The 70,812-nt window shown below is 40.6% G+C and overlaps 1 protein-coding gene and 1 long non-coding RNA gene across 2 annotated transcripts in view; one reads left to right on the forward strand and one right to left on the reverse strand.

Annotated features, from left to right (window-relative positions):
* Positions 1-15,286, forward strand: part of Ttd14 (TRPL translocation defect 14) — a 75,667-nt gene extending 60,381 nt beyond the window's left edge. The window contains exon 12 of the mRNA XM_080265794.1: positions 11,294-15,286. Within this exon, the coding sequence (XP_080121920.1) occupies positions 11,294-11,607 (314 nt within the window). The 3' untranslated portion in view covers positions 11,608-15,286. The remainder of the gene's footprint in view (positions 1-11,293) is intronic.
* A 27,460-nt stretch (positions 15,287-42,746) lies between these two features.
* Positions 42,747-48,084, reverse strand: LOC145390915 (uncharacterized). The gene is made up of 3 exons (XR_013895756.1): positions 48,001-48,084; positions 43,056-43,203; positions 42,747-42,819 (listed from the first exon to the last, which is right to left on the reverse strand). It is a non-coding gene; the product is annotated as an uncharacterized LOC145390915 (long non-coding RNA).
* Between the last annotated feature and the right edge of the window lie 22,728 nt (positions 48,085-70,812).

A 70,812-nucleotide genomic window follows, 5' to 3' on the forward strand; every position in this document is an offset into this window, starting at 1 on the left:
ACACTAATTAGAGGAACCGTGAGTTGTTAAATCTGAAAATTTGTTAATGCAACATTGGATAGTCATCTTAAGTCAGTGAACCCCAGTTTGTAATCTGTCTACCCTAGTTCAGTAGGTACATTATGATTCTATAAGTGTTCACATGTGTTAGTTTTCTTTGGCATCAAAATAACTTTTTTTCAACCAAAGGATGGGGTGAGATAGGGTCTAGAAAGCAAAGAAAGGGAAAACTTGATAGTGAGAGAACTTCAGTGAATCGGACCAGCCACTCATTCATTCACCAGTCAAGCCCCAGGAACTACTCTCTCCTGGGTCTGATCATCATCTCAAATATACTGTATATTTTTTGGTACATTTCTTTATAAATGCACTTCACATTTTCCACCAGAAGGGTCAGTATATATTTTATTTATATGTTCTTCACTTTACTTACTAAGGGAGTCAAGACTTTAACTGTCAAGCTATAAAAGGGATGCCAAACCCTTGTCATGTGCATCTCATTACAAAGTTCATCCAACCAATTCAGTCCCTGTCAGTCCCCTAGCCTCACCAATTTTCATACTACAAGGAAGTTGCTAAATATGCAAGCCAAGTAGAGATTTTGGCTTGCCAGTTATGAAGTACAGTATACCCTCATTTTACAACTGGGATGGATTTTTAAAAACAATTGTATAATGAGAAATCTGGCATATTGTAAAGTGAAAAAACAATTGTCAGGTAAGAAAAGGTCCTGAATTCTAATTGATTATGTAAAGGAATGATTGTATACTGAGCGATTGTATCATGAAGGTGTACTATACCTGTAGTAATTCCCAGTGTGCTTCCATTTTTTTTTTCTCCCCAAGACCTTGTGGTCTACTTATTTAAATGCTCCATTTGGAATGATGGCCTTTCATGAGCTTGATCTCAAGAGGTGGCAGGAAGTTTTTCAATCATATCATGCCACAGACAGGAGTAGACTGGTCATCTACCTCTGCTACAGTATCCCAGCCTCAGATCCTTACACCTGAAAGGAGGTAACCTGAGATTGACAGTGGCCATGCATGGATTCAATCCCCAAGAATTGACTGGAGGTTTTTGATCATGTCATTCTGCTAAATGGAAAAAGCTGGTCATCTGTCAGGTGCACTGGATAACATTAGCCTGGCAACAGGTCACTACACTTCAAAGGGAGTCAAATTTGATTGGCTGTTATCCCCTTTTGCCAAGCATTTGCCTAAGTCTAACCTGTGAGTAGGATGCATTTTGAAGTGCAGAAGTTTACCCAGTATGCCACCAATATATTTTGTGTTCATAATTTACATTTAAGTACATTCTTGCAATGTTCTTGTTTCTCTTTCTCTGGGTTCATTCTTGTATTCTATGTTTTTCACAGATTCATATGTGGACCAAGAGTTGTGTAAAGGGAGATGAAAGTGTACTGTGCACAAGGTTCAGAGTAGATGCCCAGTAGGTCAAAGGTGCATATTGAATTTAATACTGACTGCCACATTACTCTATTTCTCTTTCTTGTTTCGTATATATTCGTAATCCACTGTGATTGAGGTTCTTAGGAACGCTAGCATGCAGGTACTAAGGTCTTGACTTTTTCTTGAAGATTTTCGAAATATGATTTGTTTGGAAAATTTATGTTGAGCAGTGGAAAGCACAATATAGTGTTAAAAAAAAAAATGTTGATTACTGTACCACTAAATTTCTACCAAGAATTTAGCACACAGTCACATGCTAAATTCTTAACATGGATAATACTCCAGCTCATGAATGAGAAATGTGATACAATACCTAGTCCTGTAGTAAGTTATTTTTTCCTCACAAGTTGGAGCAAGTTGAGTTACTTTTTGGTTGGATTAACTAAGGTAAAATTGAAAAGTTTCCTTTGGCACTAGCATGGATAATGTTACGTAGTACATGGTCTGTGTGCCTTAATAGGGACAATTTGAGGATGATCAGAAGCAGTTGTGATAGTAAGTAACTCAGCCAGACGGTGGATGTAGAAGAGAAAATAATGATTATTCTCAGTGAGGTGCATTGTTCATATTGATGGAAAAGACATAAATATTAATCAACAATAGAAGAAGTAATAAGATACAAAACTTGAAAGAGGGTATAAATGTGGGAATCCATTATACTGTAACTAAAGCCAGTAGGTATAGCAGAACCAAACAAGTTTTTTTTTTTTTTTTTTTTTTTTTTTTTATGTGTCTGACTCTGGGAATAGGCTTCACAGCCTGCACTCAAGGCCCAGTAGTCCTCCTACATACCATACACCTCTCTACATGTCACCACTTCGGCGCTAACACCCATCGTCCATATTGAATACATGCTAGGGCTGTCTCATACAGGACTGGTGTATTTGTATTAGCGGGGGTACGTTTTATGACATGTCGGCGGGTCATCTGGTAGATCAGGAAAGTCTGCTTTTTTATGAAATTCAAATCCTTAAAATGTTCCCTGCCCCAGCCGGGATTCGAACCTGGGTCCAACAGGACTGCAGGGCGCCTCGCTACCGATTCAGCCACTGCCTCCCCCTTGTTAGTCCGGGGTGTTCAGTACTCATGTACTCTGGGAAGCAAATGGTTTTTTCAGCTGTGGCAGATGCATAGTGAGCACTGTACTGTACACAAATGTTCACCTTGTTGCATTTGGAGAGGTTGAATAACATCCTGCTGGAACAGGAACAAATATTGTAACTGAAGTTTGGTGGAGAGTTTTTGTATGGTGTTTGTATTCCCTCAGTACCAAGGATGTCTTTTTATTAGTTTGAGACACTGAATTAACCTATTTATTGCTGTACACTTGAAAGCAGTAAGTGGTATCCCCACTGCAGACTAAACCATGGACCGGTAAACAGTTCATTCAATAAGATGAAACAAATTGGAAAAGAGGGTAAGAGTGAAGATGGGTTCACAGTGAGACAGTGGGGGAAGGCATTTGAAGGTAATACAAATTTCTGGCCCATGGTTTTTTATTTTATCTCCTGGGAGGATACTGATTATTGTTCTTGGCTGTACATGTAATATATCTTACTTCTAGATAAAGGGTGATGATCTGGATCTCAGTACAGTACTTATCAAAGATTTTTCACACCATTCTGATGTAGTATTATAATTTAGCATTTTACAATATGTAATAAAAAATGTTTGCTTGCTATGGTTTGGGTTTATTTTGTTTTGCTCTCAGTTTCAGATAAAGCAGGCATTGAGGTAAGCTGGTGACAAAGGAGACATGGTGACTTGATCTAACAGAGGAATTGCACCCACATATGGGAATGGTGGTTGTTGTTGTTGTGGTCCCAGCCTCATTTTACCATTAAGTGTGAAGTTGACAGACTGTCCAGGCTGCAAATACTCTCTTCTTGCAGTTCACCATCCTGTTTTCATGGAATAGGGAGGGAGTTATGGGGTGCTTGTATCGTAGGAAAACTGATTGTGCCCAGGTGAAGGCATCCCTTTCCAGCACAAAGAATGTTGTTTATTGGGAAGATACACAAGTTTTGCCCAGCTTGGACCCCATACCATAAGCGTGTCTATGTAGGGTTTAACTTGTCATATCTTCTGAGTAAGCAGCATTTTCATGTGTGGTCCCTTGGTGGTCTAGTGGATAGAATGCTCACGATCAGAGGGTGAAAACTTTCCCATAGGTTTGATCCATGAGAGATGAGCCTTTTTGATTGTGTAAAGCCACCAAGGGAAGCAGGCTGGTAATCTGCCCTTAATTGTATTAGACTGTGGTAGTCTAGCATCAGGCCCTTGCTTCCTGTTTAGGGTAAAGTGAAATTGACTGTTAGAAATTTTTTCCTAAGTCTATCTATCTATTGCCAGACGCCTCAATCCCGTTTGGGGTGGCCACAAACAAATCGCCTCCAAGTCGCCCTGTCCCCCGCCATTTCACTGCCCTGCTCCCAACTCACACCCCCCTCTCTCATATACCTCTCCACCCCATCCCTCCATCTCATCCTCGGCCTCCCCCTCCCTCTTCCCCCCTCCACCTCACTCACATACACTCTCTTCGTCAGTCTTTCGCCCTCCATCCTCTCCACATGGCCAAACCACCTCAGTGTGTTCCTCATAACGCTTCCTATCACATCCACATCCACACCACAACGCTCCTTTATATCCTCATTCGTCAGCCTGTCTCTCCACGTGACTCCACAGGCTCCTCTTAAATAACTCATTTCCACTGCTCTCACTCTTGACTTGTGTCCTTCCAACAATGTCCAAGCTTCACTTCCGTACGTTAGAGTTGGTATCACAATACTGTCATGTAGTAACTTTTTCACTTCCATGCTCACTTCCCTGTTTCTTATCACTGCTTTCAAGGAACCAGCAACCTTTCTTCCCTGCTGTACCCTTTCAAGCACTTCACACTCCAAACCTCCATCCTTACTCATCACACTACCCAAATACTTAAACGTACTCACATTTTCCAATTCCTCACCATCTAACCTTGCTGTACATTCACTAACTTCACCTCTCTCAAAGACCATCACTTTACTCTTCCCTACATTCACCTTTAGGTTCCGTTTCTTACACACTCTCTCAAACTCATCCACCAAGCCTTGCAGCTCCCCTTCGTCTTCACTCAACAACACAGTATCATCTGCAAACAACAGTACAGGGAGTTTCCAAACACTATCCTCTCTCACCAGGGCCACTCCAACATCCACTACCCTACCTTGTACCTCTTTTATTACCCCATCCATGTACAGATTGAACAACCATGGAGACATGACACATCCTTGTTTCAAACCAACTTTCAAAGAGAAAAATTCACTTAGTTCACCATCCACACGCACTGCAGCCTTCGCACCATCGTACATACTCTTCACAGCATTCAACAACTTCCCATCTACTCCATATATTCTTAACACTTTCCACAATCCTTGTCTATCCACCCTGTCATATGCTTTCTCCAAATCCATGAAAGCCGCATACAATTTCTTTCCCTTCTCTAGAAACTTTTCCACTAAAGATCTAAGAATGAATATCTGATCTACACAACCTCTTCCCTTCCTAAGTATGTGGTATAATTTCTTCCCAATAATCTCCATACTGTTTATGTGTTCATCCAAAGATGGCAGTTGCAGAAGTACTGAAAATTTTGTATACTTTCACTGTGTCTCTCTTTGCTACCTTTGTTACCTACATGTCAGTATAGACTATGATGATATGTGGCATTTATAATATTGTTGTTTGTATATCTGGAGCAGGGTCAAAATTGTATGATAAACATTGCTGCTGAAAGCTATGTTCATTGTGTGTTAAGCATTACTTTTAAGAGGACTTTGTGCATGGACTAAATTTGCTCTGGCAAATGTAAATTGTCAAGGAATCAGCCACATGAATGACATTATCAGTGCTGCCTCACGATAGACAGTTTGTTTCATCTGATGGAACTGTGCAGCTCCCTCAGCTTGAATATTAAGTCTTGGTTGCATGAAATTCAGTGAGCTTTAGTTATGAAGTAGCAGTGGGTTTCCTTGGCCCCTAGTCAGATTTGCCTTCCAGTTAAATTATACATGGCCTTCACCTGAGTTGAAAGTTTGTGAGATTGGAATATATGTGCTATAATGTCATTTTCTCCAGAGTACGGCCATTTATCTGGCAGTATCAATGTTCAGTATGATCAGTCATTGACTTGTGACTTTTATTGTAATCAAGGTTGTTGGCTACAGTTGTTTGCATTGTGGCTGTGCATGTTTTCTGTCTAGTGCTAGTAGAAGTATGGTTTAGTTATCATAATACATGGTGGAACAAATTTAGCCCATGTGGTCCACACCTTAGTTTATACGGTTATCATCGCACCTTTTCCTATACAGTGTTATGTGATTGTTCATATGTAGTCATAAGTGTTTTGTTAATTTATTGACATGAAATGAGGAACTGTTCACCAACCAATCTTAAAATATTACAAACTGCCGAAAGGTTGTTAATTAATGAGCATGGCTCAGTGCAGTTCACTTTTGATATGAAATGCTGTCAGCAGTCTTTGTTCACATACTACTGGTAACTGAACACTGGTTTAATTTGTAACATTTTATATTTCTTTGCCTGCGTATACCTTTTTTGGTGTCAAGTGCAATACATTGTTAAAAATGAAGGTGATGGCACCCAAGCCTCAGTCCCCTACACTGTTATGGGATTGGCTGTTATCATTGAACCCTTTCAGCCAGTGACATATTGAGATTTTATTGGTGCTGCTCCCAGATTTTATTAATTTTTTTTTCAATTTTGGAGAGATTTTTCAGACTTCGGAGGTTGCAGATAGCTTTCACAGACCCTTTCAGTACAAAAATCACCCTTTGAGATGCACTGGTAAAATTCCCCAGTAGAATATGCTGCAGCTTTTACTGATTGATAACTGCAAAAATCTCCCTTTAAGATAAATGTAATAATCTGGAATTAGCAAGAATAAACCCCGTGGAATGTCACTGGATTCAAGAAGTTAACCATTTGACTTTAGTGATGTGTATTTCCATTTTGTTCTTGCCATTGTGAGATAATTTTGTTGATCATAGGGGAGACTTAGCGAGAGGGACCAGTAGTAGTTGTAGCTCCAGGTTTATATGAATGTGAATTCAGTGGACTGCAGGTTGAAGCCACCCCTCTTCTGCAGTCCACCATCCTCCTTTCAGGGGATAGGGAGGGAGTTGAGGGATAATTGTGTAACGAGGCAAGTTTGTTGTCTGGCTTTATCGGTGCCACCTCATGAGGGCCTTCTTCTCCATCACCAGAAGTAAAAGTAAAAATAATATTGACCTCCCCCCCCCCCTCAGTTCAAAAAGGGAGGTCCCTTCAGAGATGAACAAAGTTGTCTGAAGGTGGCAAAAAAAAGATGTGAAAGACATCAACATACAGAAGGGGATAATTAATTAAAGACATGTAATTCTGTTGTAATGAAAGCAGTGAAGCAGATTTGCACACAGGGTGAAACCGATAAACTGAAAGCAGAATTATTGGTGATGTTTCATAATGATTCACCCTCATGGATTTCAATAAAGATAATCTGTTCAACTTGTTTCATTCATAGTGGAGATGACTTTGGTAAATCAGTATTATTTTATGCATATTTTTTGTTTAAAGTTTATTCTTCATTTACCGCACTGTATTTGAAAGAATTTATGTACAGCATGTACAGCACAGTTAGTATTGGGTCTTAGGTCTGTAATTACAGATGATGTGTTTGGTTTTTAATTTACATGTTGATTTTCCTTTTATTGTAGACTTGCGATATCTGTTTTAGTTATGATGGCATTTCTGGGTGTGGCCCGCTAAATGTATTATTTTTTAATGCAGGGTTTATTTGGTTGTGATTTATAGTACTTCACTTGATGATTGGTGCACAGTTTGGCTGTTCTTTGTAGGTAATTATATCCATGTCTTACAGATAAACTTTGCTGTAGGTTGGTATGTTGGTACTGTTTTGATGCTGTATTTTGGTTTAGCATGTACCTAACACTAATATGTTTATCATACCAAACAAAGTTAGACTATAGAATTATGAATACTTTCCTTGCCTAGAATTTTAGCAGAATACATTGTAATTTTGATGTATTACCTTAATAGTTAAATTTGGTCAGTCCACTGAAAAACTTGACTTACATCCTGATATAATTGTCTCCTTTAGTTCAAAACATAAAGAAATACACACACATTATGTAAATGGACTGTGAATGCAAGTTATGTGGTAATATATGGTATACTTTAGTACAGTAGATACATTAGGTTTATTTAATCTTTGAGATAGATGTTGGTGCTATAAGCTAGATCAGCTCACTAATCCAGGTTCACTGTCATTATCTCCAGGGGGCTGAAGTTACTGTGTCACTGGTGATTTTGCTTCATGTCTTAGTGTTGAAGTTATTATATAATCACTACCACCTTGATCAAAAGTTTGCCAGCAATCCCCTTCAGGCATTATGTTTACAGATATTTCCCTTTTTTTTGTTTTTGTTTTGTTTCATTTCTCATTTCTCTCCAAATTTTCCTTCTCATATTTTTCTGTTGTGTACTTCCTTCTCATACCTCCCAGTGTTGTACTATAAAATTTTTATTTACAGTACTGTCACAGTTGGCAAAGAAATGTCGATAATATATGTATATACAGTACATATATTAATATATATATACCAGGAAACCATTTGCGATGCTGGGTGGTATCCATATATCCAGATTTTGGCACCTGGTGTTTTAGTGGGTAATTACAGTGCTCCAATCGGATTGAACCAGGGAAGGTTTATATCCAAGGGGTTGCTGAGGTTTAACGTAATGCCATTCAGGGATGTGTGAGGCTGGTCACTCTCATCTTAATGTCAGGACCAACTTGCCTTGCCGCGGGCTCCTGCGCTCCTCATGGGGCAAAGTAGGATTGGATGATGGATATATATATATATATATATATATATATATATATATATATATAAATATATATACAGTCAGCGCTCACATAATGCACGATTCTATAGCGCGAAACTCATAACACGGAAGGCAAAATTTTATGCCAAAATTTATTCACAATGCGAAATGATAGACATTATGTGGGCAGAGGAAGCTGCCTATTTTTTAGAGACTCATATTTCGCGGTGACAATAGACATAACATGGCCAGAGACCCCAAATTATGGTTCAAATAGTCATAACGTGGCAAATTAGGGTCATAACCCGGTGGGAACAGACATAATGCGGCCATCGATAGTCATGGCTCAGGTTGCTTCAGCCAGTGATGGATGGCAGTCACGTGTGTGCAGGGTGTCATCTCGGTCCACTGAGCATTCCTGCTCCAGTTGTGCCTACCCTCTCCTCTTGCACTGGCTTCACACATGCTCTGTGTGATCTTTACTTTTTTTTTTTTTCCTCCCATGGAACCCCACTCCACCTCCCCCGAGCAAGCCCACAACCTCTTTTCATTCAAAGTGAGGAATCCTCCAGTGTTTGTATGTAATGAAGTCAATTAGGTAGGCAAATGTCCTGGAAGAAAAAAAAAAAAAATGAAAATTGCCCCGAAAGGTGAACTTGGGTACATGTACCATGAAACCCTTTAACTTGTAAATATATGGCCCTATAATGCCGAATTCTCATAAAGTGGGAGCCTCCGGGTACAATATTCGCATGGTATGTGAGCGCTCGCTGTATATATATATACATACTGTAATTGTGGTGGTGCTGCATTTCCCCTTACATGCTCAAGTTTTAGTCACTTAAACTGAATTCTGTCCCTGTTTATTTCATGATAATGTACTGTACTCCATTATATTTATTATTATTTGCATCAGTAATGAACTGAAAGAGAACATTAATTTTATTTATTTGTTCCCATTGCTCCCTTACTTATGAACTTTTGAGTTAAGAGTGTTTGGATAGACTTTTTTTTCTTTTCTTTCTTTTTTGAGAAAAATTGAGTTGCAGTATTTGGGCAGTGACGTCCACAAAATATTATTTACAGTACAGCTACGTTTTAGACTTAGTGACAATAGTATTAATGATTAAATGTACATGAAGTAAGTGGTATTGCAGTTCAGTCTTTGTTTACCAATAATCTGTACAGATTTTGTTGTACATCAGGTATTAGTCAATATAAATATGAATTTTTGAGGTGCAAACCAACTCTGGGAACCAATTAAGTTTGTAAGTAGGAGAGCAACTTTCAGTACCAAAATTGAAGCAAAATAAATGCCAGTAACACTTGCACACACACACGTACACACACATGCACACGTGCTTCAGCCTCTCCTAGGGAAATGGTGAATCTTAGAAGTGGGCTCGCCAAAAGTATGGAAGATACGACAGAACCAGTGTAGCTCTGATCCCAGACACACACATTAAGACTTAACAGGTGAGTGTATATGCAGGTTTAGTTGCAGCACAGCTTTGAGGTAGGGTAGTTTTGCACTATTTGAGAACCTCATAATGAATCAGGAAGGTAGAGAGGATCATGCAGGTTATAATGGATTATGTGTTGGAATTACATACATAAAGACATAACTGTGTATATGCCTGTATAGATTGATAAACTAGTACTGTACTATATAGCATCTAAGAGTCACTGTGGTATTACAGTGTATGGGTGTGCAAGGTTTATTTTTATATCAACTGAGATGACATCTTTCTGCAGAGCTGAAGAACATAGAGATTATAGCATTGGTTTTCAAAGTGAACGTGAATTTATTGACAGTAAGAAAGAATACAGGAAGTGGCTATGCATACTGTAGGTATTGTGAATAATGGTAAGAGGGAATTCAGTGGTACTACAGTGAAAATTATATGCTGTGTCAGCATTCATGCAGAGTACTGAGTATGTCCTTCTCTACAATTTACTGTACTGTACTTAGATTCATTAATGAGGTTCCCAGTTATGTAGGTCAGATTCCTTTGTATAGGCTACTGTATTATTTTGTACTCTGGCTAATATTAAATGAACAAAGGCATAGCATAAACAAAGTGCATCAACTCCTAAAGAAGTGTAATCTTGTAATCTTTGGTATGACATTGTTTTTTTTTTTTTTTTGGCTGAATGGCAGTAAATTATTTCTAAATAATATGGTATCCACTGCTGCACTTTTGCCTCATCTCTCTGAATTACTGGGTGCATGAATGGGTCTCCTGGCATGATGCAGTATTAACACTTATTCAGATATCACTAATGTCACTGTGATCTAATATATGAGGTAATGCTTTATGAACTTAAGCTGTTTTGTATAAAGAACTTGTGTGTGCCTGAAGATCAGTGCGTTATTGAATCCATATTTGCATTTCTCAGAATCTCAGAATATTCTGGTGATATTAATCATTTTGATGATATTTTTGAATCTTATTATGGGGAAAAATTTTCAGCAACTACAATAGATGCTTCCTGTCTGTTTATTGTATTACAGTTTATTCACAGAAATTTTGAACATTATTTACTCCAAGTATTACACAGTATATTCCATGTACAGTAACAGAGGTATTTTAACATGAACTCTTGTTGACCATTTCTCATATTCCAGAAGACTTTATTTCATGAAAAATAACCATATATGTATAAACCTCACTTATAGTGACAATGATGATTGTTGTTATTTTTATCAGTATTATTATTATTATTAATTATTATTATTATTATTATTATTGTTGATCATTTTTTTTTTTCTCCCTACGTGTCAAGTGGGGTTGGTGGAGGATTAGTGCCCCTCCCTGTAAAACAATTAACTCTAAGCCATTGGCCACCCCGTTTGGGATACATGGCGTCTGGCAATGAATGAATGAATGAATAATTTTTGTTATGATGATGATGATGATTTTTCCTTTTTACATTAGCAGGGGAGGAGGAAGGGGGTGGGTGTGGCTCGTGCCCTGGGAGTGGCCTAGACATACTCCGCCACCACCAAAGTCCTCGCCTCCAGCCCTCCCAACGCTCCATTTCGCACGATGAGAAGTTGGATGCCATCACCCCGTACATCCACATCCTTCCCTCGCTCAAGGAAACTCAACCCAGGAGACCCACAGCCAGGCTAGGGATGTGCGGGGATAGGGATAGGGATGGGGATGAGTTCCTGTTGAGAGATAGGCCTCAAGCAGTCATTAATGCACCAGCCAAAGTTACTAATGGATTCTTTGTTCCAGAGCATTAAATACAAGGTAATGGATATACAGTGAAGGGGTTAATGAACCTGGTAAAATCTCTTACTGGTTGGTTCATTCACACCACCATCAAAATTTGCACCTCAAACCTACCATCGTTCCATATCCCATGATGAGAAGTTTGACTCCATCGCCTTATGCGTCCACATCCTTCCCCTCACCCCCTTTGCTCTAAGAAAAATCAAGCCAGGATATCCATGGCTGGGTTACAGGAGTATTGGGGTAGGGGATAGGAACAGAGATGTGTTAGGTCAAGGAGTAGGTTTCCTGTGGTCACTAATGCACCAGTTAAAGTTACCAGTAGGTTTTTTATTTCAGAACATTAACTCTTTCAGTCTTTGGATGTACTTTTCATTTTGTTCAGATGATCACCAGACAGTTTTTATTGTAGTTACCACCAGATACTTTCAGTCAACTTGGGACAGCCTCTAGTTGCAGAAATATAGTATTAGTTGTGGCTCCAGGTTCATCTAAAATATGAACCCAGTGGACTGCAGGCTGAATTTGCCCTCCTGCTCCAGTTCACCATCCTTTTGGGGGATAGGGACATTCTTGAGGGACATTTATTTAACCAGGCAGTGTAGCTGCTTGGTTATATCAGTGCCACCAAATGAAGTGCCCCTCTCCAGCACTGCCTCTTGTGAAAAGGTTAATGAAGACTGTAAACTCTTCCAATTCAAAAGGCCTTTCTAAAGCTGAGTAAAATTATCTGGTGGAAGCAGTACTGAAATAGAATATAAAAGACAATTGAAGTGGTTAAGTGCCAGGTGATGAATGAGTCATATGCCATCATTGTCATAAATGCATCATTTAAGGTTACCAACAGTGTCTTAAATCCACTTTTTTTTTTTTCCCAACTAACACCAGATTATGTCATGTAGGTGTAGGGATATTTTTTGAAGTGGTGGGATAAGATGCAGCCTTCCTTTAGTCATTGAGAGGGCTTTCACAGAGCAAACAAAATCATCCAGTGGTAGCAAAAATCATCTGTAAAAAATGTCAACATACTGATAAAGTTAAGTGCAAATCAATGGATCGATTATATTTAATTTCTCGAGGTCAGAATGTCTCTCGGGAACTGAATAATGTCATAGTACTGTCGATAAGATGACATGGAATTCATGGTCAGAGTGTGGGGGGATAAAATTGTTGTATTTGCTGTAATATAGTTAACTTGATCTATCATTTTGGTTTTACAGCACCATCAGGAGAGTAGGGATACTGGGCCAGGCTGTTCAGTCCAGACATTTAATTCCTTCTTAGGGACAATTTTACATAACCTGGGAATGTCTCTTTGTACTGGAGGGATTGTTGAAGGTTGTATGTAACCCCTTTTTATTTGAGCAGATCGTAAGCTTAATATGAAAACCTGATAATAGAAGGAATAAGCTAAAAGAGTTTACTGAACTGAAGAGGGTTAAAGAGAGATTTTGTAAGGTATGGTAATAACCTGTGCAGATGAGGAGATGGAAATAAGGTTGCAATATCATTCATCCACCTTAGCAGAGAGTTCCATCCTTTTGTAGCTTATTACCTGTAGCTCAGTGACAACATAAAGACAGTGCTATAGCTCTATATGCTTTCTATAGTGCATTTCATAACTAGGATCTTATTTTAGTAAAGATCTCCTGTTATGGCTCAGCATTAATAATGGAGAGATGGAAGTTTTAGGTCAAATTAAAGTGGAAAGAATATAGATACATGTGGCTGTGTTGTATAATGTGCCTTGAGATGATACCTTAAGTAATGATGATGATATCAAGCATTTTCTTAGAAACTGAGAATAACTACTACACCATTAAATCCACTACTACATGTATGGATATGATTGTGTTAGAATTTGTTCTGCACTACTTTGCTTGATACTGCTAGAAGTAAAATACTGTACAGTGAACAATGTTGGCTATCATCTGTGTATCATGCATAGCTTGATGTTGATGTTATTATCTGTATGTGATATTGTAACTTCCTCACCTTGCCCTAGGGTGGGAAAGGAGGTCTGGATGCTGATGATGATGATGATATTGTAACTACAAATAAGACAACAGAGCTGTTCTTACAGCATGTGTATAATACAGTTGTGAATTTTATTCATATAGCATTATGTTATGCTAAGAATTTATCTGATTAGACAGTATTTATTTTTAATGTAGGACTATGTGTGATATAATGTTAGGTGCACTGGAATTCGTGAAGAGACATTAGATTTGGGAAACTGGAAGCCATCGAATGTATAAGAAGACTCAGGATGGTCAGAGGGCCAACATTTGCATATCAAAACATTTATGATTCCTACTGTGTGTGCTCAGTGAACCAGTGACTTTGTGTGGGCCCAAGATTATATTAAAACACTACAGTCTGCTCAGCTTCACTAAGTCAGCTGCTTCATTTCGATGATGTGATTTCTATCTATTCTTGATGCCTCCAGATTATTTGTTTCAGTTTGGGGGGCACCTGTTAGAGTGAAGGGGTAAATGAAAACTGTACAACCTCCCAAGCTTGAACATTCTCCCCTGAGCTAAGTAAAATGTCCTGAAGTTAGCAAAAACAAGATGAAAAATATGCCTTTGGATTGACAAGGTTATATGGTGGTCATTTTTTTTTTTTTTTCTAGTACATGAATATTAATACTGTAGTCATCATATTACAGTATTATTATTAATACAGTGTTTATGCAGCAATGAAAAAACAAGGAGAGTAATATTTTCTATATAAATTATAAAACTCACAGAAAAAAATATTTTGCATGGTTTAATCCCTTCAGTCCAGTTATGCATTCTTGATTTTAGTTCATTTTACCTTCAGATGATTTTATTCAGCTTAAGGAAGGAAATTGGGTTGTGAAGGAGTTGATGGAGGCTGTTTTTAACTCTGTCACTAATTATCCAAATCTTCTGGAGGTAACAAGATTAAGGAAATGCATCATCAAACTGAAAGGGTAAAATTGAAATCTTCAACCCAATCCTCAACTGACCATGTCATTATCATCATGCCACCATTTTTTTTTTTTTTTTTTCCCTGAAGCTACTAAATTTCATCAGTCTCGTGGATTTTCATTTTTGTTTGGAATCTGCAATACCGTTGTTGCTCCTCTACTTAGGACTGTCAGGTTATGAAGATTTAGAGATATGAACTTTTTCACAAGCATTTACTGAGCAATACTTTTTTTTTTCTATGACATCTACAAAATGCTGTTTATATGCTTCAGAATTAAGGACAGTGGTACTAATGATCAAATATATTTTAAGCATTTGGTACAACAGTGGTAATTCAGTTTCTCTGTTGGTAATATCTACTAGTGATTTATTTTTATTTAGCCCCAGGTATTAGTAACTTTTCAAGTTACAAAACAACCCTGGTTCCAGAGTAAGTTTCTAAGTAGGGCAGCAACTGTACTAAGAGCTTAAATTTTGATCTTGACTGCTGTTAATTTATTCTGATTACTACCAGTGCATTGACCGTAACAGTTGAGTAGGGTACAGTATAGTGAAAAATCTGGATCTGTTATGTAGTTTTTAGCTTTGATGTTGTTACCAGACTCTTTGAGTGAAGTGAACTTATTTATTGTATCAAATGATAGTGGTAGTATATTTTTTTGAAAGACATGGGACATATCTATGTAAAATGCAATCATATCAATAATATATCGAAAAGAAGGTGTCGTCTAATACAGGTTTAACACATTCAGAATTATTTTTTATTACTGTACCAATTTCTTGTTCTTGAAAGGGAGATATCCAATGTATAACTGTAGGTAAAGCTTAGACTTTGTTGGAAGGATATACCAGTATGTCAAGAGTGGGAGTGGAAATGTGTTATCTGAAGTTGTGGAGAGATGAACCAACAGATGGAGTCTGGGGGCATTGTGGTGTTGATGTAGATGTGCTGGAAAGTGTAAGGAGGAGAACTCTTGGATGGTTTGGCCATGTGGAGCAAATGGATCTTTAATTTGTCCTCTTTTCTTAATTTTTTCCAGCCTTTAGTTCTTTCTTTGCTTAAAAAAAAATGTGAATGAAATGGAGGAGGAGAGAGGATGAAATAACGGAATGTGAAGTATGTGAGTAGGAGGAGGATGTGAAAGAATGTGAAGTATGTGAGTGAGAGTGGTGTGAAATGGAGGAAGAACTGCATGATGGCGGAGGACAGGGCAACATGGAGGAAATTTGTTCATAGCCACCTCCTCCAGGACTTAGGAGTCTGGTTATAGATAGGCAGAATTGTAAATACGCTTCTTTATTAGACACAATGAGCAGGTTAGTGTTGGTGAGTGTGAAGCTGAGCGAAATTGGTAGAGGATATGACCCCACTATCTGAAAAATTATGCAGTATGGAGTTACATGGAGTGTTTATCATCATCATATCACCTCCATCCATACCTTGATTTCTGTGCTTACATATGACGGAGCTGCAGAAGGAAGTTTATGTGGTGGCAACGATGTGAGTGGTTGGCTCGGCTGCCTGGTTATACAACTGTCCCTCAGCTCCATCATCATCAACATCATCATCATCATCATCATCTAATCCAGTGTTGCTCCATGAGGAGCGTCGGAGCTCTGGGCTAGGCAAGTTGGTCCTGACATTTAAGATGAGAATGACCGGCCACACTCATCCCTGAGTGGCATTACGTGAGCAATAAACCCCAACCATCCCATGGGTATAAACCTGCACAGGCTTAATCAAGTTGGAGTGCCTTAATTACCCACTAAACCACCAGGCATCATAATTTGAATAATGGTTACCATCCAGCAAAGTAAATGGCTTCCTGGTGTACAGGAAACCAATTGGCATGTCACTCAGCGTAGCATCACCTGTAGAAAAATGAAGGAAAGACATAAGAGGAAGGAAGGAAGGAAACAAGGAATGGGCAGTTACCCGAAAGCAGCACTATATCCAGTGAGTGGATAGTGAGTTCTCCCACCTACCATTGAGCTCCCTTTTCCCATGAAAGAAGGATGGCTAACTGCAGATGGACAACTTAGGTCTTCAGGTCACTGGGTTCATGCCAGATAAATCTTGAACCAACACAGTACTAACAACAACATACTGTGCAGTGAGAGATCTAGAACACAACTCTTGATCTTTTGGGACATGGAATAGGACAAAATTCTCAGATACATTTTCCCCTTGTATCATGTGAGAGAAACTATGATGCTTCCTACAGCCTACTTGTTGTGTGTTAGGATGATGTTATATGAGCCTTTTAAAATATTTTGCTGTAACCATAAGCTCTGCAGTCCGATGATGTATTCTATAATAGTTCATGCTATGCCCAGATTATTTTATTTAACTGAGTGGAGACTTTTAGATTGCGAGAGGTTAAGTTAACCTTTACTAACTTCACAGTTACTAAGGAACTCACCCAAACTGCACAGAATAATCTTAGTAGCAGGAGTAAAATAAAATGCATCATTTCAGTGAAGGGGTTAAGTCCACAGTGATTTCCAAAAAGAAGCCTGAGAAAGGTCAGTTGTATGCATGAAGCTGAGGGTGTATTTATGTGTAATGGATAATAAATTAATCATGGGGAGAAGTGTAGGTAATGAAAGGATATGCAAGTCTTGACAAAGTCAGGGCCTTAGAGAGAGAGAGAGAGAGAGAGAGAGAGAATGTCAATTTGAACAGCTCAGTAGTTAATAAAAAGAAGTACAGTAATTATTGTGGATGGGGGATGGCTGGAAGAAGGAGAGAAAAGAATTGGCAGAGCAGATGTAGAAGTGTGTGAGGCACAGAAAAAGGTTAATATGGGGAAGGTACCTGGGATCTGTGGAGAGGCCAAAAATTGAAATTGGTGAGTGATATTACAAAGCTGGAAAATGTGCAGATGGGTCTGAGAGAAAGATAGTGTCTGGCGTAACAGGGAGAAAGGAGTGTGTTGCAGTCATGGATAGTTTTTGCCATCTTAGTGGTAGTAGTATATCTCAGGATAGTTAATGTAAGGGAGAGAACTGAGGGAATGGAACGAGACATGGGAGTTTTATGAAGGCAAAGAAGGGGTGTATAGACTAGATCTTGTCCCCAAGATGTGTAAGAAAATATTTAGAGATGAAAAAATAACTATTTGTTGCCTTCATACATAATACAGATCAGCCATTTAGCTACAATTTATAAGGCCTAGCAATAAGATATCTAGCTATGTTCTAGAGTTGTAATTGGTATCTTAATGATATTCTAGGGTTATAATATGTTAAAGCAACAACTTAATTTTGTATTTAGCGGTATTGTAGCGCATTTTGATTTGGCAACACTTCCTGTGCTTCCCCGTCAAAGTTGCTAGGTTAGTGTCTTTCGCTACATCTAGGGGTAGTCACTATCATTTAGCTACATTTTTAACGTCTAAGCTGTTTTAGATACTCTTGCACAGTTACACCGTTGGTTTTGATTATTTTTTTTTTTTCCCGACATCCTACCAGTATGGAACAAATTCAGCGATGTCTGTGATTGTAGATATGGTAACTCTGAAAAGGGTAATCACCAACAAACGTTTCCCCGTCACATTTTCACAAAATTGTTTAAAATATTTTTCTTTTTCAGTAAATGTAAAAAGTGTCACTTAATGAATAGTGTATATTGTACTGCGGGAAAAAAAAAAATCGATTTTCTTGTGCGATGAAATGTTAGAATGTTAATAATGAATAGTTTCATACCCTCCCCGTAAAACAAATAACTCAAATGGCCACCCCTTACGGGATTATGGCGTCTGGCAATAGATAGATAGATAGATTATACTCTCGCAAACACCATATATTTTTATATGGGAGAGCGAGTCGGGAGAAAAAATATTATGGGTCTTAACTCCTCAAGGACAGGAAGTGTCAAGCAGAAACTCCTGACTACTTCCCGAGGATGGGTTGCCGAGGTGAGTTGGATATTTTTTATGCATTTTTTTGGTCATATTTTTGTATTTACTTTATTTACTCCATATGAAACCAGCCATGGTGGTGGGTGCGGGTACCAGCTGAGTATTGGCTTGTTGGTAAGTGATATTTTCATTCATGTAAAGGCCGGCTTTTTCACCATTATCCAAATTTCATCGAGTTGCATCGACTTAAACATTTCACGGACAGCACAAAGGTGTTTAGAATAATATTTCTGCTTATCTTGGTTAGGTAAGTTGTCACTTTGTATTCTAGCAAACGCATGGGATTTTATTCAGCAGAGAGCAAGTCCAAGCAGGTGATTATGAGAACACCAGTACCTGTACCATTCTGTCCTGAGCTGTTAACCGGCCATTTTTTGGAAAATTTACGGTTTGGGCATCACCAGAAAGACCTTTTCATTTGAGCTTATTATTTTTATATACCGATTGTTTTGTATGTTTTCTCTGTAGCCTATAAGTGACGATTCCTGACGACTGCTCTCTCTTGAGATGGTTTTTCTGATTCATTTCTGCATTTGCATTCTGATGGTGGAGGCTGGCTAAACTTGCCTGGGGCTAGTATTTATCAGTCAGTTTAGGTTAGCCTGTTAGGTTTGGGTAGGGTGGGTTTCATGGTTGATTTTATATGGCACTGCACTCAGCTCATACAAAGGTTGTAAAAGATCATAGGATTGTTTCTGGTTGTGTCCCTTAAGAACAACTTTAACCATTTTTATGTTAATAGCAAAATCATAAAATATCAAGCTGTTTTGTTGTGAGAACTTGTTCCCTATGTGTCAACCAGAGGGTTGGTGGAGGGTTAGTGCCCCTCCCTGTAAAACAGCACAAAGACAAATGGCCACCCTTACAGGATTTTGGTGTCTGGCTATAGATAGATAGATTACAAGAACTTACAATTTATTCAGACATATACCCATTGCTTACTAGTATTACCTTTGGATAGGGAAGCTCACCATTTTAACACTTTCCCGTGCCAGCCTTGCGTAACTTATCTACCCTGTACCCTGGCCGAGGTTGAGTTTCCAATGAAATGAAGCTGTGTTGCCTGTGTTCACCAAATTATTGTGCCACATATTTGAGCCATGAAAAGTCTCTCCAACAAATGACACACTGCTGTGTCATCAGCCTGGAATCGGTTGGTCAACAAATGATGCGTTGGAGTGTCATTGGCCCAGAATATTGTTAATTGCCGCTGCTACATTATGTTCACATTCAGACCTAGGAATTATAATTAAGAAACTTAAAATATTGAGCTAATTCATCATACCTAACATTATTGTCTAGACTAAGAACTTGCATAATGCCATTTTTTCTTCTTTTTTAACCAATTATTTGCACATTGGAGCAGTGGTGTCCAAAATGTCAAGTTTTCCAAATATGGCAAACTACAGTAGCAAGAATTTGCCATTTTCTGAGATTGTGGATGCCAGTGTTTCAAGAATCCACAGATTGCTTTTGTTATGAGAGATGTGTTCCAAAATATCACAACTTCATCCTTATGTTGGCAACTGTAAGTTGAGGGAAATTGTCAAATAAGCTTCACAGGTAGCATTACAGTACCTTAACTTTGTTGGTAATGTAATTGTAAAGGAAGGAACAGTACCAAGCAGCACACGAAATAGGCAGGGACATACGCAAGTATATACAACTGTAACCAGACGCAGTACTGTACTTTAAACATATTTTACGGGAAGTGTAAATACAGAATTACAGAGTTAAATGCATAATGCAGTGAAATGATATGCAGTATTGGCATTAAGAAATGATACAGTGTAAAGCTTAAAGTACACTTACATCTGTGCTCCTCTGAAATTCAAAGCATGACAGCATGAATTTTTACCATTGTCTCTTCTAATTCTCTCTCTCTCTCTCTCTCTCTCTCTCTCTCTCACTTTTTTTTTTTTTTTTTTTTTTTTTAAATACCATCCCTTATTCCAAGCTTAGGTGGGGAAGAGTTCAGATGATGGTGATGGAATGATGACTTAGCAATGGAATGATGACTCCAACAGTGGAGAATTGTGAAACAGTGCAGCATCAAGTGAGCCCTGTGTTTTTTTTAACTGAACATGAACAGGTGCTCCATGTTGATTCATAAGGTGCAGGGGGTGTAAAAAATTTTAATTCATAGAAACTTTTATTACCATATTTTCTTTACAGTACCAAACACTGCTACAGTAGGAATGATTAAAGTAATAGTAAAAGAAATACAAGAAAGCATAAAACTACAAATTGCTGACATTTGAAGCATATCAGCAAAGATTCCATGCAATAAAACATAGCAAAAACAGTTACTATCTGGTAGAATTAACTAACAAAAATATCCTAAACAGCAGTAATTGAACAGATAATGCTGAGATGTTGTACAGGGCTAGATGATTGGCTTTATTAACCTTGGGAGGCACTTTCATGAGTGAGGAGTGTGGCTACAGGCCTGATAACAAGCCTTACATTCATCACTTAAATTTAGGCAGGAAACATTCATCGACAAGTATGAGTCAGAAGTTGAGACTGAGATTCACAGTGCTATGAATTTTATTACATTTCTTGGATTTTTTCCCCCCGGTAGCTTCCAGCAGCTGTTGGGAAGTACAGTATATACTGTATTTAACTAGTTTGGGCACTTGGGTAAACTTCAATCCACAGATTACATCAGCTTTGCCATGGCTAACTTCAGTATGGGGATTTATTAAGAGGAAACATGGCATCATTTGTGTGCATATGTATGTATATTCTGTACCATGGCATCCTAGTCTCAAGTGGGGGAGTGGATGCGTTACTGCTTCGTACTTACTCTGCGTATTTTCACAGGCTGTCCTCAGGTACTTGGTGTCCACAAACATCTCGCTGGTTCGTGGGATTTCTCGTGATTCACAATGGTAGCACCAGGTTCAAATTATGATGTGGACAGCAGACACCACTCAGCTCAGGTGTTCATCAATCCTTCATAAATTGGTAGGTACTGTACCATACCAGTGATATTAGTACAGGTACACTAAGTCCTTGTTTATATCTAGGAGGTGAAAAGAAATTTAACATCTTTATTCATAGAACCAGAAGTTGCCATATATTCCTGGAAATTGGTAAATCAAAGTAAATAGCTTCAGAAGTGTACTATATATGAAATTCAGAGGTAACAAACTTGGGAATGGTTGAGTATTTAACATTGTTGAAGAGTCAAGATTGTGTTAAATGTGGATTAGCTCTAATGAATGGATGAAATATGTATGGCAGTGCATATTACAAGGGTTCCATACTGCCCCCCTTCCCCCCCCTTTTTTTTTTTATGGAGTGAGTATCTCAAAAGTGTTTGTGGAGCATTTATTTTTAAAAATGTATATGTGCTGATTATTTTGCCTGTGATGTAGGTCCTAGATTTTGAAGACATGAATGGTTGTGTGGTCCATATCACAGAGCATGCAGTTGATAGTATTTCCACTTTTGTACATTCACTTTCCTCATCTTCTGAGCTTAACTTATTTTATATATTCTCATTCTTTGTCTTTGGATCCTACATAATTTGACACTTTTTCATTCCATTTCTTTGGAACCCACAATATACTGTATTGTATTTTCCCTTTCTTTGTCTTTGAATCCTACCTTGCCCCATCTTTAGGCAGGAGTAAGGATGATAATTATGATGATGAACAGTAAATCATTCTCTAAGCTCTTAATCTCATTTCCACAGCTTGGGGAAATATGAAAAAATCCCTGAGATTGCAGACCCTGCTACCTACAGTGAAATACGCTTCAAGAAGACTGGAGTGGGACTTGTGATCTTGCATACAGGACCAGGACCTCTACAGAGGTATGAATGTACAGGCCAAGTAAGGTTTGAGATAATAGGAAGTAAGGTGAGAGTTAGCAAGTAAGATGAGAGATAGCAAATAAGGTCACAGATGGCAAATAAGGTCAGAGAAGTAAAGGTTAGAGAGAGCAAGGAAGGTTAGTGGTTGCCAATAAAGTTAGGGACCAAGGAAGGTCAGAGATAAGTAGCTGGTAAGGTTAGTGATGGCAGGTAAGGTCAAGGATAGCAAGTAGAGATCGCAAGTAAGATGAAGGTGAAGTTGGAGGAGTTTGGTGGGATGAATTTTGTCTGTGTAGGCATCAGGTTGACACAAAACAGATTTGAACATGAATATATACAGTATGTTCTTAAAATTCTTTGGCGTTCATTTCCTTCCAAACCCTGTGATTTTTGAAAACTGTAAATACTGCTCATAGACGTAGATTTTCACTGCAGTATATTGAGAAGCTATATGCATGGCTTCTACAGACATTGCTATACACAGGTAAAAAATTAATTTAACCTAACAGCCTCATCCCTTCTCAAAAAACATCATAAGTAAATGCTAGGACATACATAAATGCATACATTGCAATACAAATGAGTAGTGATACTAAGGATTACATAAACAGAAAAATTAGATTTGATAATAATTGTGTATTTACCATTCCAAACATGTACTGTATGCAGTAAATTAGAACCATAACAGTACTGCAACAGCAAAAACTCTTATCGCACAAATTCTCACTCCGTTGATTGTGACATACTGAAAGCAGTAACTGTAAAGCCACAAACAGTTGTAACCACAGTGACATCTGTTTCGTATTATTCGTGCTACCCAGGAGTAATTTATTTGGTTTTGGAGAGTACATTGTGGTAAAGTGCTTGTATAAAACCCTTTCATTATAAGAGGCCTTTCCTGAGGTGAATAAAAGTATCTTGTGTTATCCGCAATATAAAATTAAAGATGGCATTATGGTGATGGAGTTAAAAATTCTGTTTGAATATACAGGCAGTAAAAATAAATGTACCTACTGGTAGTTCATCTAAATACAGATAGAAGTAAGAATAAGCCACTCTGTGCCAGATTATTTCATCAATTGTTCTAATGGAAGAATAATACCCACGTACTGATATTGTGTAAAAAATGTGAAGTATGGGAGTTTATGAGGCCAGGGTATTGACAGGGGATTGAAAGTGGTATAGAAGCTGATGAGGCACAGTAAGATAATGAATGACGATGCTTGTGAAGATACAGCAATGCTACTCAATTTTTACTATAAGTTGACCCAGATATTCATCTTTTTGCAGCTTAATTTACATAGCTCAGTGGCAGAAGACAATACCACAGCTTTACATTTTTTACATAGCACTTTCTCATGGCTAACACCACATTCTGCTTTTAAGCTTGTATTATGACTGAGCATTCAAGATGAAAAGATGGCAATTTTAGTTCAGGTCAGAGTAGAAGCCGTATAGTGTACGAATATGATTACTTCATAAGCCATGTAATTGGAAAAGTCTGTCTGTCTATCAATATTGGAAAAGTAATTGGCTCATTTACAGAAGAAACATTCAGCTTCCATATAAAGTACCGTATTTTGTCATGAAGGTGCCTGTTTTATTCACTTTTATTATGAGAATTGTGTACTGTATGTGGTATTATATAGATGGTTATTGTGTTTCTGTTTTAGGAATGTTTTTGTTCATATGTTTTAAGTTGAAATTAGATGTGTCAACCTGTTTCCTGCTAAGCAAAATTTATCCTCATCATTTTATAAGTACAGTAATCAAGGAGTGGCATTTGTAAGTCATAAGTTTATTGCAGTTCAGCAAAGCTGACCAAATTTTTATTTTATAAATACTGTTAGGGTATGTAGAAAATAAAAAGTATTATTTGCCTGTGTGTGTGTGTGTGTATAGAATCTGCCAGTGAAATACCATAGCTCTGTATTGTGCTTTATGTGACCTTACCCCATCATGAAATGGGAATAAGGGTCAAGAGTATAAGCTGCATCATTGCAAAGGTGTCACAAACACAAGGTCTTGAAAGTACTCCCAGGTGGTAGTTCGTTTGCCTTAACTTGACCAGTATTTTTATTTATTTTTTTTAGCTTATTTTGCATAGCTTATTGGCAGAATTATAGTTGGCCAAGATTTTTAGATTTTTGCAGCTAATTTTGCATATCTCATTGGCAGAATAAGAAAATGCTATGGCAGTACATCTTTTTGTTAGCATATCATCATGACAAGTATCTCTAATTCTCAGTACATCTTTTCGTTAGCATATCATCATGACATGTATCAGATTATAGTGCTAGTCTGTTTGTTACATCTGAACATTCAAGATGGAGAGATGGCAATTTTAGGCCAAGCTAAGTGAAAACAGAGTATCTTTGGGTAACAGAAGGAGTTTCTGAAATTATTCAATAAACTTCATTTGATTGACAGTGAATTTTGCAAGCCCAAGCTGGGCCCCCACCTTAACCACTACAAACATGGGAAGGCTGCAGGAAACAGATAAAGCCTCAAGAGTAACAACAAGGTACATAAAGAGCACATCTACAGAAAAGTTGAAGCAAGAAACATAAATACTTCCAGTGAAGGATCATATGAATTTGAGATGCCCACACTATTGTTTCAGCTGAAGATCCATCCCATCCACGTAAGTTGATGTTGCATCACTCCCTACCAAAACGAAATTAGTCTGATAACTTCCTAACACTACACAGAATGCCACAGTAACATCCCTCCTTCTCCAGCTAACACTGCCCATGCAAATATTGCACAGAAATCGTGTCGCCACCACAGCCATCTCAAACCTCCAGCCAGATAGTATCCTTCTTGAACAACCACAAAGCATCCAGCCTCCAGCCTCAGAAAGACACGAGTACACCTAGGTAGACTGCGATGCAGTCTCCACCTATCTTTACCTCAGTACAAATGGAAAACAGAACTCGCAGACAGTCCACTGTATCCCTGCAGTATTGCAGCCCCACACCACAACACGACAGCCATCCAAACCCTCCAGCCAGATAGCATCCATCCCAAACAACCACCAGACATCCAACCCTCAGAAACTGTCCTACCCATCCTAGAAAGACATGCGTACACCTAGCCTGACAACGGTGCAGTCGTGTCTTTTCCTTATCTCAGTATGAATGAAAAATACAGCTCACAGACAGTCCATTATGCCCCTACTGTATTGCAACCTCCACACCACTGCACACATTTTCACCTCCTGCACCGCACTGTCATAACACAGACATTGCTTTAACATAATTTCAACAAAAGGCCTCTTGGAGTACTGTGGTAAAGTGGTGGGTTTCCTGTGGTCTACTGTGTTCACATGAATATGATCTTGGGATTAACGCAGCAAGGGTCAAAATGTTGATGATGATGATGATGCCAGTTCACCTTATCTTTAGGTGAGAGTAAGGATCTGGATGTTTATGTTGATAATGCTACCGTACACCGTTGTTAGGTGGGAGTAAAGGTTTCAGTGTATCATGGGAGGAACAACTGTACAAGAAATGAAAGCTGATCTGAACAGGGAGAGTCTGAAGACTGGCTTGAAAATAAATATGAAAATGAAAATTACGTTAAGCAGACACATGCAATTCATTCCAGTGAAAGTAGATGATGAACTAGAATGTTGAGGAAGACATACGTATGGCAGACAGGTATTCTGACTGTGTTCATGACGGTGAAATCAAGCGAAGAATAGGGATGGGACAGAGCTTTTTGTAAGCCAGGTTGTTACATGAAGGATAAGCAGTTGCCATTATGCTGAAGGAGTTGGTTGGAAACGTGGAGTCGAGGGAATGTAATCTTAGGAGTGCTCAGGGAGGAATGAAAAGGATTGTCGTAGGTGTCACATAAAGTGATAAAACAGGAGCTTCCGAGATGAGAGAATGTGAAAGAAGATAAAATCACAACAGGTAACAGATAGCAGTAGGTAACTAGGTTAACTGATTTACAGCCTGAAGATAGTGTGAAAGAAGGAGGCAGACAGGAAGATGGCAAGGTGAGATTAAGATATTTGCTGGGATTGGGGGGAACAGGCTAACAGCCAGGAGATCATAGTGGGAAAAAGATGAGAGAGACTTGGGCTGATGATGATGATGCCACCTTACACCACCTTTATGCTGGAATAAGTGTCAGATTGATGATGATTATGATTATAGTAGGGAAAAGTAAGTGTCTTAAGGAACTGGAGAGGAGAGTGGCTCAAGAAACAAAAGTGGCCTGCACTGTGAAGGCCTTAATACAGTACAAGACAAAAGGATGGAGCACAGAGACTGCAAGAGGACTACTTGAAGGAGTTGAAGACCAAGAAGAATGCTGCATATAATCAGTGTTATAAGTAGGCTCAACTCCTACAGCATGGCAGGTACGGTCATCCTCCAAAGTCTTTATGTTGGTCGAGGCTGGACTTTCACCCCCCAAAAGTATCGCTTCTTGCCCTTGGACCCTCACAAGCTTGCAGAGTCTTATTCAGTGTTGCACTGGAGGTTTAATGGTATCTCTCCTTACTTTCTGATTTTGCATAATATATCTTAATACAGTATTCTGTTATGTACAGTATGTTATATTAATGTAGTGTGCATCAGTAACATAAAAGGAGATACTGAGGTGTAATGTATGGAGTAAATTGTTAAGGATGAACATCTGTACCCGTTTACACTGCTACCAAAGTTGCTGCTGTCTCCACTATTTCAAATTAACAGTCCCACACTGATTAAGCACCTGTTAGAGGATCCCAGTCAGAGTGTCAGGCTGTAAATGGATCTTGGAAATGACTGGAGGTTTTTCAGGCATGCAGTACCACCAGTGGAAGAAGGCTGGTCATTAACCCTTAAATGTTCTGAATTTGGTAGCATACTGTAGACTAAGGGCCTTTCACCTCAAAGGGGATAATATGGGACTGGCTGTTACTGTTTACATTGATGGGGTGCACTTAAGCCAGGATTGACGACTTGACTTTTGTGGATGATTACACTTGCCACTTTATAACTCATTGTCCGTAGTATTTAATTTTTGTCACCATTGTCTACCATGCATCTCTCTCTCTCTCTCTCTCTCTCTCTCTCTCTCTCTCTCTCTCTCTCTCTCTCTCCTCCCCTTTTTTCTATTTAGTATTACCATTTCCTCTTACCTTTCTTCTTTTCCTTCTCTCTTCTCACTCCTCTCTTCTTCATCGTCTTCCTGCCATCACCTCTTACTCCTCTTCCAAATTTTCCTCATGGTCTCCTCTCTATCTTCCCCTCTCCCCCCATGTCTTCCCCACATGCATTTCTCCATCCAATTCCTCCTCCTCTCTTATCTGCCTTTCATGCTCTTTAATCTTTCTCCTCCTCCTTGTCCATTTCTCATATCTGTTTTGTTCTCTGTTGGACTCCTCCTCCTCCTCCTCCTCCATTTTTCTTTACCACCTCATTTTTCTCTTCTTCGTCGTCCTCCTCCTCCTCCTTTTTCTCTTTCTTTTCCTCATCTTCCTTTTTTTTCTTCTTCCTCCTCCTCCTCCTTTTTCACCTCCTCCTCCTCCTCCTTTTTCTCTTCCTTCTCCTCCTTTGTTTTCTTCCTCTCCACTTTCCTCCTCCTCCTCTGCCTCTTTTTTATAATCCTTAACATCTCTTCCATATTACCTAGCTTTGTTCCTTTCATTTTTTTTTTTTTTCACTTCCCTCCTCCTCCTGGTCCTCCAGTATTTGTCTCGGGCCTCTCCTCCAGTTCCTCCCATTCTCCTCTTCCTTCCATGTTCCTCCTCCATCTCTTTGTTTTTTCTTTGCTTAATCTTCCCTTTCCCCTCGTCCTTCTCCTTCTCCTCATCCCCTTGTGTTTTCTTCCCATGCTTCAGTTCATCCTTCATTCCATCTATTTTGTCTCAGATGCTCCTTTATCCTTATATTCCTATTCTTTCTGTCATAGCTCTTTTACCTTCTCCCCATCGCTCACGTTATTCATTTTTTAAATGTCCTTATTTTCAAAATAGTTTTTCTGTTACACCTTGTTCAGACTGCTTTCACTGCAGAGAATATGTTGTTCCACTTGGGAAAGATATCTATCTGTCTATCTATCTATCTATCTATAGTTCGTGTTACCTGCAGAATGCTTTATTGTTAGGAAAGAAGTATTGAAGGGGTTAATGAAGATGCAGTATATGCAACCTTTCCATTCAAAAAACTGTCCAGAACAACAGAGTAGAAAGGTGTAATCTGGAATTAAAAAAATGTCCGTGGTAATTTTTTTTTTTTTTTAAACATCGCGGTCCATGTTCTTAATCACTTTCAAATAAAGTTATGCACATACGTCTTTTTTTTTTTTTTTCCATCTCCTGTGTAATTTGATGTGCTGCGTCGTAGAATATACTTGTAGATCCAGTGAAGAGTGTAGTCCTTGCAGTACCGGTAGTATATTTTGTTCTTGCTACAGTTATACAGTATTAAGAACTCTCCCTTGAGTAGAGTCACAGAAGGATATATAGGACCCCATTATGTTAAAGAGTTAAGGGAAGAGGTGGTACAAATAAAGATTACCTCAATTTACCATCTTTGCAAAAACATCCCAAACTACTGTTGCCATCTGTCAGAGGGTTTTCAAACCAGGTTAGTATAAGTTCTCTTGGCAACCGGTTCAAATGAATACAGATTAAAAAAAAAAAAAAAAAAAAAAAATGGTGCTGTCATCTACTGGGGAACCTTAAAACTACAGCTTGCTGCACAGGGAAGAGGTCTTATGTTATCCTGCTTGGGAGTAACTTCAGCCTGGTAGATGGCGCCACTAGAATTGATGAGATTAAGGAATTGTAGTTCACATATTTCCCACCAGATGGCAGCACCAGTCTTCTCAGGAACAGGAAATCATAAGCCCCCTTCCCTGTGCAATGACCTGTAGTTCGAAGGTTTCCTAATAGATGGCAGCACCATCTCAATACTGGTGCTGCCATCTATTGAGAAACTTTTGAACTACAGCTCCTTGCACAGGGAAGGGGGCTTATGTTTTGCTGTTCCTGATGAGACTGGTGCTGCCATCTGGTGGGAAATATGTGAACTAAATGTATTTCGCTTGAACTGATTTTCTAAACAAGTCCCCTCCCCCGTGCTGAGCTGTAGTTCACATATTTCCCACCAGATGGCAGCACCAGTCTTCTCAGGAACAGCAAAACATAAGCCCCCTTCCCTGTGCAAGGAGCTGTAGTTCAAAAGTTTCTCAATAGATGGCAGCACCAGTATTGAGATGGTGCTGCCATCTATTGGGAAACCTTCGAACTACAGGTCATTGCACAGGGAAGGGGGCTTATGATTTCCTGTTCCTGAGAAGACTGGTGCTGCCATCTGGTGGGAAATATGTGAACTAAAAATGTATTTCACTTGAACTGATTCCCTAAATACTACATAAGTCCCCTTCCCCGTGCTGTGAGCTGTAATTCACATATTTCCCACTAGAACTCATCAGTTCTAGTGTTATCTTGATGAATAGTGTCATTTAATGCACTGGATTGTCTATAAGCATTGAAAATGGCCCTGCACAAAGGGCCATTATTACGTCACGAACTGAAAAATCCGTTTTTACTTCAGCATTTTATTTGAAACCATTTCAAAAATGGACATGGAACTTATATTGTTACAAAGAATGCATCACTACTGTAAAAAAAAAAAAAGTAGTAATAGCAATATGGAAGAGGGTGAGGATAATGGGAAGAGGAGGAAGTGCAAGAGAATACGGGAATGAGAAGTGAGAAGGGAGTGGGAGGAGGAGCATACGGGGAAGTTGGAGAAAGATAAGGGAATGAGGTGTCATGGGCGGGAGGTGGGAGGAGCTTATGGGGAATTAGGAGGAAGATACGGGGATGGTGAGGGGGGAAATAGGAAGAAGAGGATAATGTGCGGGAGAAACATAAAACGGAGATGAAAGGGAAGAGATGAAGGTGGAGATTATGGAAAAGGGGAGGAGGATAAGGGGAAGAGGAGGTGGACGATAAGGGGAAGAGGAGGACGATGATACGGGGAGGAGAACGACGACAATACAGGGAAGAGGAGGATGACAATAAGGGGACGGAGACGAGGAGGAAAAAGGAATATGGTAGAAGATATATGGAAGGGAAGGAGGAGGAGGAAGATGAGAATGAGGAAGAGGAGGATGAGAATGAGGAAGAGGAGGATGAGAATGAGGAAGAGGAGGAGGATAAGGGGAAAAGGAGGAAGAGGATAAGGGGAAAAGGAGGAGGACGATACGGGGGAAGAGGAGGAGGACGATAAGGGGAAGAGGAGGAGGACGATAAGGGGAAGAGGAGGACAAAGGAATGAGGTAGAAGATAAATGGAAGGGAAGGAGGAGGACAATGGGATGAAGGAGAGTAGATGGAAGAGGGAGTGGCGACATGGAAGGAAAAGAGCAAAAATGGGGAAAGGAAACAAGGGGAAGTAGGAGTATATGACGAGGAGTAAGAAAAGAGGAAGTGCAGAAAATGGAGATACAGATAAATGACAAACCAGAAGGGGAAGGAGTAAAGAAAAAAAAAAAAAGATTACAGTTAAAGAAAAACCATTTGATAATAAAGGCATGTGGGCAAAAAAACAAAAAAAATGATTACAAGAATAATGTAACAGCTACAATAAAATTAAGTCATCATCATCATCTGGACCTCCTTTCCCAACCTAGGTCAGGGCGAGGTGTAGCAATGTCCAGACAGCCTAAGTTTGCCCAAATAATGGGTCACACTTCCATTCACTCATAATTCAAGCCCACAGAATTCTGGTTCCATCAGATAGGCGAAGAACTTTCACCATGTTCTGTAGCTTCACATATACCTATCTGACAGAGTCAATAAGAAAACCAAAATACTCTTTAGGCATAAAAATACAGCATTATCAAATTACCTGATTTTGTTAACCATTTGAATTGGCCGTAAAAAAAAATATATAGTTTAACCTGATGAACTAACCTAACCTGGCTAAGGTTGCTGTCCACTAATCCAGAGGACCTGTGTGTGAATACTGGCGCTAGTGGAGATTTTCCTCAACTTTACGTAGACCCTGGGCTTGCCTGGTATGCTTTGATGAGTACCTACCGACTTGGTGGTGGTGGTGGGTGCCTCCTTCGATAAACCTTCCATCACAGGCTCTTTCTACAACCCCACAACTAGAGGTAGACTTCTGCTGTGGCCATTTGGGATTGTGCAGGGCACTCATTCTTGAGTGAGTATAACAGCCAACATCTTTCCTCTTCCTGCATGGTGTCTTGTGCCTCACAGCTATAAACTTGATCTCAAATAACCTAACTTAACCTATCTAACCTGACCAAGTCTAACACCCTAAGATGATCATACCTGCAAGACAACCATTTTTAACTCCATTCTTAGAAAAAATAATAAAAAATTTAATAGGATGTGTTTAAGCTGACTTATCATGACCAAATCCAACTTAACAAAACCTAAACCTTAACACACCAATTTTTTATCCTCAAGCATATAATATGTATATAATTTTGATAAATACTATCTTTTGATCCTCTTCATCTTCCATTAATAATGTACTTCAGCTGGCCATAAAATGTGCAAAGGCCAGGGGTCATGCATAAGAGATCTTGCAAAAACCATCTGTTGTCACTCATACTGCTGGCATGCATTACACCACCAACAAAGAACAGTCATGTGGCAACAAACAAAACTGATAGTGATTAAACAAGTAGGTAACTACTACAGAGATGTTTCCTTTTCGTTTCTGAAGGCCCCAACATGCTTCCCATGTGTCAGCCTTGGTCACCTAATGGCAGCTCTCTATGCTGCCCTATCTCTGGCAGCTTCCCTATTTAGTCCCTTAACCCTGAGGCCACACTCCATGACCTCGTCCTAAGTCATTTTTGGTCTACCACTCACTACCCTACCCCCAACATTAACACTACTCACTTTCTGCATCCAATTATCTCCCATCCTCTCCACATAACCAAACCATCTAAATCTACCTCTCCACATCACAACACCAATACACTCCAATCCCATCTTACCTCTAACCTCCTCCATCATAAACCTTGCCCCCCCTAGGCCTTGCAGTCGAGGACACACTGCACATGCACCTAATCATTGCCATTTCTGTACATTTGAGCCTGCAAATATCCTCTTCCATTACTGCCCAGGTCTCACTACCATACAGCATTACACTCATAGCAAATGCCGCATACAAAGATCCCTTAGCACGGAGGGAGAGCCCTCTCAATATCAGGAGAAGCAACAGCTCCCTGAACTTCTTCCAACCACTCCTCACTCTAGCCACAGCACTAGCTCCTGCCCCACCTCTAGCACATAACATGTCTCCCAAATAACAAGTAGGTAACTACTAGAGACCTCTATCGTGAAACATAGATAGGATTTTCTATAAATACAATTTCAGGAGGTTATGCTCTACAGTATAACTTCCTGAAATATCCAGTACATTATTTAACATCAATAAATGACTAAACTAAGGATTCAAAGCAGATTAATTTCTTACACATCCTTGTGGCCCTATATCATAAATGTTCTTGATGAAACAAATGATTACAATTCACCTAACACTACACACTTCCTCTTCACCATGACACAAATATTCTACCTCCCCTGTCAGATGTGTACAAACAGAGCAAGTTACAAAGACATGTTATGGAAAGGATGTAGACCAAAGCATTCTCTCTTACCTTCATTAGCCTACATGAAAGAAACTCCAAGATGAAAATATGAGCAAATTTAAGACAAAATGAATACAGCAGCATAAGTTTACCCAGTTTGGGGGGACTTTAAGAGTGATGGGGCTAGTGAAAGCTTTTTAGTTTAAATTATCTGGAGATACCAAGGTAGGTTGGGACGCTCGGAGCTCACTATCCACTCACTTGATATTGTGTTGCTCTTGGGTGGCTGCCCTTTCCTCTCTTCCTTCCTTCCCCTTATGCCCTTTCCTTCTTTTCTTCCTCTTCCTTCTGTCTACAGGACACTCTACACCAAGTGACAAGCCAAATGGTTTCCTGTTCACCAGGAAACCATTTACTACTTTGGGTGGTAATCATATAACCAAACAATGGCACCTAGTGGTTTAGTGGGTAATTACGGCACCCAAACAGAATTGAGCCTGAGTCGGTTTATATCCAAGAAGTGGCTGGGGTTTACTGTACACGTAATGCTACTCAGGGATGAGTGAGGCTGGTCCCTTTTCATCTTAAATGTCAGAACCAACCTAGCCCCGGGTTTTTGACGTTCCTTATGGTGCAACAAAGGACTGGATGATGATGATGATGATGATGAGATACCAAGGGAAGAAAAGCAAATATGTCATTTGACTGAAGGGGTTAACAGCAAAAATAGCTACTGGTACTTATAATGAGGACTCAATAATCAAAAATGTAAATATGACTGACTCAAAACAGCAATGAAATGACTAAAATATCATAATCTAAGCAAATGCAAAGAAACTGAAAACTGACTGACAATACCATAATTCATACCACTGCAAATGGTACTTACTAATCTGAACTCTCCATTAGTTAAAGAACATTTCTAAGCTCTTCCTTTCACAGTAATCCACACTCCTATCCCTATCTGAAACTATAATTCTATTTGCAGGGTGATGCAGTAGAATAATCTTCCTCCTCGTCGAAGCAACAGCAGCAACAATGGCCGTTCCACGAGGCCCGGTAGTCTTTCTTATGTTTGTGACACCTTTGTATGTCTCCACTTCTGGTCCAGTGGCCCTCCTATGTGCCAGGCATCTTCACATGACACCACTTCAGCACTAACATCCACTGTCCATACTGAATAATTGCTAAAGGTGCTGCTGCTTCTTCGTCACCATCATCATGGTTGTCACTTCTCATGTGCCTCCTGCTGAAGGATTGTTAGTTAATGCTCTGCACCTTGATGAATAAATTCTCATCTACTGTAAAATGTGATTAATCTTAACACAGGCACTTCTCAGTTAACATGAGGTTATTAATTTAGTATCCAGCTCACTTAAAAATTACTGATAAATAACTCAGGTGGTGGAGAGGGAATGGAACAGCATACATGAAATATTAAAGCTTGGAAGGACCTATTATATATATATATATATATATATATACTGTACTCGTATCAGCTGCTATGGACAAGGCTGGAAACGTGTACACATAACTTCTTACAAGTAAATTCTGCCATGTTACATACTGTACATAAAGTGATGTTCCACTAGTCAAAATGTACACCATCTACTGGTACTAGTAATCTGAAATATACCTACCAATATATGGTACTACCAATCAAAATGTAATTAATGTTAATTTTAACTGTACCTACTAATTATTGATATTCCCCCACATCCCTTAATAACATTATTTCCTTTCCCAATGGAAATATACCTTTAAGCCTTACTGGGTTATCTATGGTTGCAATCTTGTATTGCTGAAACCATATTCAAATAATTTCTAATTTTTGCCACATACTGTAGGCCTACACAGAAATAAATAACACTGTATGAAATGCGGTACAGTATATTCCATCCTGAATAAAGTTGCTGCTGTTATTATTATCTTATTATTGGTACAGTCATGGACAAAGAAACCTGGACACTCAGGGGCTGAGCTGATAGTTTCTTTTTCCTTTTCGATTTTTCCAGTAAATCTTCGTCCATATGAGCCGTACCCCCCCATCCCCTTCCTTCCCTCACCTCCTCTCCGTCCTATCCATATGACCCGGGAAGGCTGGTCATTCCCAGGGGACAAGTGGACACTCCTCACCTCTCTCACTGTCTCTTAAACCCTGATATATATATATATATGGTCTTCTCTCCCTCCTCCCTCCCCCATCTACCATCTCTCTCTCTCTCTCTCAATCTAAACACTTGCTTCCATCCTTTCTTCCCCCTCTCCTCCCTCCCCCATCTACCATCTCTCTGTCTCTGTCTGTCTTATATATATGTGTGTGTGTGTGTGTGTGTGTGTGTGTGTGTGTGTGTGTGTGTGGAATTATTATCATAACGAATGGCATGCTGTGAATTGGAAAGTAAAGATGAGGAGAATTGGCCAAAATGGTGGCAGAAGGGATTAGGCAAGTATGATGGTGGACGTTAATTGGCCCGCAGGGAAATAATGACAGTTCCACATGCTGATGTCTAGAGAGGCTTTCCTGCAGTTGTTCCCTCTATGTTCCAGTGTTTTAATTTGTAATGCTTATATCACAGTAAAGGCATACTTTGCACTGACATTATTATTCACTGCTACAGATTATTGAGAGAGAGAGAGAGAGAGAGAGCAGCTGCGTATACGAAGAATGAAGACGAGCTTCTCGTGTGTGTGTGTGTGTGTGTGTGTGTGTGATAGCAGAGTAGCCATAGGGAAGAGGGAGGGATGGGTTGTGATAAAATAATGTAGGGAGTTGCTTGTGTCAAGGATGCACACACACCCACACACACACATACAGCCGGAGAGAGCGGTCGTCCCAGGCATCGCTCCTAACCTTGAGTAGTTTCAGGAATTTTGTCTGTCCTGTCTCCTAGGGTCTTTCTTTAAATTTAAAATAATGAAAGTTAGTAGACTACCAGAAATGTAAAGATCTGTTGGCAATAGTATACATGAATGTTTGTGGCTTATTCGGTAACAGCTGTTTAGGTACTTTACATTAAACATGGCCGAGAATGTAAACAATGAGGGAATGGAATTTCAAGGTTTTGATGCTAATACTAATGTCATGGACCTGGTGAAAACATTAATTATGAGGATTAGTGAACTCGAAAAAAAAGTAGAGAATCTAATGATAAAGGATGTATCAGGAAATACGGAAACCACCATACAGAGTCTAATCCAGTCCAACGAAACAGCCAATGAAGAGATTAGGAATTTGAAGAGGGAAAATGTTGAACTGAGGAGGAAACTTGAAGGGAGTACTAATAAAACGGAGAAGGTGAGTAATGTATTAGAAGAACATAAGGCAAAGTGGGCACACGTAGAAAAAGAACAGAAAGAAGTGGTCAGCTTAAGAGAGATCATCCAGGAAGAAAGGGAAATGAACAAGAAAGAAATGGAAGAAAATGTAGTGAAAATACTGAAGAAAAAAGAGAAAATAGTGAGAGAAACTGTAGAAAGGAACAGATGTGTGGTAGTATTTGGAAACAGGGAAGAGGAAGAAAAGGTTAGGTTCGCAAGACTCGAGAGAGACACGAACATGGTGAGAGGAATATTAGGCAAGATTGACCCCGAAGGAGACAAGTGGGTAAAAGAAATTGAGGAAGTAAGGAGGATAGGGCCTTATAAGAAAGGGGAAACAAGACCAATGAGAGTCAAGTTTACATCCGAAAGTGTAATAAATGAGATACTTAAAGTGACCTGGAAATTAAGCAAAGAGGCGGGGATGGAAAATAATATAATAAGAAAAGATCTGAATGAAGAAGAAAGAGAAGTTTTAAAATCATTAAAGGAAGAAGTAAAGGAAAAAAATGATAAGAGGACAGAGGAAGAACGTAATACTTTTTTTTGGAGAGTATTGGATATGAAAGTAAGGAAATGGTATTTAAGGAAATAGAAGTGAAGGAAACTAGGGGGGATGGTTGTGAAAGATCAGAAGTTGAGGAAGTCGTACGGACAGAGAGTAGGAGAGAAGAGGGTATTAACAATGTCAAAAATAATTTGAAGGTGATATATACTAATGTTGATGGTTTCATATCAACAAGGATCGAAATTAATGATTTCTTGAGAGAACATGAACCTGATGTCATGTGCTATGTAGAGACCAAATTAAGAGAAGATATTGATGTTCATTTGGGAGATGGTAAATACAAACTGTGGAGAAAAGACAGAAAAGAAAAAAAGGGAGGAGGAGTGATGATAGCAGTGAAGAACAACATAAATGTAGATACTGTGGAAATGGGAGAAGGCAGGGCTGAAGTGATATATATGAAATTAGAAACTGGAGAGAATGTTAAGAGAGATATGGCGGTAGTGTATGTTCCCCCAAAGACGAGAGCATGGAAGGATGACGAATACCATGAGATGTTGTCAGATATGGCTAGCTACTTGCAAAAAATAATTGAGAAAAGCAATAATATAATTTTGGTGGGTGACTTTAATTGTAAAGAGGTGAACTGGGAGGAATGGTACTCGGGAGGCGGCGAGGATTCGTGGGGCACTATGTTATTAAATATAATAATGAATAATGTGATGACGCAATGGGTCAAAGAAGAGACACGGTTTCGAGGTGAGGACACACCAGCAAGGTTAGATTTACTGTTCACCAAAGAACCCGATGTAATAGAATCATTGGAATATCTCTGTCCTTTGGGAAAAAGTGATCACGTGGTCATTGAGTTCCAGATGTTAATAGGAAACGTCGAGCCAAGAGACGAGCTTCATAGACAGGGAAGATACAACTTTGGGAAAGCAAATTTTACAGGATTGAGAAACTTTTTTGAAAATGCGGATTGGAGAAAATTCAGAGAAACAAGGGAGATACAGAGGAAGTGGGATATCTTTCTAGACCTCTATAATTTGGGAGTGGAAAAATTTGTACCAAGAGTAAGAGGGAAAGAAAACAGGAAAAAGGAGTGGTTTAATAGAAGGTGTATGATAGCCAAAAAAGAGAGAGATAAGGCATGGAACAATTGGAGAAAGAGAGGTAATGACAACAAAGGAAGAATATAAAAGAACAAGAAACGAATACACAAGAATACGTAGGGAAGAAGAAAGGAATTTTGAAAAAGGTATAATTGACAAATGCAAGGATGAACCCAAACTGTTTTATAGATTTGTCAATGGCAAACTGAAACAAAAGGAAGGAATCACCAAGCTGAAAGTAGATGGAGAAGTCTTTAAGGATGCGGCAATGCAAGCTGAAATAATGAACAAACGTTTCCAGTCAGTTTTCACTAAAGAAAAGGAGCTTGTGGAAGGGGAGGGAGTGATTAGAAATGTTCCAGTGATGAAAGATATAAAAGTGGAGGTGCAGGAAGTGTATAAATTACTGGAAACTCAAGATGTAAGGAAAGCCCCAGGACCTGATGGAATTTCTAATTGGGTACTGAAGGAATGCAGAGAACAACTGGCGGATAAAATTCACAGCTTAATTGTATGCTCACTGGAAGAGGGGAAAGTGCCAAAAGAATGGAAGAGGGCAAATGTGGTACCAATTTACAAGGGAGGAAACAGGGAAGAACCCCTGAATTATAGACCAGTGTCTCTAACCAGCATGGTCGCAAAATTGTGTGAGAGAATCCTGAAAGACAGATGGATAAAATATCTGGAAGAGATGAATATTTTGGCTGAATGTCAGTTTGGATTCAGAAGTAGAAGGTCATGTGTTTCAAACTTGTTGAGCTTTTACTCAAGAGTGATTGATGTGGTACAGGAGAGAGATGGTTGGGTGGATTGTGTGTACTTAGACTTAGAGAAGGCCTTTGACAAGGTACCTCATAAGAGACTAATGTGGAAGCTAGAATATATAGGAGGACTAAAGGGGAAACTTCTGGAATGGATGAGAGACTTTTTGAGAGACAGACAAATGAGGACAGTAATAAAGGAAAAGATGTCTGGATGGAGGGAAGTAACAAGTGGAGTCCCTCAAGGCTCAGTGTTGGTGCCAGTAATGTTCCTGATCTACGTAAATGATATGGTAGATGGAGTGAACAGTTATGCGAGTCTGTTTGCTGATGATGTAAAGATCTTGAGGAAGATAGAGGTTGAGGAGGATTGTAAAATACTGCAGGAGGATTTGGATAGGATACACAATTGGAGCCGGACGTGGGAAATGAAATTTAATGTAAAGAAATGTAAAATATTAGAAATGGGTAAAAGTACCAGGAGACCATCACTGAATTATTTTTTGGGTAATGAATTAATCACAAAAAGGAGAGAAGAGAAAGATTTGGGAGTGCTGGTCCAAGATAGTTTGTCACCAGAAAAGCACATTAACAAGATAGTTGGAGAGACTTATAAGCTCTTGACTAACATAAGAGTAGCATTTCATTATATGGATGATGAAATGATGAAAAAATTGATAGTGGCCATGATCCGCCCCAGGTTAGAATATGCAGCGGTAGTGTGGTCCCCACACAAAAAGAAAGATATAAACAAGATTGAGAGAATACAAAGAACAGCAACCAAGATGGTCCCCAGTCTGACAGACCTGTCATACAGAGAGAGGCTGGAAAAACTGGATTTGCCTTCGTTAGAGGAAAGGAGAAAGAGGGGAGACATGATTGCGGTGTTCAGGACCATGGTGGGAGTAGATAAAATTGACAAAGAAGATCTGTTTGTATGGGATAAGAGAGCAACAAGAGGACATGGAATGAAATTGAAAAAGTCAAGCTGCTTGAAGGATATCAAGAAATATAGCTTTCCTTACAGAAGTATAGACTTATGGAATAGCCTGGACAAAGAGATCGTCCAGTCTAAAAACTTAAACGAGTTTAAAGTTAAATTCGACTTATTGAGAAACAGCGACGGAAACCCACGAGCATAGTACATTCCGTGTATATCACAATTAGGTATATTCTTAAATATTTGGAACGACTCAGACTAAGAGGTGGTGCATGAGAAAAACATTCATGTGTGTAAAGGTAGACTTGATAAATGTGGATATGGAGACAGGACAACACGAGCATTGCTCAATTCCTGTATACTACAAATAGGTAAATACAAATATGTAAATACCACACACACACACACACGGTTCAAGGTCGGCGGATTAGTGAACTGGTGTGTATGGGGGCAGGGAAGGGGGTATGGGCAGTGCAGCCTGGCAGGTGCTATGAAGAGAGGGTAAACGGGATGGGGGAAAGGAGTTGTGAACGAAGAGTGACGGACAAGCCGGGGGAAAAGAGAAAATATGACATTTGCCTCGCCTCACCTGTCCAGGTTTCTCTGTCCATGACTGTACCTGTATTATAAAATGTTAATAATCCCTGCAGTTAAAAAAGGAAAGAAAAAGTGGGGGGACCATGATATTGCCACAATAGCAAAAAGGAGGGATTATGCCATAATGTATGCAGCCACTACTCAAAAGGACAGCTGAAGGAACTTTCCAGTATTAATTCTGACTAAAGTCTAAATTTGGCCAACTGAGGGAAGCACACTGCCACAGGATTACAAGAAAGTACCATATACTGAGTACTGCCACCTTACTTGAACTCGTTTTCCTGTTTCTTTCTCTCTTGGTTCCTCTAAAACTTCATTTGGCAACAAGTGCATTGTACAAAGCTTTGAGCAGGAAAGCACTGCACCTTCAAACTGAATGCACTCAGAAAGGGCATACCTCCACTAGTGCCAATAAAGTTTAGATTTACTGTTGTAATTCTAGATTCCTAACTGACAAATACTTTCACAGTAACCCAGTCAATTAATGCTACACTTGTAGTCTACCCTGTCACAGAATTTCAGAAAGTGGTTCAGAAAGTGATATATGATCTACTTCATCCTATTTCTACTATGGGTTTTCTTCAGCTGAATAAAATCATCTGGCTCTAACCAGAATTAAATAATGATGCATCCACTATCTGGATTTTCACTCTTTAATACTGTACCTGGAAGGAGATGGTAGTGATGGTGGTGATGCTGTTGCCTTATAAGAGGGTTTTCTCAGTGGAAGATGTGACTGCCCAGCCATCATCTGAGTGAATTAATTTCCATATCACTTCCTGCAGATGCCTTCAACTGGAAAAGAAAAAACAAACCATGTAATAAAAACAAGTTTTTCTACTGGTGAAAATTAAGCTCTCTTCCCATGAACTTGACTGAGTGCTGTATATCTAACCCCAATTTGTCATATTTCTAACAGTGATACTCTACATCCTTAGCACCAAAATTTTTCTGATGCTCTATATTACACGTCGAGAAGAAAACACAGCGGCAGTTGTAATATCGCACTTCACTACAACTATGAAAATCTGGAAGTTTACAAACAATCTGGCAATCCATCCATTCATCATTTGTTCCTGTGTTGCCCCATGAGGTGTGTAGGAGCCAAGGGCTAGGCAAGTTGGTCCTAACATTTGAGTGACCAGCCTCACTCATCCCTGAGTGGCATTATGTGAGCAATAAACCCCAACCACCTTTTGGATATAAACATACACAGGCTCAATCAGACTGGAGCATCTTAACTATATTAAATTAACAGGCTGCCATATTTTACCTATTATATATTAACAGCAAAATTAAGTCTCACATACAATGTAGTAGTAATTAAACTGTATAATCGTTTCATTTATTAATGCTCTGAACAGCATTACCATAACTATCTATCTATTGCCAGACACAATAATCCCGTAAGGGGTGGCCATTTGACTTTGAGTTATTTGTTTTACGGGGAGGGGCACTAAAGCGGGTATCACACGGGGACCCGTGAACAATTTGTGCAGCACAAAACGGACGTCCAAACTGAGCTTGGACGTCCATACCCTATCACACGGTGGACGTCCACGGCCACCTTCTTCTTCTTTATCGAGTTCACCCCACGCGACTGGAAGGTCACTTCCAACTCCCTAGCAGACGACGTGTTTATCAGCAACAACAATGGACATGAACCAGATTGTGACTTTTGCAATGGATGTTGCAGTCCTAACCCTGCAGGATGAGGAAGAAGCCTCTGCAAGAAGACAAAGGAGGGGGAGAAGGAGGGCATTATGGATGAGAGAATGGCTCCCACGGAGTGAAGAAAGCAGCCGGTATAGAAATCTGCACAGTAGTGCTTTCTTCCCGAGTATGCCTTTCGAACATGAGGAGGCCTCTCTTGGAAACAATCAATCCACATTCCATCATATTTACCACATTTTGGTATATATGACAAGTTTCTATGATAAACAGAAATATTAAAAGTACAAAGTTTACTGATGGTTTTGAATTAATCATAATATATCACCTCAACTGACTACAGAGTTCAGGATAGCAGAGGACACACACTACGTGTAAACTCCATAGAGAAGAAAGAGACCACCAAGTCGTGGACGTCCACGAATGGGTCAGGCGGCCTTCCACTCGTGGATGTCCATGACCCTCCCGCGGGGACAAGTTTGGACGTCCACGGCCAGTTTGGACATCCATAAGTCTCCCATGTGATAGCCCCTTAACCCTCCACCAACCCACTTGTTGACATGTAGGGAGCACGTATGGTTTGGTAATATGGTTACCACCCAACGTTGTAAATGGTTTCTTGGCTTACAGGAAACCATTTGACTTGTCACTCAATGTAAAGCCACTTGTAAAGGAAAGAAAAGCAATAAGAAGTGACAGGAAAGATGGGAGAAACAGGAAGAAAGGAGGGCAGGCACAGAAAAAGAATCCTACTGTATTTTGTTACAGCACAGTACAGTACCAGTGCCATGATACCAATGAAACAGTATTTGTAATTTTCTGTTCAACATACCTTATATTGCCAATACGCAGCAAAGGTATTGGGATGAGATGAATTATGATATTATAAAGGGTTAGCCAATATGCTGTCAACCAGTTCTCTGCCCCCCATGCTGATGTCACCCACATTATCATCTCCACTCCCTGCCTCAGCTGTTGCTCGAGAGGTGATGGCATGTTTCACTATAGGCCAATCTCCACACGTCTGGAAAAAATACAGCTATAATTAACACTTTCATTTTCTGCCCAAAGCATGATGTTCTTTTCACAACTATTTCCATACACAGTAAGTCTTAGCTCTGTACTGTAAATTTGGGAAACTGCCACATTAGCATTACAGGTAGCAATCAAACTGTTGTACACATTTCCTATTATATATTGTGGACTTTTGAGCAAAACAGGAGATACAGTATATAAAGGTGACCTGAAGCAAACACTTACTGCATAACATCAACCAGTTCTTTGCTCTCCATGCTCGTATCATCCACACCGTTGACTCTTCTCACAACAATCTGTCTCCACTCCTTGAGCTGTATTCTGCTGCTTTCTGGAGGATCCCATGCTTCACAATGGGCCAATCTCCACAATTCTGCAATTAAATAAATAAATTATCAATTAAACAATGAAACATAATAAACAATGCCATACAGAATTTGCAAACTTTTATTTGGTTTTGGAAAGGATCCTAATACAGAAGGTTACTCCATCTACCTATCGCCAGATGCCTTAATCCCGTAAGGGGTTAATGAAGGCTATATTTATGCCCATCATATCAAAAAGCTTCTCATAAGCTGAAGAAAAGGATCTGAAAGCATCAATAATAATCACAGTAATAATAATAATAATAATAATAACAATAATCATCATCCAGACCTTCCTTCCCACCCTAGGGCAGGGTAAGGAGTAGCAATGACCAGATGGCCCAAGTTTGCCCAGTCCACTGGGCCAAGCTTCCATTCACTCATCATTCAAGCCCCCGGAATCCTGGCTCTATCTGATACGCCAAAAACTTTCACCATGTTCTGTAGCTTCACATACACGTACCTGACAGTCACATTAAAATGAGGTGCCAAATCCCTGATCATGCATTTCTTCTCACAACATTCATCCAGCCAGCTCAATCTCTTGTCAGTTCCCTAGCCTCCCCGACTACCAAACCTCTCTTCCTCACACACTCATCCACCATATCCATCCACAATCTCCTTGGCCTACCTTGCCTCCTCTCCTTCAAAATTCACTCATATATACCTTTTTCACCACTCTACTGTTACCCATTCTCTCCACACGACCACATACCATCTCAAATAATAATACAATAATGATAATAATCCTGGAAGACCTTATATCTTTTTTATTATTAACTGTAAGGTCCACAATAAGTTACCCCAAAACTGTTCACTTCCAATACTACCTGCAAAGTTGCTCTGCAAATTTTCCTAAATTCTTGACAGGAAGTGAATGGAAAAAGCTGTGATATTCTGGGACAGGATCATAAGACACATTTACCACTGATTCCCTGCTGTAACTGCTTATTTTGCAGGAAGGGAAATGAAAGGAGAGTGCAGTCTTCCTACATTACTTGAACTTAAAAATAGATAAGTAAATTCAGTAAATAAATAAATCATCATCATCAACATCATCCGGACTTCCTTTCTCACCCTAGGGCAGGGTGAGGAGTAGCAATAATAAATAAAGAATACCATAAATTAATTAAAAATACCAGTGGGATATTATTGTAGGTGTATAGAGGGCAGACCATAGACAATGCTCCACTTCCACTCTGCCAGGCGATTTCTTTTGTGCTGTGGGGCCAGCTCAGCATTATCAGTGCCTACGCTGCATCATCTATTCATTTCCTACTCCCACTGCCAAACCCGCACCCACACCTCCCGAAGGAGCTGTCCCCACAACATACAAGATACGGTACTGCCAAGTGAGTGTCTAGTGCATTGCTATTTATGGGCCACCCTGTATAACTGTTTCAGCAGGAAGGACGAGGGCACGTATTCTTGCTGGTTAAGGCAGCTCCCTAAAGCCTTTTCCGAAGTGACTTATTTTGCTTATTACACATTACTCTCATATTCTGTGTTCTATAAATCCTTCTAATATCACCATACTCTACATAAATAACATACAAAAGGATATTAACCAGCCACATCCAGAAATAAATCACCAAGGAAGAGGTGTTAGGGAGCATCCTTACCCAATAAAAATACAAGCCAAGGAAAGGGGAGTGCAGAATCTTCCCCTGTCTTTGGTTCTTCCTGGAAAAACAAATCTCAGTGACAATGGAGAATTGATGGTAAATATGTTCTGAGAATCTCACCCCTGGAACACATCCCTCACTTATACTGCAAGTAGCCTATAGAGGATGGGATAATGCCTTGAATCTGGCAACAGTCAGTGTCACTGTAAAAGCTTATGAGCTAAGTGGGACTATGGTGAGTCCAAGTTGTACTGGAAAGTTCCAATTTACACACAAAGTTCGGACTGATTTTCCCAAAGACAGTGAAAGTTTGGCTTTCTCAAAAGTTTCTGATTAATGCCCTTAAGCTGGGTAAAAAAAAAAAAAAAAAAAAAGTTTAAGAATATGCAATGAAATTTGCTTCACAATGTAATACTGTTGCACACAACTCTCCCCTCCCTCCAAACTGGACTAAAGCACTGTTATGTAATTTTAAACAATAAAAACCTGTAGCTAATTAAAACTGCTAATAATCTAACTCCTAACACATCTTGTAATGCATCTTTGTACTGCAGTTAGGCCTGGCTCCCCAAATAACCAACTTAAATCCACGCTGGAAGTATTGTACGACAACATACAATACAGTACTTTTTATTCCTACTACAGTATCTTCTTCTGCATGATTTTACTCATCTGTGGTGCTACATCTTGTTATGCAGTAGTTAATGAGGGCTATATGTAACCTCTCCAGTAACAAATCTGATGATAAGACTACTGCAGCAAGAATCACAGGACTCAACAGACTGTAGTAGCCCATTAATACGAAGGGTGATCAGAAAGTAATGACAGTTCGTGCTATTACATGAAAACCTTGAATGATGGGAGGTAGGGGAGCAAGGAGAGTGCAGAGTTGCCTGTCCTTACGAGTTTGAACTTGTCGCCGTATGCCTGACTTTTCTTGTTTTATTGTTGTGAGTGAATGCTTCACTCTTGTTTTTGCTCTCTGGCCAGAAACATGGATTACTCAAAAGAAGGCTGCAGGTTCTACATTTTTACGAGGTGGAAACTGGGAAAGAAAGCAACAGAGATTCGAGGGGAATTATTACAAGTTTATCCAGACACTACTCCTTCCCTGGAAACTGTTTCCCGCTGGATTCGTGCTTTCACAGCAGGAAAAACTGAATTGAAAGATGAACAACGCTCTGGACGCCCCGGACATCCGTGACCGAAGCAACAACTGTCCGTGCACGGTCCATCATTGACGAGGATCCAACTGTAACTCTTAGGTTCTTAGCCTTGGAGCTTGATATCAGTTATGGGAGTGCATATGACATCGTGCATGAACAATTACACCTGAGGAAGAAGTGTTGTCGATGGATACCCCATTTGTTGACTGATGAGCAAAAGGCTGAACGGGTGAGGATTTGTCGTGTCTGGCTTGCTGAATTTGAACCAAATGGTCCAAAACGGTTCTCAGATGTTGCTACTGGAGATGAGTGTTGGATTTCATTCTTCACAACCCGTGACAAGCAGTCAAACATGGTGTGGTTGGGCGATGAAGACCCTCGACCTCAGATTTTGAAGGAAGGATTTCGCAACCGGAAGCGCCTTTTCACCATGTTTTTCAATTCTCAAGGACCAATATGCGTGGATGTGATGCCTGAAAAGTCCACTATCACAGCCCAATACTACACAGACCAGGTTCTTCCACAAGTCTTGGAACACAAGGCCAACACCGCACCAACCCGCCGTCGGTCTCGCCTTTTGCTGCACCACGACAATGCTGCACCCCACAAAGCTCGCCTCACTATGCAGTACCTGGAACAACAAGGTATAACTCTGCTCCCCCACCCACCCTACTCCCCTGACCTGGCTCCCTGTGACTTTTGGTTGTTTCCCAAAATTAAATCTGCCATCGCTGGGAAGCAATTTCATCGCATCCAAGACTTGGCACGGACCGTCAATTCAGAACTCCTAAGTATACCGTCTTCAGAGTACCACGCTTGCTTCATGAAGTGGAGAAAGAGAATGGAACGCTGCATAGAGGTTGGAGGGGAGTACTTTGAAGGAATGTGAGTCATAGTTTGATAGTTCTTCATGCTAATAAAAGTTTATGGACTCACTGTCATTTCTTTCTAATCACCCCTCGTATGTAGCCATGATTTTTTATTTTCTTACATAAAAGCTTCACTACACACTTATCACTAATATGTATGTAACCTCCACCTCTGACGACACTCATTGGATGAAATACTAAAGAATTTTTTGCTCTGGCACCTGTATTTGCAAACAGCCGACTTCCAATGAAAACAAACAAATGATCTTCAATATTCATTCTTATTTCCACATAACCTTGCTCTGTTTTGTACGATATAATCTGCACTAGAAAACCTGTATTACAGTACTGTTGGTAGGTTAGTGATTTTGTCCTCTCGTAAAATCACAGTTTCATATTTAGTTGGTATATCCCACTTTATACTAACATTTATTCTCTAGATTTATGTTTGGAAATTAACACTTTTTACTGCTAAAATTTCTGCTGAAGTATTATCCAAGAGCTAAAGGAGCAGGAAGGTTAGAGAAACGTAAAGTCGAATAATGAACTCATAAATGAGGGCAATGACTATGAAAGGACAAGCAGCTGATAAATACGATGTTAGATAAAATTCAGAAAAGCCACACTCCATGACTGGGCTCCAGTTTGAGAATAATAAGTGATCAATATTCAAATCATTATCTTCACATTACATAATTCTGACTCCAACACTCCTACCCACACCACGAACAGCGAAAAAGGTACAATAATAACAACCTGGGGAAATTTGAGCTTACCTTTTAGATCAACATGTTCAGCTACAACGACTATGGTAAGATTAATTAAACTGACTGGCCTAAGCTGCATGAGAATACTAACATACATCTGAGTTGTCTACACCATGATAGGGTTAATGATAGGCTTAACTCAGCTGAATGAAATCTGGCACTTACTGAAAAAAAGTCACTTGGTGTTTGCTAAAAATAAAAATAAGAAGCAAGCATGTGAGGATCTTCAAATGAGCTAGACCCTATCCATGTGAATAAGCCAAACCACACGATCTTAAACAGCGGCCACTCCTAACGGGGTTTTGGAGTCTGGCTATTGATAGAACCTTATACTTTCAACAAAATCACTCACAGAAACATAATAGGGATTGTGGTTACCTTAGTTACAGAAAACAGATCCTTCGGGAGCCAAAATATTAAGAAAATTGGTCGAGACGTCGGGCTCTGCCACAAACTTCCCCGGCAACTCTTCTCCTTCTTCCTTTCGGCGTCCGTCAGGCGTGTACTTCACATAGTGCAGGCATGTTCATCCAATATACAAAATAACTTGTTTTTTTTTTAATATGGAGATGCTTGAATGCCTCAAAAGTTGATGAGAATGCGGGTCTTGGAGGAAAGTCCACTCTCTTCGGTGGCCAACTTTAAAATGGCAATATTTCCTCCGCTTTAGGCCAGGGCAGGTTATGTGAAGGGGCTAGCCAGGTAAGACAGGTCAAGTGTTAGGGCATGACAGGTAGAACAGGGCAAGTTTTGAGGCATGACAGGTAGGACAGGTCATATGTTAGGGCATGACAGGTCATGTGTTAGGGTATGACAGGTACGACAGGTCATGTGTTAGGGCATGGCGAGTAAGATAAGTCATGTCAGGGCAGGAAATGTAGGACGGGTTATATGTTAGGCTAGGAGAGGTATGCCTGTACATTTGTTAAGGCAAGAGGCGTCCTGTGTCAGGGCAAGCTAGGTAGGACAGGTAGGCTAATGTGTTACACTGGGCATAGGTCGTGTATCAGGGCAGGCCAGGTAGGATGGGTCATGTATCAGGGCAGGCCGAGTAGGAGAGGTCATGTAAGAGAAGCAAACAGTGTGAGTGTGATGAAATGAAGCCCTTGCCTCAGTCCGCCTCACCACCACCATCAGCGACTGCTCCCACCATCAGCATAATGGTCCATTAGGACCATATAAATTCAACACTTCTCATACCCTTCATCTTAAAAGGAGCTCTATGTATTCAGTGATGCTGGTAGTTCCTTCATATCCAGTACTCTCATATCAACTCAATAAAACACCACAATTAATAGAAATAAATAAATAAAGTACTCGTAACGTGTGGATGAGTCTGCGTTGCCATGGAAACCACTGGTTGGTTTTCCAGCCAACAGGAGCAAGTCCCTGCCATCCTCTCTCTTGGGTGGCCAACATAAGAATGACGATATTTACGCCATTTTATCTTCCTGAACTGTTTCTTTAGCATGGGATGGTGTGGTATTGTTAATTACAATGTTTTAATTGCTTACAGATCAACTATGCAGCTTCAGGATATTATATAAGGTCAAAATGTGTCCCTGGCAGTGCTACCAATTTCAAGGCGAATCATATCATTCCACTGGAGCCGAGGTTTCGTTTCATTAATCTGATGTTATAATCATATAGTGTTAATATTACAATTAAAGATATTTCTTGTGCCGCTGCGTTTACTTTTGTCACTGCTCCTCTCATATAAACCTAATATTCGTCAACCCAACATACACTGTAATCTGGGAACTGTGTTGGCCGCTCGTGTTGTGAGGGCTTCAGGTATGAGCTGAAGTGGTTCATTCATGTCAACCAAATATGTTTTTACGGCGTCGTAATAATTGGTAGGAAATAAAATATATTTCCACAGACTATAATATTGGTTTACTGATGAAATTATTGCCTTTATTGATATAGATTTTCCCTCCGAAGCTAAAACTAAATAGTTCTTAAATCAGCCTATGCCAACCACTGATTGGTTTGAACCATCTTTGATTCGAATTGTCTTGGGTTATGGATGATAAGACAGTCAAGTTAAAAAACTTGAAATGGGAAAACAAAAAAAGGACAAGACAGGACAATTTTGTCTGTCATAGGACAGGTTCTGGGGTAGGACAAGGCAGGACAGGTATCAGGATAAGAATTAAACTAAATATTAAAGCAGGGGAAATGAAAATTCTTCCGGGATGTTTCTCTTCTTAGTGGCCAAATATGACCGCCTTCCCAAAACCACAAAACCAACCAAACCTGTGACTTTTATAATAATATTATTTTTGCGACGTACGTTCATTATGAACTATAATAGCCAATTTTGTGTCTAAAAAAGCGAGACATTTATAAGTAATTATGCTGTGTAGTTAATACAGAGAATAAATACACACAAAGAGCACATTAGGTGAGACAACTGAATTAGTTCAAGCAAATCTGAGGCCCTCACAGCCCCGACATTCCCCACACAGTTCCCAGATCACAGTGTCATCACAGATCGAGAATTTATTTCTGTTGTAGGGAGAAGAAAGAGAATATTTGAGGTGATGGCCGGAGAGGTGAACATGTTGCCGCCACCCACAACACATGACGTCATAACACACGCCACACTTGAGAAATCTGGCTCATGTTGCTGCCTCTCGTACTATGTCGCACCGTAAGCTTATTCTGGCACCTGGCACCACTGATCCCAAATACGTTTTTTGCCTATTATTACCCATTTCCACTGTCTCTGGGGCATTTAACGCAAGAAATTACTCTAGGTTTCTATTACACATATTTTTTGTAGCGATGACATAGTTGTTAAAGGTATTTTAACGGTAAAATGACCATTTTTATGTTGGACAGCCCGGCGAGAGGATGACCGCACCGCGCGCTCCTCTGTCTAGGACACGGGTTCTCAACCTTTTTAGTCTTATGTACCCCTTGAAGTCTTTCAGTATTGGTCACGTACCCCTTACCCACAATGCAGCATCAGGAAGGGTAAAAAGAAATGCATGGTTTATTGACTTAGTTTATTAAGTTTAAATTGTGTTATATATGTGGAGCAGACAAACTTTTCAATTAATATATGTCACTATGAGGTAGTGTTGATAGGAACTAGTTACTGTCATTGGGAAACACTATGTGACTGGCTGCTAGCATGCAATACATTTACTAAAACAGAACTATAGCAGACAGTTTTCGATCATTGTGACAGTGAACTAGTGCTGCTTGCAGCTAGTTGCAACTTGTAACTAGTAACAGTGATAGGTTAGTCACTGTGTGTGTGAATAGCATAAAAAAAAAAAATTATAAAACAGAACTAAATCAGACACATTTTTCCAATAACTGTGACTGTGAGGTAGTGGTGCTATATACAGCTTATAACTAGTTACTCATGGGGAAATTACTGTGTGCGTGACTAGCGTCACTTGCATGAAAAAAAATTAACAAAATAGAATTAAGAAGGCATTGTGTTCCACTGACTGCGAACTAATGCTGATTGTTAAGCCTCGCAACTAGTTATTAGTAACTAGTTACTTACTCATAGGGAAGTCAGTGTGTGTGACTGCATTAAAATACAAGTATATACTAATTCAGTGAGATGGTTGGGCCTGTTTCTTTGCTACCAACTAGTCAATCCTCGGCACAGTCTTTGAAAGAGGCACTCTTATGTCATCTTTGACTGCAAGACGTGAACGTAACTTGTTTTTAATCAAGCATAGTGCTGAGAATCCCTGCTCATAGCGGTATGTAGAAGGAAACCATTACCAGTTATTATGGCTGCAGTGTAGGCACATGACTTCGTAGCCGCAAGCAAAATCCATGACAACTTAAACGAGGAAAAAAAATCAGACTACAAATACACTGGAAACCATGAAGCAGATCTCAACGTACCTGAGGGTGAGGGTAGTGAGGGAAGAGTGGTGAGTGGGTGACAGTGAGAGGCGAACAGTGCGTCTCACTTTGGTACCTGTTCGGTACGCGTGAGGAGAGACGTGATCGATAGAAAACGAGCAAGGGTAACTACTATATTATGGGTTTGCAAGGTTGTGTGGCAAGTGTAGTCCAAGAGAGCTTTCTCTCAAATGACATAAGTCCAAGAGTTTCCTTGTTAACGTTGTCACTTAGTGTCCTGGTTCTAGTGGAGGACACATCTAGCCTAGCACATGTAGGCCACTTTCTACAAACAGGTTTGCAGTTATTCAAAACCGAAGTATTTTGAGAAACCTGTCACGTACCCCCAAAATTCCTCTCACGTACCCCTGGGGGTACGCGTACCCCAGGTTGAGAACCCCTGGTCTAGGACGATAACGTGCTGGGATTACTCTAAGTGGCTTTGGAGATACCACAGCACCTCTTCCATTGCCATTTATTCTACACTTCACGCTTGAAAATCCTTTTACATGTTATGATGGAAGCTTTGGTGATATTAAAACTGCATGCAATACATATGAGGCAATGTCTACGTACAATATGGCACACAAATTATTGTGTGTTGCTGACAGAAACAGTGCTGATATTTAAAACGGCTTGCATTTCCTATGAGGCAATGTTTATGTATAATATAACACCTTAATCGCTAGGAAGAGGTGCTGGGAACTCCTTTGTCATATAAGGTAATGTTTATGTGTAATATAACACATAAATCGCCAGGAACAGGTGCTGGGAACTCTTTTGTTATATAAGGTTATGTTTAAGTGTAATACTGTATAACACATAAATCAATAGGAATAGGTGCTCGGAACTCCCTTGTCATATGAGGTAATGTTTATGTGCAATATGACACAAATCGCTAAGAAGAGGTGCTAGGAACTCCCTTGTCATATAAGGTAATGTTTATGTGTAATATAACACATAAATCGCTCGGAAGAGGTGCTAGGAACTCCCTTTTCATATGAGGCAATATTTATGTATAACTCATAAATCGCTCGGAACAGGTGCTGGGAACTCCTTTGTTATATAAGGTAATGTTTACAATAGATCACATAAATCGCCAGGAACAGGTGCTGGGAACTCCTTTGTTATATAAGGTAATCTTTATGTGTAATATAACACATAAATCGATAGGAATAGGTGCTAGGAACTCCCTTTTCATATGAGGTAATGTTTATGTACAATATGACAAAGAAATCGCTGGGAACAGGTGCTGGAAACTCCTTTGTTATATGAGGCAATGTTTATGTACAATATGACACATAAATCGCTCGAAACAGGTGCTGGAAACTCGTTTGTCACATGAGGCAATGTTTATGTGTAATATGACACATAAATCGCTAGGCTGATGTGCTGGGAATTCGTTTGTCATCAGCAACGAAGCCATTACTTTGCACAAGGCGAGCCTATCTCAGGCTTGGCCTCTTGTATCAGAGAACGTGCTTTGCACTTTATTCTTGCTGGCATCAGGCGGTTTTACTCTTGGCTTTGGAGACATTTATCCAAGTGGGTAGGTGAGATACAGCCTTCATTCCCCCCTTCAGTACAAGAGATGACCCCTACGCTAAATATAATCGTCTGGAGGCAGCAAGAATAAACCCAAAGAAAAGACGTCACGGGACTCAAGACGTGAACACCAGGACAAGCCATAGCCAGGGCAGTCCAGGTAGGACAGGTTATGTGTCAGGGCAGGCCAGGTAGGACAGGTTATGTGTCAGGACAGTCCAGGTAGGACAGGTTATGTGTCAGGGCAGGCCAGGTAGGACAGGTTATGTGTCAGGGCAGGCCAGGTAGGACAGGTTATGTGTCAGGGCAGGCCAGGTAGGACAGGTCATGTGTCAGGGTAGGCCAGGTAAGACAGGTTATGTGTCAGGGCAGACCAGGTAGGACATGTCATGTGTCAGGACAAGCCAGGTAGGACAGGTCATGTGTCAGGGCAGGGTAGATAGGACAGGTCCTGTGTCAGGGCAGGCAGGTAGGACAGGTCATGTGTCAGGGCAGGCCAGGTAGGACAGGTCATGTGTCAGGGCAGGCCAGGTAGGACAGGTCATGTGTCAGGGCAGGGCAGGGCAGGTAGGACAGGTCATGTGTCAGGGCAGGCCAGGTAGGACAGGTCATGTGTCAGGGCAGGCCAGGTAGGACAGGTCATGTGTCAGGGCAGGGCAGGGCAGGTAGGACAGGTCATGTGTCAGGGCAGGGCAGGGCAGGTAGGACAGGTCATGTGTCAGGGCAGGACAGGTAGGACACGTCATGTGTCAGGGCAGGAGAGGTTGGACAGGTCATGTGTCAGAGTAGGTCAGGTAGGACAGGTCATGTGTCAGGTTTGGCCAGGTAGGACAGGTCATGTGTCAGAGTAGGTCAGGTAGGACAGGTCATGTGTCAGGGCAGGCCAGGTATGACAGGTCATGTGTCAGGGCAGGCCAGGTAGGACAGGTCATGTGTCAGGGCAGGCCAGGTAGGACAGGGCATGTGTCAGGGCAGGTCAGGTACGGCAGGTCGTGTGTTAGGGCTGGACGCGTCATGTGTCAATGCAGGCCAGGTAGGGCAGGTCATGTGAGCCAATGAATCAGTGAGAATGTGGTGAATCAACCCTTGCCTCGTCAACCTCACCACCACCATCAAAGTCTGTTCCCGCCACCAACCCAATAGTCCATCACGACCACATAACTGTAAGCGCTTCTCAGATTCATCTTGAAAATAGCGTAGTATATAAAAAGATACTCGCAATTACTTCATATATTCCAGTCCCATCATATTAACTACACAGAACATCAAAATGATCCAAAAACTTTAAGTACTACGAATGAGTGGGTGAGTCTGCGTTGCCATGGAGACCACTGGTGTTGTAGCCAACTGGAACGAAGTCCCAGCCACCCTCCCTGTTCGCTGGCCAACAAAAAAAAATGACGATATTTACTCCATTTTATCTTCCTGGACTATTTATTTAGTCCAGACAGGTGTGGGATCGGTAACTGCAATATTTACATTACCTGTGAATCAACTATGGAGCTTTACAATATTATTTAAGGCGAAAATGTGTCCTCAGCAGTGCTGCCAATTTCATGTCGAATTGTATCATTCCACAGGAGCCCAGATAAGAAAAGAATAAGTTGGTGTTTCCAGTTTCTGTTGGAGTGATACTATAATTACTTGACATTAACATTCAGAATCTTTTGCTAGTGGATTTACTTTTTGCCACTACTCTTGTCATACAAGCCCAGTATTTGTAAACTCGCCATACATTGTAGTCTGGGAACTGTGTTGGCCGCCCGTGTTGCGAAGGCTTCAGGTTAGGGTCAAACTGATTCATTCATGTCAACCAAATAAGCTCTTAAGGCGCCGTAACTACTCGTAGGAATTAAAATATATTCCCACAGAATATAATACCGGTTTCCTGATGAAATTATTGTCTTTATCAATTCAGATTTTCCCTCCGAAACTAAAAAGAAGTAGTTCTTAAATCCAACTATGTCAACCATTGACTGGTGTGAACCATCTTTTGATTCTAATTGTCTTGGGTTATGGATGGTAAGACGGTCAAGTTAAAAAACTGAAATGAGAAAACAAAAAAAGGACAAGACAGGACAATTTTGTGCAGTGACAGGACAAGTGTTGGGGTAGGACAAGATAAGACAGGTATCAGGAAAAGGATTAAACTAAATATTAAAGCAGCGGAGATGAAAATTCTTCCGGGATGTTTCTCTTCTTAGCGACCAAATTTGACCGTCTTACCAAAACCTCAAAGCAACCAAACCTGTGACTTTTATAATAATATTATTTTTGCGACGTAGGTTCATTATGAACTATAATAGCCAATTTTGTGTCTAAAAAAGCGACACATTAATAAGTAATTATGTAGTGTAGTTAATACAGAGAACAAATACACACAAAGAGCACATTAGGTGAGGCAACTGAATTAGTTCAGGCAAATCTGAAGCCCTCACAGCCCCGGGGCGCCCCACACAGTTCCCAGATCACAGTGTCATCACAGATCGAGAATTTATTTCTGTTGTAGGGAGAAGAAAGAGAATATTTGAGGTGATGGCTGGAGAGGTGAACATGTTGACGCCACCCACACCACATGACGTCATAACACATGCCACACTTGAGAAATCTGGCTCATGTTGCTGCCTCTCGTACCATGTCGCACCGTAAGTTGATTCTGGCACCTGGCACCACTGATCCCAAATACGTTTTTGGCCTTATTTTAGCTGAAAAAACTATCTTCCGGACCCTTGACACACGAAATTACTAAAGAAATCTGTTAGGCATATTTCTGTACTAAGAAAATAGCGGTTAAAAGGAATATAACCCAAAACAGGTCATTTTTAACTTGGGCAGCGTCGAGGGAGGATGACAGAGGCAGGCCAACACAGACGCTCGGGACGATACTTGCCCCAGCCTTGGAAAATGTTTAGCAGTTCTTCCATAGCTTCATACTTTGCGTTATACACCCAGATCTACTGTTATTTGTTAGTGAAGCCTGTCTGCTGATAACCTAGATTGTATAAGTAACGTAAAGGAGAAAATTTACGCGTTATAACCAGAATAAAAACTGATAAGGAAGAAGTGCTAGGCTGCCTCTTTAACCCAATAAGCCCGAGGATGTTCTCACTGACTTCTATGTTTACAGTTTTTTTAATACTTAGGCCAGGCTTGTCTACCTGGAAGGGTTAGATACAGCTTTGGTCAACCTCTTCAACCCGAGGGGCTCTTCCTAAGTTGCATAAATCATCTAGTAGGTAGGAAAAAAATTTCGTCTCCCGTTTTTCAAGAGTTAATGGACGATAAAACGACCAACGGAAGGAATATCCCCTTGACAACCAGGCTTTCGTTTGAGCTGAAGAATATATAATGGCAAGACCTGAGAAGTGGTCATACAGTGAGTCCCTTATCCACGAGGCCACTCTCTGTGACCTCGTCCCGTCCAAGGTCTGTTTCGGTCTGCCTCTCGTTGGGGGTAGGGTAGCGAGAGGCAGACCGAGAAAGGCCTGGGACCAGGTTTTTGAGTGTGACATCAGGGATAAGGGACTGAATAGAGAGGCTGCCAGAGATTGAGCAGCGTGGAGAGCCACCATTAAGCGACCAAGGCCGACGCATGCAAGCATATTGAAGCCTTTACAAACGTAATATACGATTATCATTTCACGCAGTAGCATTGTTTTGTTCTGATATTGTTACCTCCAGTCGATTTTATTTCATTTCAATAGACTTTTCAAAATTGTGGAGACAGATATAGCCTTCATTAATCCCTTCAGAGCAAGAGGTGTGTCCCTGAACAAAATCATCTGGTGGTAACATGAATGAAATACATACGTCTTTGGAAGAAGGTGGTTGAGGGCGAGTCCATAGGTGTGAAGGAGTAAGGTGAGGTAAGAATAATTTCTCTCTCTCTCTCTCTCTCTCTCTCTCTCTCTCTCGGAATTTAAATTGTTTAGTGTCAGCCTGAATAAAATGCCTACACGAAAATTAACAGCTATAGAGTGAAAAAAAAAAAAAAAAACTGGTATTCCTCGTGTTATGGGTGTGTATTTATTCGTGATTCTATACATTTCAGTGATGGTGTGTGTGTGTGTGTGTGTGTGTGTGTGTGTGTGTGTGTGTGTGTGTGTGTGTGTGTGTGTGTGTGTGTGTGTGTGTGTGTGTGTGTGTGTTTCCATGTGAGGTGTGGCAGTGTGGGAAGTGGCAGGGTGAGGTCTACGTGTGATGTGGCTGAGTGAAAGACAGCAGTGTGTGATGTGGAAGTGTTTGTGGCAATATGTAGTGTGACGATGTTGTGTTGTGTGCATGTCAGGCGTCAAGTGTGATGTGGTGGTGTGAAGTGTGAAGGTTTTAGGTGTGTGAGTGTGAGGTATGGTAGTGTGTGATGTGGCATGATGAGATGTGGCAGCGTCCAGTGTGACAGTATGAGGTTCAGTACTCTGCACTGATATATCCTGTGCTCAGTATATCATAAAGTAATTCTGTTTATAAGGAACCAACACGATAAACACCTAAGGGTATAACTGTTGCTACCACAGATACACACACACACACACACACACACACACACACACACACACACACACACACACACACACACACACACACACACACACACACACACACACTCACACACACACACAAATCTTCGCACCCTTCCACCCACATTTAACTACCCTGGGTTTGTATTTCCAGGGAAGAAAGTAATAAAAGCAAACGCAATGCTACACAAGAAATAAAGAAATAAAGCAAAGAAATAAAGTACACAATAAAGTAAATAAAGTAAAAGCAGTGACACACGAAATAAAGTTATCTCTAATGTTACAACCTAACTTCACGAAAAAGTAGATGGACCAAATTTTTCTCTTCCCCATAAGGCCAAAATGGGATGATTCGGCTCCTCTTTACCCTGACAACACCGCGGAGACATGTTCGCCTCACATAATTTCTAAAAAACTACATTATATCTCGCTATAAATGACGGAAAAATTGCAATAAACGTTTATCAACCCCCCCAGTGCTAAGGAAACAGTGCAGGAAGATAAAACAGCGGAAACATCGCCATATTTGTGTTGGTCACCCAGGGAGAGAGAGTGACAGACGTCGCTACTGTTGGCGGGAAAAACAGTGGTCTCCATGGCAACGCAGACTCACCCACACGTTAAATTCACCCAGTTTTTAGTCACTGCAGATGCATTATAATATTAATATGAAGGATGAATGGAATACTGTTTTTAAGTGCCAGAATTTGTATAAATCGTCTCCTGCGTGAAATTGTAGCTACAGATTAATACCATCATTTTTGCTATAGCTAAAGAAAAAAAAAATCCCGTGGGCTTTATTTTCGTCCATTAACTCCCTGGCCCGTAACACCTCTTCCTTAGCGATTTATTTTGCTTGTTTCGTCTTGCCGTCCTCTTCTGAGTTATTTAAATAATTATAATACGACCATACTATGTATAAATAACGTGCTAACTTTCCTCCCCACCGTACCCAAAAATAAACTGGTAAGGAGGAGGTGTTCGGGATTTTCTTGACCGACGAAAATACGGGTCGTTGCGTTCAAAATACGACTCCTTATTTCCTGGCTGCAAGATGATTTTATTAAATTTAGGAGCTATCTCTCGCGTTGAAGGGGTTTACCAAGGCTGTATCTAACCCACCAGTTCGAAAAATCTGTCCTAAGTAAAAAAAAAAAAAAAAGTAACGAGATACAGGTCAACGAAAACGACGTCCCCGCGTTCATTGGGTTAATCAGGCAGCCAAGCACTTCATCAATATCAGTTTTAATTCTGGCTATGACAAGTAAATATTCCCCTCTAGGTTATTTATATACGCTATGTTAACAGCAGACAGGCTTCAGTAACATATAGCAGTAGATTTGGGGGTATAAGGCAAGATATGACACTATGAAAGAAGGGCTACAAAATTTCGAAGGCTGACGAGAATATGATCGGCGCATCTTTGTTGGTCTGCCTCTGTCATCCTCCCTCTACGCTGTCCAAGTTAACAATGACATGTTTTGCTTTATATCACTTTTAACCGCTATTTTTTTGGTACAGAAATATGCGTAACATATATCTGCTATAATTTCGTGTGACACAGGCCCCCAGGATAGTATTATTAGTTAATATAAGGCCAAAAACGTAGTTGGGATCAGTGGTGCCAGGTGCCAGAATAGCTTACGGTGCGACATGGTACGAGAGGCAGCAACATGAGCCAGATTTCTCAAGTGTGGCGTGTGTTATGACGTCATGTGGTGTGGGTGGCGGCAACATGTGCACCTCTCCAGCCATCACCGTAAATATTCTCTTTCTTCTCTCTACAACAGAAATAAATTCTCGATCTGTGATGACACTGTGATCTGGGAACTGTGTGGAACGTGTCGGGGCTGTGAGGGCCTCAGATTTGCCTGAACTAATTCAGTTGCCTCACCTAATGTGCTCTTTGTGTGTGTTTGTTCCCTGTATTAACTACACTACATAACTACTTATAAATGTGTCGCTTTTTTAGACACAAAATTGGCTATTATAGTTCATAATGAACCTACGTCGCAAAAATAATATTATTATAAAAGTCACAGGTTTGGGTGCTTTTGTGGTTTTGGTAAGACGGTCATATTTGGTCACTAAGAAGAGAAACATCCCGGAAGAATTTTCATCTCCGCTGCTTTAATATTTAGTTTCATTCTTATCCTGATACCTGTCATGTCTTGTCCTACCCCAGAACTTGTCCTGTCACTGCACAAAACTGTCCTGTCCTGTCCTGTTTTATTTTCTCATTTTAGTTTTTTAACTTGACCGTCTTACCAGCCATAACCAAAGACAATTCGAATCAAAGATGGTTCACACCAGTCAGTGGTTGACATAGTTGGATTTAAGAGCTATTTATTTTTAGCTTCGGAGGGAAAATCTATATTGATAAAGGCAATAATTTTATCAGTAAACCAATATTATATTCTGTGGGAATATATTTTATTTTCTACGAGTAGTTACGGCGTCACTGGAGCGTATTTGGTTGACATGAATGAATCAGTTTGACCCAAACCTGAAGCCCTCACAACACGAGCGGCCGACACAGTTCCCAGATCACTGTGTATGGCGAGTTGATGAATATCAGATTAACATGACAAGACTAGTGACAAAAGTAAATACAGTGACACAAGAAATATAGTTATTCCTGATATTAATATCAAGTAATTATAATATCAGGTCAATACAGTAGAAACTGGGAACTGCGAATTATTCTCTTCTTTTCTCGGTTTCAGAGGAAAGGCATGATTCGACTTTAATTGGCAGCACTGCTGAGGACACATTTTCGCCTTAAATAATATACTAAAGCTCCACTGTTCATCAACAAGTAATGTAAATATTGCAATTATCAATTTCACACCCGCCTGTACCAAATAAACAGTCCAGGAAGATAAAATGGAGCTAATATCGTCATTTTTATGTTGGCCACCCAAGAGAGAGGGTGACCGGGACGTCGCTCAGGTTGGCTGCAAAACCAGTGGTCTCCATGGCAACGCAGACTCACCCATACGTTAGCAATACTTGGATTTCCGGATCAGTTTGATGCTTTACTTAGTTAATATGAAGGAAGTAAAATACATCAAGTAACTGAGGGCATCTTTGAATATAGTACGCATATCATTAAGTGCAAGGTGATGAGTAGAACTGAATTTATATGGCCCTGATGGACTATACAGTAGGGTTGGTGACGGGAGCAAAGAATGATGGTGGTGGTGAGGCTGACTGAGACAAGGCAGGACAGGTCGTGTACCAAGGCAGGACGATTTATAAATCACAGTTGTACGGGTCATGTGTCAGGGCAGGCCACATAGATCCGGTCATGGGCCAAGGCAGGCCAGGTAGGACAGGTCATGGGTCAGGGCATACCAGGTAGGACAAGTCATGTGAGTAATTAAAGCAGTGTGAGTGTGGTGAAGTTAGTCCTTGTCACATGACTTGTTCTACCTGGTCTATGCTGACACCTATCCTGTCTTGCTGTGACCCATGACCTATCCTACCTGGCCTGTCCTGACGCATAACCTGTCCTACCTGGCCTGCCCTGACATATGACCTGTCCTACCTGCCCTGCCCTGACACATGACCTGTCCTACCTGACCTTCCCTGACACATGACCTGTCCTACCTGACCTGCTCTGACACATGACCTGTTCTACCTGGCCTGTCATGACCCATAACCTGTCCTACATGGCCTGCCCTGACACATGAGCTGTCCTACCTGGCCTGCCCTGACACATAACCTGTCCTGCCTGGCCTGCCCTGACACATAACCTGTCCTGCCTGGCCTGCCCTACACATAACCTGTCCTACTTGGCCTGCCCTGGCTATGGCTTGTCCTGGTGTTCGCGTCTTGAGTCCCGTGACGTCTTTTCTTTGGGTTTATTCTTGCTGCCTCCAGACGATTATATTTAGCGTAGGGGTCATCTCTTGTAGTGAAGGGGGGAATGAAGGCTGTATCTCACCTACCCACTTGGATAAATGTCTCCAAAGCCATGAGTAAAACCGCCTGATGCCAGCAAGACTAAAGTGCAAAGCACGTTCTCTGATACAAGAGGCCAAGCCTGAGATAGGCTCGCGTCGTACAAAGTAATGGTTTCATTGCTGATGACAAACGAGTTCCCAGCACCTGTTCCGAGCGATTTATGTGTTACATTGTACATAAACATTACCTCATTTAATAAACAAGTTTCCAACACCTGTTCCGAGCGATTTATGTGGTCTATTGTACATAAACATTACCTCATATAACAAAGGAGTTCCCAGCACCTGTTCCGAGCGATTTATGTGTCATATTGTACATAAATATTACCTCATATGACAAAGGAGTTCCCAGCACCTGTTCCGAGTGATTTATGTGGTCTATTGTACATAAATATTACCTCATATGACAAAGGAGTTCCCAGCACTCCTTCCTAGCGATTTATGTGTCACATTACACATAAATATTGCCTCATGTGACAAAGGAGTTCCCAGCACCTGTTCCGAGTGATTTATGAGGTATATTATACATAAACATGGCCTCATATGAGAAGGGAGTTCCCAGCACCTCTTCCTAGCGATTTATGTGTCATATTGTACATAAACTTTGCCTCATATAACAAAGGAGTTCCCAGCACCTGTTCCTAGTGATTTATATATTACACATAAACATTGCCTCATGTATAATGTATGTCGCGTTAATTATCAACACTATTTGTACCAGCATGTGTGTTCCATGTTATACCTAAACATTGACTCACGTAAAACATACCGTTTTAATATCACAACAGCTTCCATAATAACGCATAATTTTTTTAAAAATATAAAATGTAGAATAAACAGGGAAGGAAGAGGCACTGCGGTATCTCCAAAGCCACGTAGCATATACTCCAGTGCGTATCGTCCTAGACAGAGAAGCGCGCGGTGCTGTCATCCTCCCTCCCCGCTGTCCAACATAAAAATGGTCATTTTACCGTTATATTACCTTTACCAACTATGTCATCGCTACAAAAATATGTGTAATAGAAACCTAGAATAATTTCTTGCATTAAATGCCCCAAAGACAGTAGAAATGGGTAATAAAAGGCCAAAAACGTATTTGGGATCAGTGGTGCCAGGTGCCAGAATAAGCTTACGGTGCGACATGGTACGAGAGGCAGCAACATGAGCCAGATTTCTCAAGTGTGGCGGTTGTTATGACGTCATGTGGTGTGGGTGGCGTCAACATGTTCACCTCTCCAGCCATCACCGCAAATATTCTCTTTCTTCTCCCTACAACAGAAATAAATTCTCGATATGTAATGACACTGTGATCTGGGAACTGTGTGGGGCGTGTCGGGGCTGTGAGGGCTTCAGATTTGCCTGAACTAATTCAGTTGCCTCACTTAATGTACTCTTTGTGTATATTTGTTCTCTGTATTAACTACACTACATAATTACTTATAAATGTCTCGCTTTTTTAGACACAAAATTGGCTATTATAGTTCATAATGAACCTACGTCGCAAAAATAATATTATTATAAAAGTCACAGGTTTGGTTGCTTTTGTGGTTTTGGTAAGACGGTCAAATTTGGTCGCTAAGAAGAGAAACATCCCGGAAGAATTTTCATCTCCCCTGCTTTAATATTTAGTTTAATTCTTATCCTGATACCTGTCCTGTCTTGTCCTACCCCAACACTTGTCCTGTCACTGCACAAAATTGTCCTGTCTTGTCCTCTTTTGTTTTCCCATTTCAGTTTTTTAACATGACCGTCTTACCAGCCATAACCCAAGACAATTCGAATCAAAGATGGTTCAAACCAGTCAGTGGTTGACATAGTTGGATTTAATAACTATTTCTTTTTAGCTTCGGAGGGAAAATCTGTATTGATAAAGACAATAATTTCATCAGTAAACCAGTATTATATTCTGTGGGAATATATTTTATTTCCTACGAGTAGTTACGACGCCTTAAGAGCATATTTACTTGACATGAATGAATCACTTTGACCCAAATCTGAAGCCCTCACAACACGAGCGGCCAACACAGTTCCCAGATTGCAGTGTATGTCGGGTTGACGGTTTATATGACAAGTTTACTGGGGAAAGTAAATCCAGTGATACAAAAAATATAGTTCTTCCTAATTACAATATATTTATAATATCAGTTCAGTAGAATCCTGAAACCTCGAATTATCCTCTTCAATTTTGGATTCCAGTGGCATTATATGGTTCGACTTTTACTTGGCTGGACTGCAACGGACATATTTTAGCCTTAAATAATATTGTAAAGCTTAGCAGTTGACCAACAAGTAATGTAAATATTGCAGTTAACGATTCCACACCCGCCTATACCAAGTACACAGTCCAGGAAGATAAAATGGCGTGAATATCGTCAGTTTTATGGTGGCCACCGAGGAGAGAGGGTGAATGGGATGCCGCTCCGGTTGGCGGGAAAACCAGTGGTCTCTATGGCAACGCAGACTCACCCGCTAGTAAAACATACTCTCAGATATTGTATTAATGAAAGATGTATTATTAATCAATTTAAAATTATCTTATTTTTTGTTTATTTATCTTTTTCAATCCCCAAACGAATCCATTCAAATTTTCAACAGATTTTTCGAGCGTAAGGCGTTTGCTGTAGTGTTCATTCATCTCCATCTATAGTTCTATCTTAAGGTGCGTATTAATTTTTGAAGTTAGAAGGAACAGATTACGAAATACGTTGTCGGATTTAAGGGGTTAAGTGTAAATGCCGGAACTAGAAAATACGGATGACAGGTGAAGGTTTATAATTATCACGGGGTGTAATTAAGCTGAAGGGAAGAAGAGATGAGTTTAGGAGTGAATGACGGTGATGTTAATGCTTAGAACACACACACACACACACACACACACACACACACACACACACACACACACAATCTTTACTACACCACACACACACACACACACACACCGCTCGCTGGTGCAGTGGTAACGCTCTCGCTTGCCAACTGGTGGACGGGAGTTCGCGCCTCGCTCAGGTTGCGAAAAGTTTCACTGACGAAGTGGGTGGTTACTGTCCCCCTTGAGCAAGGGGACGGGTGTGTGCGTGTGTGAAGGTCACAGCCTTGCCCTTAGATCGGACTATATGAGCTCTCAGCTCCCTTCCGGGAGGGTAAAAAGCTGACGATCACGACCATCAAGTGATCCTGACCGACCCGGTGAATTACACACACACACACACACACAATCTTTACTACACCACACACACACACACACACACACACAATCTTTACTACACCACACACACACACACACACACACACACAATCTTTACTACACCACACACACACACACACACACAATCTTTACTACACCACACACACACACACACACACACACACACACACAATCTTTACTACACCACACACACACACACACACACACACAATCTTTACTACACACACACACACACACACACACACACACACACACACACACAATCTTTACTACACCTCACACACACATCTACCTTCAAAATCAGAATAAAATCGTCTGGCAGTAGTAACAATGAAATAGTCAAGAATACTATCACTATCAGGGGATCACTATACATCACTATCAGGTCACTAGGTCACACTATCATCCAGGTCACTATACCAGGTTATTATGTCCACCAGGTCACCATAGCTCTCTCCTACGTGTCATCCCAGGTCAATATATCCTTCATTAACCCCTTCACTACGAGAGGTCTGAAACGGAAGAAAACCGTCCTCGTGCAGACGGGGTTGATGCAGTTCCAGGATGGCTTAAATTAATTGGTCTTGGTTCCAGGCTTTTTTCAGACTGGCATGCACAACAAAAATCTCCAATCGTTAAAAGTCTACTCCTGTTGCACTAGCTTTGTGAAAGATTGCAAGAAAAAAAGTTAATTGTGAAAAGTAGTGTGCTTTGTTTTTCTGCTCTAACTCGTACGGTAACTGTCTGTACTAGCTAAGACAACTACCAAGGCTTACTAGAACTCTACTATCAAGACTTTTCTAGCAATCATAGTAAAAATCTACCTCAAAATCGCTCCTCACTTAAATACACTACGTTCGTTTAACTGGAACTGCGTAGCTCGTTAATCTGACCACCTGTACGAGAATACCTCAGCCTGCAGTCCACCGGGTTCACGTTACACAACCACCTCAACGAGAACCCAAATCCGTCAGAAATATGGCGGGAATCCGTGTGACACCGAACCACTGGGGTCTCAGGAATGAGGAGACCCGAGAGTGTAAAAAGGACAAAATTATGGACAGGCTGTTAAGCTTCCTGCAGTGTGTTTATCTTTACATACGAATCCGCGTCTTTGTCACGGGGTCTCTGAATTACTGGTTCTACGTGGACAAGGAGTCAGAATTGTACTATCCTACCCTCCCCTTCTTCGCCGTCAGTTTCGGCTTCATCGACATCATTCTGTACGTGCTCCTCTGCCGGAAGAAGTTGGAGATCGTCACGGGGGACTCTGTTGGCCGGCTACCCCACGCGGCGATGTCCTGGACCTGGTGTTCTTCCTGCCGCATTCTGAGACCCCCGAACAGCTCCCACTGCAGCGTGTGTCGGCGCTGCATCGTTGGGCGCTATTTCCATTCCTTCTAGTCGCAAACCTGTATCGGTACTGTAAGCGTGGGTCTCTTATAGGCTTATTTACTGTGCTAGATCCCTAATATAATCGTGTCCTTCGTCATGGCCACAACCACGTTTGATTACGCCTGTGTCGTCTACGAGGTTCTGATCGTCGTCGGATGCCTGCACTATATCAAAATGTCCATGCCGGTAAAGACGCCAGAACGGGAGAACTTCGACGAGAAAGATGTGTTCAGCATGACACCATGCTGTTCACCCAACCTCTCCCGCACGTACTCAGAAGAGGAGCGGAAGAGAAAGATCAATTTGACCATCAGTTCATCCACGGAGGGGAGGAGAGGGGAAAAACACAAAGCAGTTAAGTGTCCTCGCCCTGACTGCCCCGCCCTCGCTAACATGTACTGGGACACAGGCGATCCTGATGGCATAGTCGAGTGTAATTTCTGCCAAGCGACGTTTGTGTTGCCACGACAGGACACCCAAAGCTGTGACGAATATACCCAAAGCTGTTCCAAGGGTGCCCGGAACCGGAACAGAAATGCCCGGAACATAAACAGTGATGTCCAGAACTGGAAAAAAGATGCCCAGAACTGTAACCAAGGTGCCCCGACCTGGAACAAATATGGGCATCAGTGTAACAAGGACGCTTCCGTGTGTGACGATTTTTTCCTCAACGCAGAGGATATGATGCAAGAGGACAGCGAATGGATCCTCTCGGGGTCGAAGAAGTCGCACAAGATCGTGGTTGTGGTTGACAGTGACGTTGGGGTGGACTGGAGAAAATACAGCCTCTTGGCTAACTCCTGGATCAGAACTTATGTCCCAGATATAAGTGTCGAGTTTTTCATGTGTCGCACAGGTGGGGTCATCACATACATGGCTGGGTCACGTTGGCCGATAGTGACCTCGACCCCAATGGTGAGTCATATGTCCAGACTGACTCAAATGCTGCTGAGGGCCCAAAGGGAGTTATACAATCGACTTGGTAAGGTTATAATCGTACGTGATACTCAGCAGCCAATCCCCACGGACGCCATGGACGCTTTGATCTCCTTGGTGCACACTCACCCCACGGACATCTTCAGCGTGTGGGGGGAGAAGGAGGTGGGGAATCCCTCTCTTGATGCGCAGCTGGTACATACACTTGAGCGGCTGGGGGGACAGTTCCGAATAGTGGATAGTTATGAGAGTCTTGTGGATGCCTTTGACAGAGATCTGGTGCCCTGGGGCTATGAGGCACATCTTGAAATCTGTGCCACCCCGGGTCTGCGCGTGACGAGAGTAGGGCACCTAGACGAAGCACATCTGCGTACATGTGCCCGTAGTACAAAAGCCTGGCTCCCCTCTCTCTCTGATGACCCATTTCTTGACATCGAGTTGACCTTGGACGGCGAGAGGTTAACGCAGACTCGCCCCCTCACTGACCCCGATTCGCCCTTCGCTTATTTGCAGATACAAATGGTCTTCCAAGATCAGGCCGGGCGTACAATGTGCAGGATGTACAACAGGCGTTACGACGTACAGTCTTTCCTGGGGCCTTCGTAGGGAAGGGAGATGAAGGCACAGGGGAATGTGTGAAGTGCCTGTATGATGAAAAGGGGGAGTTCTTCGGCATAAGGAAAAAGGAGAAGAGAGTGAAGTGATTATAAGAACAATAGTTAGAGGTTAACAGAAATGTCTGCCCTTTCTATGTTCTTCATAACGCAACGGACTTAGTAGAAAAGGGGGAGGAAAAAATGACAGGAAGTGAAGAAAATGTGAGGGGAAAAAGAGTGGCAAAAGAAGTAAAGTGCGAATAAGAACAATAGTTAGAGGTTAACAGTAATGTCTACCCTTTCTATGTTCATCATAACGCACAGGGAAGCAGGAGTAGAAAATGAGAAATGAGTGGCAGGAAGAAGTGAAGAAAAACAGTGAGGGAAAAAGAGTGAACTGCGTTAAGAAAAGTTTGAGGCTGACAGGAATGTCTACCCTTTCTTTGCTCTTAACGCAATGGATGCATGAGTGGAAAGGGGGAAGGAAAAAAGTGGGGCGTAGAGTGAAGTGTGTTTGGGAACAGAAATGGGGTGGTGGTGGTGGTGGTACTACTACTACCACTACTATTACTACTACTACTACTGCTGCTCCTGCTGCTACTACTCTATTATTATCTTACAATTACTGCCACAAATACTACTGCTACTACTACTACTGTTACTACTACTACTGTATTATTATAGTACAATTACTGCTACAAATACTACTGCTACTACTACTACTATACAACAACAACAACTACTACTACTAGGTAATTCTGGTACGCCCATCCAATTCTACAAGGCATGACAGTTCTCGTATTCTATTACAACACCAGACGATTTTACTCAGCTGACAGTGGGTCATAGGAGCTTGTAGTTCTCATGGGACGGCCCAATACTAACCAACAACGCCAGATTATTTAATTTTGGAAGCTCCCTAACGCCTTCTCCTAAGCGATTTATTTTACCAATTATACCTTCGACGGCTCAATATTTCACAACTAATACCAGATTATTTAATGTTCGAAGCACCCTAACACCTTTTCCTATGCGATTTATTTTACCTATTATACCTTCGACGGCTCAATATTTCACCACAACTAATACCAGATTATTTAATGTTGGAAGCACCCTAACACCTTTTCCTATGCGATTTATTTTCGTTATTACACCTTCCTGTCCATCTCTGCGTTACATAGTCTAAAATCTCCATACTCTGCACTGATAACGTGAAAAATTTTATTAACTGGCCGTATCCAAAAATAAATCGCTAAGGAAGAGGTGCTAGGGAGCTTGGTTACCATTTTAGCGTAACGTTAAATATATATTAGATGTGTTTTAACGGTGATGACGATGATGATGATGATGATGATGATGATGGTTCTTTTATGCTCTCTCTCTCACTGTCTCTCTCTCTCTCTCTCAGAATTAAACCTATTCTCTCTTAGAAAACGGAGACTCAGGGGACAACTGATTGAATGCTTTAAGATTCTAAAAGGCTTCAGTAATACTGATTCAAACAAGCTATTCACAGTAATTACCGAGACTGTAACTCGAGGAAATGGTATGAAGTTGCAAACAAGAAGGGCTAATCTTGATACAACCAAAAACTTCTTCACTTACTCTGTTGTAAGCGAATGGAATAAACTCCCTGGGAATGTGATTGAGAGTGGTACCATAAATATGTTTAAAAAGAGACTGGACATGTATCTCGACGCAATTGGTATCGTTTAGTTAGGATGGAGCAATTTGCATATTCGCGTCTGCATTCATGTGTCTATTAGACACAAACAATATTCTAGAATATATATAATAGATAAACATTCTGTTCATCTTCCGATTAAAAAAAAAAAAAAAAAAAAAAAAACATGTATAGAGTAAGTATGTGGCTGTATGCCCAAATTTTCCTTTTCCACATTATTCTACTTTCTGCCGATCCTATAAAATTCCTTCAGGTTTTTCATTCCTGCAAGGTATTACTTCCTCCCTTGTTTCCTGTACGGCTAATGCCGGAGGGTCTGGAGGGTGGGGGAGAGAGCCTTCTGCTGTGCTATCCTTTTCTCCTACTCCTGTGCACTATGTTAGGATTAAGGCCGGACCACCTCGTAGGGACCGTAAGGTCTGTGTGGTCTGTGTATCTATGTAACTATGTAACTCTCTCTCTCTCTCTCTCTCTCTCTCTCTCTCTCGCTCTCTCTCTCTCTCTCTCTCTCTCTCTCTCTCTCTCTCTCAACACCCCGCAGTCACTCCCTTTTTCTTTCACTAATAACAAGGGTAAACTCAAATAAATCCTCACCTTCCCTAATACTAATGCAATATAAAGAATAACATTTTTTCTTTCTCTTATCGATTATATTTTCTCACTGTCTTACTTTCTCACTTTCTTTACTGTCCTATCTTCCTTTTTCTTACTCCCTTACTTTCTCACTTTCTTTACGGTCCTATATTTCTTTTTCTTACTCTTTTTACTTCCTCACTTTCTTTACCATCGTGTCTACTTTGTTCTCTCCTCTTTTTTTCTTTCCTTGTTGCTCTGTCTATCTATCTGTCTATGTATCTGTCTGTCTGTCTGTCTGTCTGTCTTTCCTCTCAGTCCCCCCTCCTGCACGCTCTCTCTCTCTCTCTCTCTCTCTCTCTCTCTCTCTCTCTCTCTCTCTCTCTCACCTATCCGATAAATATCCGAGTCAGTTTACGTAAGAACAGAGAGAAACGGAATGTACCTAGCAGTCTGACCGGCAAGAGAGAGATTTCGGCCTATCCAAAATTCAACATTCACTATTTTTTCACCACATCAGGTCAACCTACATTTTTTTTTAAATTTTTTCAATTCATTTTTTTACCCAAACATATCACCCTTTCAAAAAAATATTGGCAATCAGTTTTCATTTCACATTTTTCCATATAATTTCTCTCTCCTTATCGTACTCCATCTCTTTCAACAGATTTCCTTTTTCGTTCGCTCTCTCTCTCTCTCTCTCTCTCTCTCTCTCTCTCTCTCTCTCTCGTTCGTTCAGATGGTTTGGGTTTTTTATCAGTCGATCGCTTCCTGTTATTTTGTGGCTTCTTTGTAAACGGGGCGTGTGTGTGTGTGTGTGTGTGTGTGTGTGTGTGTGTGTGTGTGTGTGTGTGTGTGTGTGTGTGTGTGTTGAGAGAGAGAGAGAGAGAGA

Source organism: Coenobita brevimanus, chromosome 16, assembly GCF_032717465.1.
Source record: "Coenobita brevimanus isolate Jiangsu-jjx chromosome 16, ASM3271746v2, whole genome shotgun sequence".
Classification (NCBI taxonomy): Eukaryota; Metazoa; Arthropoda; class Malacostraca; order Decapoda; family Coenobitidae; genus Coenobita; species Coenobita brevimanus.